This window comes from Gopherus evgoodei, chromosome 2 (genome assembly GCF_007399415.2).
Source record: "Gopherus evgoodei ecotype Sinaloan lineage chromosome 2, rGopEvg1_v1.p, whole genome shotgun sequence".
Taxonomy (NCBI): domain Eukaryota; kingdom Metazoa; phylum Chordata; order Testudines; family Testudinidae; genus Gopherus; species Gopherus evgoodei.
Window position 1 is genome coordinate 67850267 of NC_044323.1, and position 72089 is coordinate 67922355.

The 72089-nt window shown below is 40.6% G+C and overlaps 1 long non-coding RNA gene across 1 annotated transcript; it reads left to right on the forward strand.

Moving 5' to 3' along the window:
• The first annotated feature begins 33812 nt into the window (after nucleotides 1-33812).
• On the forward strand, nucleotides 33813-50378 carry LOC115644877. The gene is made up of 3 exons (XR_003998612.1): nucleotides 33813-33928; nucleotides 34082-34088; nucleotides 50368-50378. It is a non-coding gene; the product is annotated as an uncharacterized LOC115644877 (long non-coding RNA).
• Nucleotides 50379-72089: the final 21711 nt, after the last annotated feature.

The window sequence follows — 72089 nt, forward strand, 5'->3', positions numbered from 1 at the left end:
ACAATATTGAGAGTCACATAATGGAATCATTTTAAACCAGCTGAAAATGGGTCTTTGAGGGTTCTATTTTTTTTAATGTGAAATCAGAAAGAAGAATTGGTTGCCACAGTATCTTTCTGAGAAGCTGGTATTTTTATATTCAATGTATGGTTCGAGATCTCTGGGTACTATAAGCCTTTTACTGCCTCAATTGAGAAGCAGTCGAAGACAGAAAGAATTAATTTTCTTATAGGTATAGCATGAAATCTATTCCCTCTTAAAGAAATAACAAACTTATTGACATTTAAATTAAAACTGTTAGATGTCTTTAAATTATGTGGTAAATGTAGGTGAAATTTTATAATTTTTTGAACTGCTGCTGACACGCTGGCTTCTCTCTGGAGCAGAACTGCCTTGGAAATAAGATGCTGGTATCTCTATGCTCTCTTTCTCAGTGACAAAAGGTAGAAATATATACGTAATTCATCACCATGAGAAGGTAGATTTTCAAGCAATTGAGTTTGGGGATCTGATCCTGCAAACACTTATGCACATGCTTAATTTATGGCATGTGTCTCTGGGATCGAGGCCTACATGACCAATGGGCTTTTCCTATGTAATGTGAACCTTAGAGACCAAAAGTTGGGGTACTAGCATGAATTCCTCTAAGCTTAATTACCTGCTTAGATCTGATAAGCTGCCACGAATCAGGAATTCCAGTACCTGATACACTCTGGTCCCCCCAAAACCTTCCCTGGGGACCCCAAGACCCAAATTCCTTGAGTCTTACAACACAGGGGAATAAACCATTTCCCTCCCCTTCTCCTCCCCTCCAGGTGTTCCCTCCCTGGGCTCCTGGAGAGATATACAGATTCAAGCTCCGTGAATCTAAAACAAAGGGATTCCATCTTTCTCCCTCCCTGTTAAGTACAGACTCAATTCCCTTGAGCCTTAACAAGGGAAACAAATCAGACAGGTCTTAAAAGCAAAACTTTTAATAAAAGAAAAAAAGAATAAAGAAAATCACTGTAAATTCAAGATGGAATATTACAGGGTCTGTCAGCTTCTAGAAACTGGAGAAAAAGCCTCCTCCAGCAGAAATGCAATTTAAAATACTTCCAGCCAAATACACATTAGACCTCTACCAGCCAGATACACATTTGCAAATAAAGAAAACCAATTAAAAAGACTAAACCGCCTTTCTACTTGCACTTACTACTTGAATAGAAAATTAGAGCCTGTAGTATGTCGTCACTCTCAGATCCCAGAGAGAACAAAGCAAAACCCCCAAAAACACAAAGGCTTCCCTCCACCGAGATTTGAAAGTATCTTGTTTCCTGATTGGTCTTCTGATCAGGTGTTTGGTTCCCTGTTTGTTAATCCTTTACAGGTAAAAGAGACATTAACCCTTAACTATCTGTTTATGACAAATGTTCATAAACGTGGTATTATTATTATTTAACATTTATATTGTGTTTATGTATTACCTAGCCCTTCAACCAACTTGGGGTTTCATTGTGAGAGACACTGCATTCACTACTGGCATTTAGTATTAAAAGGGAAAGTAGGGAAATGGATGTGAGTGGATGCAATGCAGGGAACATGCCTCAACCCCCAAAAGGGATAATCATAAGCAAGCAAAAAAACCCAATTCCTGGATGCAAAGCTTACACAACTTGGAATACAAGTTAAAAACAGGTGTAAGCAAAGTTATATAGCATCAGTAGCAGAGGATGTGGAACTGGCAATTGTCTGGCCAACCCAAGAACCAATAGCCATTAGGAAGAGTAATACACAAGTTCTCCTCCGCATAAAATTAACAGATTCCTGAGCTCCCTGATACATGCTGTGCATGCAGTTTTAGCTTCTTTGTGAGCTGACTATATAGCATCTGTGTTCTATTGGCAGTGGTAATAAAAAGTTGGGTCAGAAGGAGAGAATGGGGAATTCTTTTACCCAGGATTGAAATCATTCTCAAGAGCACATGTGTGGACTGGCATTTTTGTTGATCTTAAATCATTCAGTTTTTAAAGTTTAATATACAATATTAGTTTTATTACATTAAATAATTTTACTTTTGCCATCTCCAAACTATTGTTTTGTTCTCCCCCTTTACTGTATCATGTCTGAAATTAGGGCTTGATCTAAAACCCTTTGAAGGCAATGGGAGTCTTTCCATTGGCTCCAATAGGCTTTATATCAGGCCCTGAGATTGTAAATTCAGGGCAGGATTCCTGCACTGTGAGGTATTAGCATACTATGTAAAATACTACTAATAAGAACAACTAGACTGTGAGTTCTTTGGATAAGGGATTGTTTTTTATTATGTATTTGTATAGTACCTAACACAACGGTGTCCTGGTTCTGACAGGGGTCTCTGGACACGACCAAAATATGAAAAACAATAATTGAAATCTAATACTTCAAGATAATATTATATCAATTCCAGAGATCTAAGGGGATTCACACAGCAACGATAAAGGATTCTTAAGTAATGAACATAAAGCTTTTGCTGAGCAAATGATAAACTTCCATGCTATCGCAGAATGACTGTCAGTTCTTGTCTCACAATCTCTGAATGTGACTTTTTCAAAGAATTAATCTAACTGAACCGCCAAGAATAACTCATTTCAGGAATCATGATCAATGAACTCAGTTGAACCAGCCCAGCTGCCACCTACATCTCCAAACAGCTGCACCATTCATTCCAGACATAGTACTTTCCGTGTTGTCCATCGCACCTCTTCAAAATATGGGGAAAAGAACTGTTACAGCTTCAGAGAAGTTCACAGAAAGGTTGACACCAAAGATGTGTTTTTCCTTTCTTGATGTGCTAATTTTCTTTTCACATTTATAAACAGCGGCTGGTATAAATTTTGGCAGGATTGCGCTTCTGGGTTTATTTGCATCGTTAATGACAGTTAACTAAAGTTTTTCCAAGAAGTTCAGATCATTTGTGGTTAGAGGCCATTGACATAACAGCTTAAAGAGTTCTGTTATTGCAAGATTTCTCTTTCCATCTATAACCATTTTTTTATTAAATGAAAATGCCTTTAAATAGGCAAAGTCTGCAATAACTGTATGACTAATTCTACCATTTGATTTGTATGTGTATATTTCTAGATTTTTAAAGAAATGTGCCAAGAAACAAGGTTGCAAAACCCACTAGAGCTTATTCATAATGGTCATCTATAAAAAAGAAATTGTCAGTTGTCTCTGTAACTGAATAATATTACTGCAGTATTTTCATTATTCACTAGGTAATCCAGATACCAACCACAGTGAACACCATGAATACCATGTTATGTTAATGTTATCAAAGGCAAAACTGGAACATTTTTAGAATAGTGGGCCAAATTTAGAGAACATGCAAGGGGTTAGGAATGTAAATTACAAATTAGTAATGGTTGTGAACCCAAGTGATTCTGGGATAATTAAGGAACTCTAAAGGTGTCTAAGTACATCAAAATGGAGCCAAAGACAGTGTAACATATTTCTTCAGGGCTAAAAGAAGGTGTAAAATACACCAACTTAGACTCACTTTGGAATTTGACCCAAACATTGCATATCCAGTGCTTTGTAAATTCACAAAGCCAGATATCACAGGCTGTCAGTTTGTTAAATGTTTTAATTAAAGGGATTCTGTCAAGGTATTTCTCATGATTAAGAAAATGTTATATCTAAAACAACTAGGGATGGGTGAACTCATTTTACCTAATTACAAACCCATTCAGACATCATTTTTGCACATGAAATATTACTGGCTTTTTGTTCTGTTTGGAAAGACTGAAAAAGGAGCAGTCACAATAAAATCCAGTGATAAAATGAGGTGAAGAACAGAGCAGAGAAAGCAAGCAGTATGCAGGGGCGGCTCCAGGCCCCAGCATGCCAAGCACGTGCTTGGGGTGGCAAGCCACTGGAGGCGATCTGCGGGAGGTCCGCTGAAGCTGCGGGACCAGCGGACCCTCTGCAGGCAAACCGCCGAAGGCAGCCTGCCTGCCATGCTTGGGGCGGCAAAAACCCTAGAGCTGCTCCTGGCAGTATGGGATATAATATGAAAACTTTTGTGGAGGTAAGGAGACAGAATTATCAATACCATAATAATGATATTATAAGAGGTTCACAAGCCCTCAGATTTCCAGTTTGCCCAGCCCTAATGATAATCCCTTGGGAAATGTAAACACATTTGTTCAGCAACTAAAAGTTTTTCTCCTTCATCCACTCACATGCCTGTTTGTTATTGTAATAGCAGCAAAGAATCCTGTGGCACCTTATAGACTAACAGACGTTTTGGAGCATGAGCTTTCGTGGGTGAATACCCACTTCCTCAGATGCATGTAGTGGAAATTTCCAGGGGCAGGTATATATATGCTAGCAAGCAAGCTAGAGATAACGAGGTCAGTTCAATCAGGGAGGATGAGGCCCTGTTCTAGCAGTTGAGGTGTGAAAACCAAGAGAGGAGAAACTGGTTCTGTAGCTGGCAAGCCATTCACAGTCTTTGTTCAATCCTGAGCTGATGGTGTCAAATTTGCAGATGAACTGAAGCTCAGCAGTTTCTCTTTGAAGTCTGGTCCTGAAGTTTTTTTGCTGCAGGATGGCCACCTTAAGGTCTGCTATAGTGTGGCCAGGGAGGTTGAAGTGCTCTCCTACAGGTTTTTGTATATTGCCGTTCCTAATATCTGATTTGTGTCCGTTTATCCTTTTCCTTAGCGACTGTCCAGTTTGGCCGATGTACATAGCAGAGGGGCATTGCTGGCATATGATGGCGTATATTACATTGGTGGATGTGCAGGTGAATGAACCAGTGATGGTGTGGCTGATCTGGTTAGGTCCTGTGATGGTGTCGCTGGTGTAGATATGTGGGCAGAGTTGGCATCGAGGTTTGTTGCATGGATTGGTTCCTGAGCTAGAGTTATTATGGTGCAGTGTGCAGTTACTGGTGAGAATATGTTTCAGGTTGGCAGGTTGTCTGTGGGCAAGGACTGGCCTGCCACCCAAGGCCTGTGAAAATGTGGGATCATTGTCCAGGATGGGTTGTAGATCCTTGATGATGCGTTGGAGGGGTTTTAGCTGGGGGCTGTATGTGATGGCCAGTGGAGTCCTGTTGGTTTCTTTCTTGGGTTTGTCTTGCAGTAGGAGGCTTCTGGGTACACGTCTGGCTCTGTTGATCTGTTTCCTTATTTCCTCCTGCGGGTATTGTAGTTTTGAGAATACTTGGTGGAGATTTTGTAGGTGTTGGTCTCCGTCTGAGGGGTTAGAGCAGATGCGGTTGTACCTCAGTGCTTGGCTGTAGACAATGGATCGTGTGATGTGTCCGGGATGGAAGCTGGAGGCATAAAGGTAGGCATAGCGGTCGGTAGGTTTTCGATATAGGTTGGTGTTAATGTGACCATCACTTATTTGCACCTTGGTGTCAAGAAAGTGGACCTCCTGTGTAGATTGGTCCAGGCTGAGGTTGATGGTGGGGTGGAAGCTGTTGAAATCGTGGTGGAATTTTTCCAGAGTCTCATTCCCATGGGTCCAGATGAAGATGTCATCAATGTAGCGTAGGTAGAGAAGGGGCGTGAGTGGATGAGACCTGAGGAAGCGTTGTTCTAGGTCGGCCATAAAGATATTGGCATATTGTGGGGCCATGCGGGTGCCCATAGCAGTGCCACTGATCTGGAGATATATATTGTCATCAAATTTGAAATAGTTGTGTGTAAGTATAAAGGCACAGAGTGAGCAGCCAGTTGTGCTGTGGCATCATCAGGGATAGTGTTCCTGACAGCTTGTATTCCATCTGTGTGTGGGATGTTTGTGTAGAGAGCCTCTACATCCATGGTGGCTAGGATGGTGTTTTCTGGGAGATGACCAATGCATTGTAGTTTCCTCAGGAAATCAGTGGTGTCATGGAGATAGCTGGGAGTGCTGGTGGCATAGGGTCTGAGTAGAGAGTCCATACATCCAGACAGTCCTTCAGTGAGAGTGCCAATGCCCGAGATGATGGGGCATCCAGGATTTCCGGGTTTGTGGATCTTGGGTAGTAGATAGAATAACCCTGGTCGGGGCTCTAGGGGTATGTTGATTTCTTCTGATGTTAGTGTAGGGAGTGTCCTAAGTAGATGCTGTAGTTTCTTAGTGTATTCCTCAGTGGGATCTGAGGGAAGTGGCCTGTAGAATTTGGTATCGGAGAGTTGTCTGGCGGCCTCCTTTTGGTAGTCAGACCTGTTCATGATGACAACGGCACCTCCTTTATCAGCCTCTTTGATGATAATGTCAGGGTGGTTTCTGAGGCTGTGGATGGCATTGCGTTCTGCACGACTTAGGTTGTGAGGCAAGCGATGTTGTTGTTCCACGATTTCTGCCTGTGCACGCCGGCGGAAGCATTCAATGTATAGGTCCAGACTGTCATTTCAACCCTCAGGAGGAGTCCATGTGGAGTTCTTCTTCTTGTGCTGTTGGTGGGAGGGCACCTGTGTATCAGTGCACTGTTCAGTGTTGTCCTGGAAGTATTCTTTGAGTCGGAGACGGCAAAAGTAGGCTTCCAGATCGCCACAGAACTGTATCATGTTGGTGGGGGTGGCAGGGCAGAAAGAGAGTCCCCGAGATAGGACAGACTTTTCTTCTGGGCTGAGTGTGTAGTTGGATAGATTGACGATATTGATGGGTGGGTTAGGGGTACCACGGTTGTGGCCCCATGTGGCAGGTAGGAGTTTAGACAGCTTACAGTCCTTTTTCCTTTGTAGAGAGGTGAAGTGAGTAATGTAGATCTCCTGTCTTATTCTAGTGAAGTCCGTTTGTATAGAAGTTTGGTTATTAATGAGAGTCTCCAGGTTGGAGAGTTCTTTTTTTTTTTTTTTCTGTTTGCTGTATAGGATGCTGATCAGGTGGTTCCTCAGTTTTTTTGATAGAATATGGCATAATCTCTCACTGTGGTCTGTGTAGTATGTAGATAGCAGTGGATTTTTTACCTTTAGTCCATTTGGTATGATGTCCATCCATTTGCATTTGGAAAGGAAGATGATATCTGTCTGTATTTGTGCAAGTTTCTTCATGAGGTTGATGGATTTCCACTCCATATGGCTAAATGCAGTGCCTTGCATGGTGTCAAGTATCAGAGGGGTAGCCGTGTTAGTCCTGCACATCCACCAATGTAATATACGCCATCATATGCCAGCAATCCCCCTCTGCTGTGTACATCGGCCAAACTGGACAGTCTCTACGGAAAAGGATAAATGGACACAAATCAGACATTAGGAATGGCAATATACAAAAACCTGTAGGAGAGCACTTCAACCTCCCTGGCCACACTATAGCAGACCTTAAGGTGGCCATCCTGCAGCAAAAAAACTTCAGGACCAGACTTCAAAGAGAAACTGCTGAGCTTCAGTTCATCTGCAAATTTGACACCATCAGCTCAGGATTGAACAAAGACTGTGAATGGCTTGCCAACTACAGAACCAGTTTCTCCTCTCTTGGTTTTCACACCTCAACTGCTAGAACAGGGCCTCATCCTCCCTGATTGAACTGACCTCGTTATCTCTAGCTTGCTTGCTAGCATATATATACCTGCCCCTGGAAATTTCCACTACATGCATCTGAGGAAGTGGGTATTCACCCACAAAAGCTCATGCTCCAAAACATCTGTTAGTCTATAAGGTGCCACAGGGTTCTTTGCTGCTTTTACAGATCCAGACTAACACGGCTACCCCTCTGATACTTGTTATTGTAATGTAGCTTACGTGTGCAGGTATCTCTGACTAGATTAAAATCATTACTGAAGAGCTGATTTTATCAAATAGATTTTATAAGTAAAGATAACGGACTTTGCAACAGAAATAGGAATTAAGTGGACATCAATTAAAAGGGCAGGTCAGCATGGAATTGTAAGCTTTTAAAAGTCTGTCTGTTAATTATCCTATATCTCTTGATTATCTTCCATTATATCATACATGTTCTAAACTGGACAGGTCCTATTGGTACAAAATATTGGAATGACAGTTCCTTTAGACCAATGTTTCCCAAACTTGGGATGCTGCTTGTGTAGGAAAAGCCCCTGGTGGGCCAGGCCGGTGTGTATACCTGCCATGTCTGTGGGTCTGGCTGATCACGGCTCCCACTGGTCACGGTTCGCTGCTTCAGGCCAATGGGAGCTGCTGGAAGCAGCAGGGGACTGAAGCATGAGAAACTGAGGCCCAACAGTTTTTGGGAAAGGTATAAGTCACTGTAAATATAACGGAAAGTGCCTTTTCAATGATGCAGGTAATAAATGTGCCAGTAGCGTGACTCCATGATGTAAATATGGTGTTCATTGCACAGACACACAAGGAAATTTATCTGTAATACAGTTAAAAAAAAAAGAGAAAGACAAATCTATTAGTTTTACCACACATGAAGAAGAAAATTTCAGGTATAAGTCTGTGGCTTCTAACAACATTTTACCAAGGTTAAAATAACACTGTGATCTGGTCACACAACTTCTGCAACACAGTTACTGGAGTGTGAGATTTGGCACAGATGTATATTGCCACTTCACAATGAGCCCGTAGGGAGAAATCAGGTTGCCTCTTGCTGAGGTGGACTGAAAATAAATGGACTCCCAGTGAGTGGTTTTACATGTTTAGGCTTATGAGGGGTGCATAGAGCACTGGGCAATATAATTTTTTTAGCTCAGGGCACAGATGCAGATGTTGATACACAGTCTGTGCTTGACATCATACAGTATATAATTTCCTGGGATCAACATTTCTTATGGCACTGGCAGATTTTTATGTTCTTCATCAGGTCTTTTGATAATAACAAGCTACTAGATCTTTCAGTCTACTGCTCCCATGTAAATCATCAAACTACACAGTGTTTTTAGCTTTAAGCCTTTTATCTGGGAAAACATGTAACTGACACCCCAAGAGGAGCACTGAGAAGGAATTGTGACTCAGAACCAAAATTCTTTCCCAGCTCTTCCCTTGCTTCGGGGGAAGTGTCTATCTATGGTATTTATATGGCCCCCATTACCACAGTATCTGAGTACCTCAAAAACTTTAATGTATCTAATCCTCTCAACACTGATGTCAAGTAGGGAAGTACTGTTAGCATTGGTTTACAGTCGGGGAACTGAGGCATAGGAACACTAAAAGAATTGCCCAAGGTCACAGAGAAAGTCTGTAGTCAAGCAAGGACTTGAACCCAGCTCACCAAGTCACAGACTAGAGCTCTAACCCCTGAATCATCCATTTCATTTACCACAGCCTTGAAAAAGCTGTAACTTACTTCACTCCTCCTGTTGCCAGCTCAGTCATTCCGCCTCCCTCTCCATCCTTTCTCTGCTCATCTGTTTTGGGAGCTGGAGTGTTGGATATGCATCCTCTGTTCCCTCACCTCTCGCTGGCTAAGAGCCATGATGTATGGAACCCTAGTGCAGCTGCACAATGGGGCAAATATGTAGGTCTTTCTCCCTTGCATGTCTATGTCACGGCCAGTCACAGTCTGGCCCACTGTGTGAAAGGGCACATCTACTGTGGCAAAGTTTTGGATGTAGTGTGCATACGTTTCAAATTACCAGCTACACACCTACGTCGGTCACTCTCCTTGCATGCTCTGGAGCTGTTGCATGGAGAATTGTTGTTTTTGTTTTGTTTGTTTAGGGAGCTATCTTTCATACCTCAGTGCTGGAAAAACAGGTTCCGCTGGGTACTTGACTTTAGCACTCTGGAAGTGCAAATTATGTGAATTTCCCATTTCCTTAAGCTCTCAGTTTCTACAAAGAGGGCTGCAAACTGAGTGTGACCATTCTGGTGACATTGGCTCTGGAGGGAACAGTTTGGTTTTTGTTTCCTTTTCCCGTGTTTCTTTAATAGAAGGTTTCAGAGTTGCCCTATTGGAAACAGACCTAAAAACAAAAATACAGGGGCTCAGCCGCTTCTCTTTTGCTCATGTCCCTTCCCTTACCCTCCTACCACATGACCTACATACAATTACCTGTCTTTTTGGATAAAGCAGGCAGAGTCAAATCCTTCAGCCTTTACTCAGACAAAACTCCTGTTGACTTTACTTAACATATTTGAATCTAAAGAGTGGGTATTTGCCCATGAATATTTGTCAATATTGTAAGCATTAATCATACATACAAAATGTATTGCCTTGTTTATACATTTACACTTCTGAGCATGAAATCACATTTTCCACTTACAAATATCTTTTTCCTCTGGTCAGTACATAGTCAAGCAAATCTCCCACTGGAAAACATGGCACTCTCTGAATGGCCCCATCTGACCATAAAAATGGTAGCTTCCACCCCTCTGATGTAGGTATATGCGGACTAGGAAAAACAGCCATCCCTGTACTCTCAGAAGCACAAGGACTTCTACTGCCTGGGAGGAGACTAAGGAAATAAGATGGGGAGGAAGTGAGTTCAGGTCATGGACTGCTCCATCCCTCTGAGATGTCGTGTAGAATTGGGTCAGTATGTACAGAAGAGTAATCCTGTGCACAAGGAGCAGCACTGCAAAAGACAGTGCTTCTTGTGACAAGTCTGCACTGCCTCTCTTCCCAGGACTGCAGCTAAAAAGCCATAATCTACTAGGCTGTAGTCAGGTACAGAAGGACTTTATCTTAGAATAACTGAGCAGTAGCTCTTCCTGCTACAGTATCCTAGTCTTCACCGCTGTGTTTTAGTTACATAAGCTTACATTAAGTTTCACCACCATTGATATCATCAGGGGTGCTGTTTGTTGAAGACATCAGCAAAGCAGATAGCACTGACTGGGAGGTGGGAAGAGAAAGACCATTTTGATTATTTCATCTCTTCATAAATGAGCTGGAAGGATGTCACAGAAAGGGGTAAATGTAAGGAAAGGAGAGAACTAAAAAGGATGAAAAGTGTGTAGAAGCTTAAAAAATACATTGTCATGTGCTGGTTTTCATCTACTTGTTATTCTCTTCACATGCCACAAGATGGCTCAGTGCAGAATGGCCTGAGCACAAACTGAATTCCCAGAGGCTGCAATAGGTGAGGAAAACATTGGTGTTTCTCGTTCTATCACATTTCATAGGTGCTTGCTCATCCCCTCTTAGTGAAGAACAGGCACACCCCTATGGCAAATTATAAACTGTACTCAGAAAATAGGAAGACTCAACTAAAGTTGGGCTGTGATTTAGGCCTGTGCTCAGACTAAACACCCTGTAGCCTCACAAAGTCAGAACATTATTGGCAGTTCTGTTTAGGTATATACATTAAACCCGGAAATAGCTGATTAATTTGTAGGCAAATACATGTATGCCTTGGTTTTAAAAATAAACAGCAGTAGAAAATGGGTGGGGTGACTAAGTAGCTAAATGAAAGCCATTGCAAAGACTTTAGGAGCTTAGAAAGTTAGACTCAAACTTTCTCACCCCTTTGAGACATAACATTTCTGAAAAGAAAATTCTGCTCACATTACAGAAGGGGGATGTCATGGGGTTTGACTGTCATTGAGGTTGAAATGAACTCTGTCACCCCGTTTAAATATTTAAAAACTGCAAAATCTCCTGATACAGACAGATACATCTTGAAGTGTTAAAAAAATGCAGCTGCCTTTGAGATTAAGCATTCATATTCCCATTATATCAGGCCACTTTGTTTCTGCAACCCATGAATTGTCTAAAGTGCAGTATAGGGTAAGAAATAGTATAGTGGAGCCACTTCTCTGGTGAACTATCAAAACCTGGGTCTTTTTGTGTTTGAAGTGGTTCTCAAAGCCAGTTAAAACTTGTAGTTTCAACTAGTCCATTAGCCTTACTGATTTCCAAGAGTTTGTGCATAGTACTGGTACATATGAGTGGCTTTTTGGCCACTACCAATCAGATTAATGTCCCATTCCATCTTGTTATATTTTTGACTGAAGTTTCACAGATTTTAGAGTTACTTAAGGGGACTTTTTTGATCTTCTCTCGCATGCCCCCTCCCATTTCCCTGCACAAATACAGGATTTCCTCTACCACCACTCCCCATCTGTAAAATAACTATTTGTCTTGATGCCACCGAATGTGGGCTCCTTTGAGGACTTCTACACGTTATTTCACAGCCTGATTTACTTCACTGTGTAACAGGGGGCTTGGAAGGCTGGGCAGCTTAGTGGTTGGAGCATTTGATTTCCAGCCCCATGCTTGTCAAGGTGCCTTAGTCTTTCAGGTAGGAGGAATTAGGGAGACTTAGGCCCTCTCACTCTATTGGTCCCAGCCCAGTGCCCTGTGTAAGTCAACCCCTGAGTAGGGGACCTCCAAGCGGGGAGTCTAAGTCGACTGCTCTGGGCTACTTCCTACTGCTGTCCCGTCATTTTGTGGCATGGCCCTATAATCCGAATCACTTGTTTCTAATAATGCCCCCTCGTGGACTCTGAGGGGTGTCCTGCTGCAGGCCCAGGTTCCTCCAGACAGGGCAGCTGTAAATTTGGTGGGGTCAGAACTCCACAAGGTCTCCATGCTTTGGTACTCAGTTTTGTCTTAGGCTGGGTGCTCCTAGGCCTCTTTTTCAGTCTCCTGTAGCCAAGGAGATGGTGCTTGTTCCCTGGTGACCCTTCCCCTCAGATAGGGGAACATCTGGCTCCTGCCTGTTTGCTACTCAGCTCTAAACTGAGCCAGGTTCTCCACTTTTCTCTCCTTTCCAGGCCTGGCATTGGCTGCAGGTGTAATGGGGAGGGGCTAGCTGTGCCCAAAGGCTCTCTGTAACCCCTTACATGCTGGTGGGCAGTTTCTCTGCTTCATCACATACTCTTAAAAGTATTCCTAATATATTATTGCCAACCCCAAATGTTCAAATGTCATGAGCCCAGTGCCAAAAAGATCATGAGATTAAATATCTATCTATCTATCTTCTGTTTCATTACTTTCTAGATTTGGAGCCTTAGGAATGCACTCAGATCATCTTTTTAAACTACAGAGTTCCTCCATTTTTAGTTGTATTCAAAATACTGATTTAATTTAGAATACAAGTATTCTTTAAAACCTGCCCCTTAACATTTTCTTGTTTATGCTGCAGTGCTGCTCAGGAGATTTCACCGACACAGGGTAGAAGAAGGAAGTGGTAAAGAAGGAACAGGATGAACTTTAAAATGAAGGCTTAGTTTTCTAGATGGAGTTTGGTAATGAGGTGTGTTATGGAATCCATTTTTTTTCTCAGTCAATTCTGCTAAGTTCTCAAAGACAGTCTCAGTAAGAGCAGTGGTCTCTTGAGTGCCTGAGAGTGGCAGATTCAGCTGGACACGCCCTTGAGTGGAAGCAGGTGAAGAGATCATTTAAAATTTTATCATAGGGCCTAATTGTACTCACAGTATGAGTAGCACAGAGGTGATGCTCCAGTCAGATTTCCCCCATCACAGGAGGAGAGAGTGATCAATTGCCTCCAGGACACCATCTTCTCTCCAGGACCCCACTCGCTGTAGTGTTTGAAACCCATGGCCTGGAAGGGACAGGAGGGGAATGGCTAAGGATGAGCTCATATCATCCCCATGGATAGTGGTGGAAATGCTACCAGAAAATTATAGTAGCCTAATAATAGCAGGAAGCCACAATTATGCCCATCTACTGACATGGGACCTGATCCTCCAGCTCTCTCATGATTCATGCTTGCACAACTGGGACCTTAATTCACCACAAAGGAAGTGCTGTGCAGCATCTAAATGCTCGAGCCTTCCACAGCTGTGTTCAGATAAGTTCTATTTTCTGTTCCTTTTAGAATTTTATTTACAAATGTATCAAATAATTATGGGACTTTCCTTTGGAGAGAGGAGACCTGTTAGGACATGCTCTGTGTCTCACAGCACTAAGGCCCTAGGGGCCTAATCCTAAAACATGCAAAGTCCCCTGCAACTCATGGTGAAATTAATGGATGTTGCAGGTGTGCAGGGGTATTAAGAAAATAGTAATCACTGCAAATTTCCCTTCTAATGTGATTGTGTGGGGTCTGAGACAATATCAATTCATACACCATGTTTTGTCCTTCATGGCTTCCAGCCGTATGACATCACTTATCCCTTCACCCAGATTTGTTCAAGCTAAGTCAAAAACCAAAGCAGATCCTGGGTCTGAAATCTAAAACCTCTAATTACAACCAAACATCCCCTTTAATAAGTGACTCCAATTTTTATTACTCTTATTTTGGTGCTAGTGAGAAATGAATAGGAAACAAAGAGTTAAGGCAAAAGCTAAAACATGCATTAGAGAAAATAGTAACCAAAATGAGCATATCTATGTCTTGAGCCTACATACTTTGTCTTTTAGTTATATGAGTAGTCCATACTTCAGTAAGTACTCCTGAAGGGTAGAGTTTTCTTAAATCAATGGGATTACTCGTGGGAATAAGGATTATCTGTATAAGGGTTTGCATGATTGAATTTCATTTGTTTCCTAGAATGACTTGATTTGCATTTGTGGGTAAATGTAGGGTTTGCACATGCTCAAAAAACCAAAGACCCTTTGAAAATCTGGGCAAGTGGCTTAAGTGATTTAACATACTTAATTTTTCCTGTTTATGGATCTGTATCTGGTATAGCTTTTTGTTTCATGAATGTGTGTTTTATGCTGTCATTAAACTGTCTATTTGTCTGAGTGGTATGTGAACACCTCCAAAATGTATAGAGTTTATACATAAAGATATAATTTTCTGCCTCACTTTCCAGTCAACAAGGAGTTAATTTTGTTAATTTTGCACTTGTTTTGTTTAAAAAAATTTTTTTTTGAAAGCTTCAGTTGAAGAGATGGGTTTGCATTTTGCTGTGATGGTGCTGTGGTTCCTGGTCATTGTGAGTTCTTTTGCAAGTGAGTTCCTGTTATGTGGTCCAGCTGCCTTGAAAGCTCTGTCTCCTGTACTACTGAATTTCATCTTGAGACTGGCAGTTCTCTTGTTCTTGTAGAAAGTGGCTAACGCAGAAGGTTGTGATCACAGGGGATGAGGCTATCTCACAAATAACTTGGGCTAGTTCTACATATGGTTTTGAAGATGAGGGCCAAAACTTGAGTTTGACCTAATATTCAACAGGAAGTCAGCAAAGAGAGTGGAGCAAAGAAGTGATGTGCTCATAACAATTGATGGTGCTCAGCAGATGGGCTGTTATGATCTGAACCAATATTTTTAAGGTTGGTGGTTTCATACCTAGATTGAAGAACTACAGTAATAAAACTTGGTGGTCATGAAGGCATGGATCACGGTGACCAAGTCTAAATATGAATGCTGAGACTCTTAATGATTTTAGGGTAGGTGCTCCGGATGAAGAGAGATGCTATAGAGTTGGTGAGATCTTCAAAGTGCTTTCCTCTGCTCACCATCGAATGTGGTATTCTGTATGTGACTATGTCAGTACAGTTTAGCTGGCCTGATAGAGAAGGTCAAGGAAGTAGGGGGCAGTGGGAGAGGGAAGAAAAAGAAGAGCTTAGCAAAAAGGGGGGGTGGAAGGAAGGAAAAGAGGAGCAAATAACTACAAGGAGACAAACAATGAAAAGAAAAATAAAAAAATATGTAGATGGGAGTAAGATAAAGATATGGAAGAAGAGAAAGACAAACGAAAGGACAGTGTTAGGTGAGATAATTTTATTTGATTTATTTATATTTTTACATTTTATGGTGTATGCTGGAAGACAACAAGAGCTGAAAAGTGAGAGAGTCCACTTTAAGTTCTGGGAGGAGTACATAGGCTGATTGCAACATGGGAGGGAATTTCAAGTCAACTGTAGCCCAGGGTGGGCGAGAAGTGCTTTCAGAGTTAGTCTGGCCTTGGAGGGAGGCCCATACCAGTACTTTTATTTTCCAGTTTGAATATTGATATGGGTCTATAATTTTACACACACACACACACACACACACACACACACACACACACTGAAATGAAATATGTAGCATGACATGAACTTATCACAAGTTTTCATGATGGCTGGATGATCTATCTTTGAGCATATATGTGTGTGTGTGAGTTTATGTATATATATGTATGAAAACATATATTGAACATTTCTCATTGGAGATTCCATCTCTGGAAAAACTATTCCCAGAGAGTAGCTATCAGTCGCTCACAGTTAAGCTGGAAGGGCATATCAAATGGGGTCCATCAGGGATTGAACCTGGGTCTGGTTTTGTTTAATATCTTCATCAATGATAGATAATGGCATAGAGAATGCATTCATAAAGTTTGTGGACCGTACCAAGATGGGAGGGGTTGCAAGTACTTTGGAGGATAGTATTAACATTTCAAATGATGTAGACAAATTGGAAAAATGGTCTGAAGTAAATAAGATGAAATTCAAAATGGACAAATGCAAAGTACAAGTAGGAAGGAACAATCAACTGCACACATACAAAATGGGAAACCTAGGATGGAGTACTGCAGAAAAGGATCTGGGGGTCACAGCAGATCACAAGCTAAATATTAGTCAACAGTGTAACATGGTTGCAAGAAAAGCAAACATCAATCTGGGATGTATTAGCAGCAGTGTTGTAAGCAAGACATGAGAAATAATTCTTCTGTTCTATTCCATGCTGATTAGGCCTCAACTGGAGTATTGTGTCCAGTTCTAGGTGCCACATTTCAGGAAAGATATGGACAAACTGGAGGAAGTCCAGAGGAGAGCAAGCAAAATGATTAAAGGTCTAGAAAACATGACCTATTAGGAAAGATTGAAAGAATTGGGTTTGTTTAGTCTTGAGAAGAGAAGACTGAGAGGGGACATGATAACAGTTTTCAAGTCCATAAAAGAGTGTTAAAAGGAGGAGGGAGAAAAATTGTTCTCATTAACCTCTGAGGATAGGATATGAAGCAGTAGGCTTAAATTGCAGCAAGGGAGGTTTAGGTCGGACATTAGGAAAAACTTCCTAACTAACAAGGTAGTTAAGCACTGGAATAAATTGCCTAGAAAGGTTGTGAGTCTCCATCACTAGAGGCTTTTAGACAAACACCTGTCAGGAATCGTCTAGATAATACTTAGTCCTGCCAGGGGTGCAGGACTAGACTAGAAGATCTCTCAAGGTCTTTTCCAGTCCTATGATTCTATGATATACCTATGTACCATGAAAAAAAAAACCTAAGTTAATTTGATATCTTAGTTTGAAACTTTAAAGCATAAAAGTCAGTAATCCCAAGTTATTATTCACAGCAACTTTAAGACACCTCCTCATGTTCAGACACAATATATGGTTTTGTTGTATATCATATTAAAATTGGGATCAGTGTATAATGTGGCAGGGCTGTGTTTGATGTGGGAACCGCCACTATAGATTTCCCAACTTTTGTGCATTAAAATTTCAATGTTAATACTTTGCATTTTCATTTAATTTTGTATTTAATTTAGATTTTAATATGGAAAAGGAAAAAAGAAAATAGAAAAAACAAAAAGAAATGGGTAAAGATCAGCAATCAGCACATTCAGATTAAATCACAGTTCCAGAGTGTGGGAAATTTTTCAAAGGAGCTGATGTGTGGTGGGGATGAGGGAAAGCAGAAAGCTTATCAGATATGCTGATCCCTTGCTGATGTTATTTTTATGGTGGTGGAATTCAAGTAGTTGTGCAAGACAGGGAATGATTGGGTTGGTCTGTTGAGAGTTCTAAGGATGAAGGTGTGTCAGTGGATATCTCTATCTGTATGCATGTTTTGTTGTTTCATGTATGTATGTACCTATCTTGAAGTTTTATACCAAACCATTCTGAGTTATCTGAGAACACAGAAAACATTTGAGGAATTGTCCTAAAGTGTAAAACCAATAGTTTTCTCTGTGGTTGGAAAAACACGCGAAATAGCTGCATGCACTTGCTTTGCCTAGCCATAAAATTCCTCTCTAGGCAGAGCATGAGGGCCAAATCTTACTCACCTCAGACTGATAGTTGTAACCAGATCTATTGGCATAAGTGTAATAAGTACAATGTTGCCATTTGATTTTTGTATTGTTTATAGAGTCTTCTAATGGTCAGAATACTTAATTTCTTTGTCTATAGTGTAAATGCACTGTGATGGGAAAAATACACCTCCAGTCCTGTTTGGTGGTGGTTTGTGACTGCCAAATGCCATCTAGTTTCTCTCAGAAAACACAGGGTAATTTTAATTGAGATATTGATCTTTAATGAACTGAAACGTCATTAGTCCAGATAAAGACTTGAAATATTTGAAATTAATTGTATTTGATCAAATTACTGTTGTTTAATGAGAGCCAGTACAAGCATCAGAAGGTGTGAGAGATTCTGCATCTGCTGCAGTCTCTGGCAAACCAACACTGACATCAGTGGCAGGAGGAGTAGGACCTTATTCTGAGGAACTAATTGTCAAACCAGACACAGACAGTACAAATCAGGCATACATAATATATATGTTTCCTTAGACTCCAATTCAATGAAGCAGTTAAGCACATGCTTAACTTTAAGCATGTGAATAGTCCGGTTGACCTCAATGGGCTTGAAGCTTTACTTGAAGCTAAGCACACATTTATGTGCTGTGTTGGATCAGGGCCTTAGGGAGCAAACTTAGTGCAGTTCCTTTAGACCAGTGTTTCCCAAACTTGGGATGCTGCTTGTGTAGAAAAAGCCCCTGGCGGGCCGGGCTGGTGTGTATATCTGCCATGTCTGTGGGTCTGGCCGATCACGGCTCCCACTGGTCACGGTTCGCTGCTTCAGGCCAATGGGAGCTGCTGGAAGCAGCGAGGGACTGAAGCATAAGAAACTGAGACCCAGCAGTTTTTGGGAAAGGTATAAGTCACTGTAAATATAACGGAAAATGCCTTTTCAATGATGCAGGTAATAAATGTGCCAGTAGCGTGACTCCATGATGTAAACATGCTGTTCATTGCACAGACACACAAGGAAATTTATCTGTAATACAGTTAAAAAAAAAGAGAAAGACAAATCTATTAGTGCACAATAGATAAAATATTTAAATAGCTATAGCTGTACAGGCATGGAAATAGAGATATTAATCTGATGTGCATGCATGGACTGTACATCTTTATACTAGAGTTGTGACATAAATGACCCCATTAAATCCTGTTATTTTCCTAATCCAATAAGTGCTTAATCTCATTGCAAGTGTTGGAAATAATTATTCATTTATACACTTGTTTTTGCCACACATTTGATGTCAACAAGGAGTGTGCCTTTGACTAATCAGTTAAAACAGCTGGTGGATAAAGTAGTGAATGAGAATCAAGACTATGCTATTCATAGAAGAAAGATTGTTGATAGCTTTCCTTTGGTCTGAGATGTTACTGCATATACAGAAAGAGAAATTTTATTACACATAGAGGAAAATCTCTGTGAATCATATTCTCTCCTGCACTAAGATCCATTCAGGACAAAAGGTGGAGACGGAGGGTGTCAGGGAGCCATAACCAGCTGTATGATTCTCAAGCTGCCCCAGCAGGGCCCTCTAGATTGCTCTAATTTGTGACATCTGACTGGTCTCTGAAGAACTGCACAGCAGCTGTAGATTACTGTAGGAAAGTTTTGCCCTCTTCCCACCCCCTCCAACATATAACTCATCTCTGTACCAGGTTGGGGTGAGGGTAGTTGGTGTAGGAGCCAGCTGTGCATGCACCAGATGAGAATTCCCCTTCAACGGGGAAATTTTTAGCCTGCAGTGAGATTTCAGCTCCTTTGCACTGCTCAGGCAGCACAAACCAGGACAGAGGCAGAAAATCTGTCCTGGCAATTACCTTTGGCTGCATTGAGATTTAGGAATGTTGTTTCTGCCTACAAGTTCTGGACAATGATGTATTTTTAGGTGAGTTCAGACCAATTTCACAATTTTCCTGAATCCTCCTTCTCCCCAGTTTGGGGTATTTGAATACCTAATAGAGATTGTTGTTGTGCACTTTAGGACCATCTTTGGAACTACTATCCCATCCCTCCAGTCTTCTAGGTTCCAGTCCTTTGAGGTGCTGAATGCCTCCTGTGAAGAGCTGAGCACACTCAGTTCCCACTGACTTCACCATTAGTGGGCAACATGATCACACAGTCTTGAGCAGGTCTGGTACAATTTTCAGTAGAAGGCAGTGCCACACGCATACGCTGTAGGAAGGCAGACATACAGACATAGCATGAGATACATGTAGAGATGTTTTCATCCTAATTTGGCCCTCTATTAACAATCCTTAGTACAGATGTAGAGACACATACATGCGGATATGTAATTAAGCAACTGTACTCTACCTTGTCAGAAGTACAGAAAAAATGTAAGATGTTTTGCTGCCACTTCTATACAGCAGAACAAAATGCAGCCATAAAAACCAGCTCCATTTAAGAAGTGAAACATTTAAAAGGCTAAGGATCACTTCACAGTGGATCAGCATGAAGCTATTTTTAACACACTTGTTTCTGTAGCGGTGACATACGGTATCAGGAAACTTCACAGTTCTGAATGGCACTCAGGCTCACTATTACACCTGGGTAGAATGGTTGCATAGTGTTAGTAACTAAGGCTGTAATATAATACATGTAGGAACACTGGCAAGCTCTATTACTGCTACAGATATTTTCCTTTGCACAACCATGCTTTTTTGTATCAGAGATTATTTCTGTACTTACACTAACACACATTTTTACTAAGGGGTTTACTTGTATGTGTAGCTGAGATTTTCCTATGCTACATGCAAGCTGTGGATGTACTCTACTCCAAAATTTGACAGTGGGAAAATGAGGGATGTATTGGTTCAGAGTTTATAATCAGTGTGTTCCAAGGTGTGATTGTTTGGGCAATGTCACTCTGAGATTTCATTTACTAAGGAGTTTGATCTATGTGTAGCCAAGGCAGCTCAGCTCAAATCAGATGGATCTTAGATAAGCCCAGCTTACAATTAGCTAGTAAAAACTGGTATACCTCATGGATATTTCATTCTAAGAAGAGTGGACAAGACATTCTGCAAGGGACAGAGGGACCACAGGGCAGCATGCTGCTTCCAGGAGCAAAGAAAGGATATCACCCAAAGGATAAATATGATTCTGAGGTCAGTAGGAGAGACTCTACACTGGAGATCTACATTGGCACGAATGATGTTGCATCTGGCACTGTTGCAGAGATCCTGGAAGACTTAAGGGAATTGGGAAGGGAGCTGAAGGAGAGGAGTATCTAGGCTACGTTCTCAGAAATCCTTCCTTCCCTTGAGTGAGAGAAAGGAAGCAGAAGATACCAGAAGTGAACACAGAGGCTGCTCTAGCTATATGGCAGCTTCATCATATTTGAGTGGTGCTGCAACACTGTGCACCGGGTCGCAATGCCACTCACTCAAATATGGCCTGGCCACCCTATGGCATGACATTGTTACCTGTTACAGAGTCATAGACAATTCAGAATCACAGCTTAAAAGCATATGAGTTAAAGTTCTAACTAGTAAAACTAAAGATGGGGTACTGGCTGTCATCTGTTACAGAGTACCAAATTCCACTAGTTAACAGGATGAACTGCTTCTTAGCATGTGTCTATAACTGGTAGGAAATAAAACTGTGTTATCAGGGTAACTTCAGCCAGGGAGACATTTACTAGTCATCTTATGCAGCCAGTATCAAAATTTCATTGGCGTTTCTAAGAATAATAGATGATAATTTCTTAACACAATTTCTTAACACAGTCAACACGGGGCGGGGTGGGGGAACTCAATATTTGACCTTATTTAATTGACAAAAAATGTCAGTTGTTGACTTAATATCGCAATCTGGCTACAGTTACTCTGTGCAAACAGAATATAGCACCAACTAGTAATGTGTATACTTGGAACTTCATTGAGGCGAATTTTCCGAAGCTTAAAGCAATTGTCAGCATAACTGACTGGAAATGTAAATTAAAATTGGAGAGTGTTAATAAAATTTTGGAATTGTTCAAAGAATCCTACTTGATGCCCAAACAGCCATGATTCCACAAGCACAACGAGAAGTTATGATGGGCAAGAAGTCATCAAACATAAAAGCAAATGTGGAAGCAACAATAAAACATAAAAAATCAATATGTAAAGGATGGAAAAAAAGGGAAGTAAATGGCAATGAATATAAGTTCCAAGTTCAAAAATGTAGCTAGCTGATAATGGAAGCCAGAGGAATCAATGCAATATCAGTGACAAATATGGTTAAAGACGTTGTTTTTGAACATATTAGGAACATATAGAAAAAGCCTAGGTTAGATAGGTCTATTGCTAGTTGCAGATGGTAAAATTATAAAAAAGTGATACATAAAAGGCAAAAATGGTCAATAGATATTTTTTCTGTATTTTGGAACAAAACAAAGAGGCTATTCCATATGATATTGTGGTTGGAATAGAAAGTTTATCATCTGTAATAAATGAGGATGTGAGGCAGCATCTGCTAAAGTTAAACATTTTCAAGTCAATATGCCAGACAACTTACACCTTATAGTCTTAAAGAATCTAGCTGAGAAGCTCTCTTACCCAATAAAGATAATTTTTAATAAAACTTGGAAAACTGTAGAAATTCCAGTGGACAGGAGGACTGCCAACATAGTTCCAATATTTCAAACGGGTAAAAAAAGAACTATAGGCTGATTAGCCTGCTGTCACCCCCAGATGAAATACTGGAATGGTTAATCTGGGACTCTAGCTGTGTTTTAGCTAACAATTAAATAAAAATAATAAAAGAAAAAATATAAAGAAAAATAAAAGAGAAAAATATAAAAATATAATTAATTCCACTCGCATGGTTTCATGAAAGGTAGATCTTGTCAAAAAAAGGCCTGGTCTACACTACAGGGTTAGGTCAAATTTAGCCACATTGGTCAATTTAAAAATGAATAAGGCGTCCACACAACCAACCCCATTCCATTGACCCAAAGGGCTCTTAAAATTTACTTCCGTACTCCTCCCTGGCGAGAGGAGTAGTGCTAAAATCAACTTTGCTGGGTCAAGTTTGGGGTAGTGCCGATGCAAATAGACGGTATTGGCCTCCGGGAGCTATCTCAGAGTGCCCCATTGTGACCACTCTAGACAGCAGTTTGAACTCCGATGCACTAGTACACAGGAAAAGCCCTGGGAACTTTTGAATTTTGTTTCCTGTTTGATCAGTGTGGCGAACTCAGCAGCACAAGGAGACCATGCAGTACCCCCAGAATCATAAAGCGTAGAATGTTTCTATGCTCCCCCTATCATCTCCATCCCTGAGGTTATCACAGATTAGAAGGCAGAAAAAACGCACTCACGATGACATGATTTCCGAGCTCATGCAGTCCTCCCACACTGATAGGGCACAGCTTAATGCATGGAAGCATTCAGTGCAGAGACTAGGAAAGAATTAAGAGAGCACGAAGAGCAGAGGCAGGACATGATGCTGAGGCTAAGGTGGGAGCAAACGGACATGATCAAGCATCTGTTGGAGCTGCAGGAAAGCCAACAAGAACACAGACTCCCACTGCATCCACTGTATAACTGCCTCCCCTCCTCTCCATGTTCCATAGCCTCCTCACCCAGACGCCCAAGAATGCTGGGCATGTAGGGGGAGGCTCCGGGCACCCAGCCACTCCACTGCAGAGGATGGCCCAAGCAACAGAAGGCTGTCATTCAAACAATTTGATTTTTAGTGTGGCTATAATAACCAGTGTGGCCTTGTCCTTCTCTCCTCCCCCACCCCACCCGGGCTACCTTGTCCATTATCTCATTTTTTTAAATTAATAAAGAAAGAATGCATGGTTTCAATACAATAGTTACTTTATTTCAAAGGTGGAAGAGTGGTTGACTTAGAGGGAATTAAAATAAAAAAGGGGGTGGATTTGCATCAAGGAGAAATACACACAACTGTCACACTGAAGCCTGGCTAGTCATGAAACTGGTTTTCAAAGCCTCTCTGATGCACAGCATGCCTTCCTGTGCTCTTCTAATTGCCCTGGTATCTGGTGCAAAACGATTGTCTGCTGTTGCTTTCACAGAGGGAGGGGTGACTGATGACATGTACCCAAAACCACCTGCGACAATGTTTTTGCCCGATCAGGCATTGTGAGCTTAACCCAGAATTCCAAAGGGTGGCAGAGACTGCGGGAACTGTGGGATAGCTACTTACCCACAGTGCACCGCTTCGTAAGTCAGTAAGTCGATGCTAGCCATGGTAGTGAGGACGCACTCCTCCGAATTAATGCGTTTAATGTGGACATATGCAATTAACTGTATAAAATCGATATCTAAAAATCAACTTCTGTAAAATCAACCTAATTTTGTAGTGTAGACATACCCAAAAACTATTGTTTTTTTTTACAGGATTACAGGCCTGACTGATAAAGATAACAGTGTTGGTATAGTATATTTGGTTTTCTCTGAAGCATTTGACAACATGATATTTTGATTTAAGAATGTGTGTTATACGGAATTAATAAGGCACACATTGGATGGCTTTAAAACTGGCTTACGGACAGAGCTCAAAATGTAGTTGTCAATGGAGAGGTATCAATCAGTGGGGTAGCTTCTAGCAGGGTTCCCCAGGCATCGTTCTTGGTCCAAAACTATTTAATATTTTTATTAATCTTTTAAGCAATGATCTAAAAACTTTGTTGGAAAAGTGTGCAGGTGAAACAAAGATTGGTGGGGTAGTAAATAATGAGGAGGATAGCTTACTGTTACAGAGTGATCTGAATCACCTGGTTAAATGGTCACAATCCAACAAAGAGATTGGCCACAATATACTGGTTGGGTTAGACTAGTGTTTTGAGGTGGCACAAAGAATCCTTTTCAGAGTGGTAGCCGTGTTAGTCTGTATCAGCAAAAAGAACAAGGAATACTTGTGGCACCTTAGAGACTAACAAATTTATTTGAGCATAAGCTTTTGTGGGCTAAAACCCACTTCATCGGATGCATGCAGTGGAAAATACAGGAGGAAGATACATATACCCAGAGGACATGAAAAAATGGGCGTTGCCATATTAACTATAATGAAAGTAATCAGTTAAGATGGGCTATTATCAGCAGGAGAAAAAAAAATTTTGTAGTGATAATCAGGATGTCCCATTTCCAATAGTTGACAAGAAGGTGTGAGTAACAGTAGGGAAAAATTAGCATGGGGAAATAGCTCTAACTTTGTGTAATGACCCATCCACTCCCAGTCTTTATTCAAGTCTAATTTAATGGTGTCCAGTTTGCAAATTAATTCCACTTCTGCAGTTTCTCGTTGGAATCTGTTTTTGAAGTTATTTTGTTGGAGTATTGCAACTTTGAGGTCTGTAACTGAGTGACCAGGGAGGTTGAAGTGTTCTCCAACTGGTTTTTGAATGTTATAATTCTTGACGTCTGATTTGTGTCCATTTATTCTTTTGTGTAGGGACTGTCTGGTTTGGCCAATGTACATGGCAGAGGGGCATTGCTGGCACATGATAGCATATATCACATTGGTAGATGTACAGGTGAACGAGCCTCTGATAGAGTGACTGATGTGATTAGGTCTCCTGATGGTGTTCCCTGAATAGATAAAATATTTCCATCAATAATAATAGCAATGCACAGATAGAAAAAGTAATTTAAATGCTGCTTGAAAACTTAGAGTTTGTTTTAAAGATATTTACATGATGTATTTTAACATGTGATGTTAACAATTTGTGTTTTAAATTTTAAACTTTAACATTTTGAATCTCAACATCTACTATCATTAAATAACTATTGTCTAGTCTAACCCTCCTGTAGTTTCCCAGAACTCTGAACGTTTAAATTGATAAAAATAGGAAAAAATGCTTAGAAACCATAATTTTGCATAATTATGAATAAGAAAGAAAGAAAGAAAGAAATGTTTAAAACAAATCATCAATAGTACTGGTTGAAATTATAAAAATAAATTAAAATTGAATTCTGTCAAGCCTGTTTGTGCAGAGTGAAAGATGGGTAAAAGCACAGGTTATGTAACAATATTCCTTACCTTTCTCCCCTCTGCATGCTGTATTAAACCACTTGACGAAGAAAATCCGTATGGATGGTCCTTCCCAAACTTAACTGACTAATGTCCATTGTGGTCACAACAGCATGTGGGAGATCACATTAAGATTTTGGGGAGGATCAGCAAGAAGATTGTTTGGGCCATTCTCTGTGCCCTCAGATTTAACTAACTCATGGTATTAATGTAGGTTCCATGACTATTTGTAAAGATTTTAAAAAGATTTTTAAAGACAATTTTTCTAATAAGGTGAAGATTTAAGGTCTCCTAGGCACCAATCTACCATTATGTGGGGGTACATTTTCAGAAGGGCAGTCTTCTTTTGTGTGCACAGTTTAGACCTGCAAAACTTTCTGCCTCATTTTTGCATGTGCAATTCAATTATGGATGGAATTGCTTCATTCACTACCTGTCAGTTCAAGTCAGGTAATTGGAATTACAACTATTAATATGCAAATCTTTGTAAAGGTATGAGACAATACCTTTTGCTGGTCTAAATTGCACCTGTAGACAGGAAGGCCTGGCATTAGCCTATTGGAAATATTCCATTTTGGGTGACTTGGCCAATGACACAGAGGGAATCAATGCCAGAGCCAGAATTAAAATGGAGAAATCCTTTACTCTGCCATTTGCTTAGTCTATTAATTAATTAATTCTGCTTTACATTACTGAGCTGCCTCTTCTTGTGGACAAAGGCAGTATTAGCTGCTCAGCAGAGAAGAAATTTCATCTGCAAGCAAGTAGCCAGGTGGGGGCTTGCAGTTACCTTAGTGTCATTGTCTGAAGCCTGGGCACCACTCATTCACTAGCTGTTAAATGGTCTTGGCCCAACCTAAAACAGAGATCATAGCCACAGATCTTCACAAAACTAAGAGCCACTTTTCAAGAGTTGTGGGAGGAAGACCATGAATAACCTAGGATATTTAAGAAAATTTATGATGACTTAACTTTTCTGGTGATTGGTTTGCATCAATAAGAATATCTCTGCAACAAAAGAGCAAGAAACTTACTTAAAAAATCCCCACAGGAATGCGATTAGCCTTGACATTTTCAGAGTCCCAGATAATTAGGGAGAGGTCTGCAGTCATAGGTTTTGTAGGTCCCAAAGGCTGGCAGTATGAGACATTATATTAAACATTTTGAGACCTTCATGATCCATTCTGCATTAAAGAAGATTTACAAGATCCTCAGAGTATGCTTGAAACATTTGACTGAGAATCAGTCTGCGGACTTTCTACTTTTTTTTGGTGTGGCTTCTCAAGGGCATGATTAAGGAATCAGCCCTTCAGATTGATGGAAAAATAAAGAAATTGAAGAAGAAATGAAAGACTATATTATGGACTTTTTCCTGCAGTCCCATGATGTCTCCAAAATTAAGTGATTTTGGCAGATAATTTCTGCTATGAAGCATGTGGCTAACCAGAAGGCTATTAAGCAAGAATGATGCTGTAATATAAGCACAGAGGATTCTTATAAAGTGTATCTTTCTCCCATTCAAAGTATATGATGAAAAATGATGAGTCCAGAGTGTTAACAAATTATAACAAAGTATAAACTCTCATTATATGTAATACTAAAATCTCTTCAGCATAGTAAGTCATGGTTTGATATTTTTTATCTTTCATTTCCTATTTATAATTAAGAATTAATTTTGAATATATCCTTTATCTAATCATGGATAGTTAAAGTAAGCTGATGGTATGAGCAGTATATTTCTGGTCAGCTACACTTGTGCATGGTGTGTGCAAAATGCATTAATGTGAATGCAGAATTCTGATGGTGTAGTGTTTTGCATTCACTTTGCACTGACATAAAAGACTTCATAAGATGGAAGACAATAGAGCAATTAGACTCCGTCTTTCTGCATGATGTGTGTGTATATACATAATGTATACACACATGTATATAAATAATAGGCACAATGTATATACACACATTTTAGAAATGGATGAACTATTTACAGCAGGTAGTTTGTTCAATGAATTTCACTGTTTGCAGTTCTATGAATTATTTGTGAATAGAATTCCTTTTTTATTAATTTGTTCATAATTCAAAGTAATTCAGTAAATGTTTTCTGCAAACAAATTGCAGCCTACAGATTGCTCAAGAATTGTGTTAATCATTGTGTGATTGGTCACCTTACTGATTAGTCATGGTATTGATTCTGTTCTTTGCTTGGATGAGTGTAAATAGGATAATATTCTAAAGAGCATGACCATTCACTGGTCCTTTGATTCTGTTAGGAAGAGTGTTAGAGAAGTTTTTGAGGTAAGGAAGAGTTAGGCTGGTGCTACAGGAAATTTTTGGATGTTTTAACCCTTTTTCTTTCAAAGCCACTTCAATCAGGGTTCAATATATGACCATATCCTTTCAAGGTTTATCTTCTTGCTTCTGTGCCAGAGAGTTGGCCAGGAGGATTGTGTGGTATTAGCTGCACAGAGTGTGATGCTGGTACTTTTAACTGCATTAGTGCACAGAATCTGGCCTTGGATTTTTTAAAACACAGTCCCTTCTTATGATGCTGCTGGTGTTAGCTATTATACAGGAATATTTCAAATGCATTTAATGAATGTAATGGTGTACCCTTTTTTGTCACCATGAGTCATGAGCATTAACACTTTGGTGCAGGATGCATATATGGTTATGGTGCTAGATAGGAAGAGAAAGGCATGAGTCAGGGTTCTGGCCAGAATTTATGGAATATTTCGACAATTTCTTTGGTTAATTAAGCCTTGGTGGTTATAGTTGTAGCCACCTTTACTAGTCATCAGCACACACAGAATGATCAAGAGAGATAATTGGCAGGAGGAAGGTCTGGTAAAAAACTACATTTAGTCCCAGGCAGACACCTGAGAACACATTAACATGAGCAATGTCAGGATGGCTTTGTCTTTACAATCTGAATCTTCTGCTAGTGTCAGACCATGGTGATCTGTAGCAAAGAAACAGCAAACTTTTCTGGACAAGTATTCTCAGAATTATTCACTTTTTAGAAGTCCAGTCAGTACGGTAATCGGTGGATAGCATTTGTGACCTGCAGAACATGTTTATAATTCTTAATTAAAGGGTTTGCTTTGTGAAAGGTTTACTGTTGTTCTACTCCAACAGTTGTTTTTTTTTTTTTAGAAAATTACAGTTTTACCCCTAATGATTAAAATGTGGATATTTGGTCAACTGTTTCTTTAAATAAAATTCAGTCATGTCTTGTTTTCCAGCAGGTAGACAGACAGAGGGATTCCAGTAAGCGGAGACTTTAATGTGGCAACTGGATTTATTGGATATATGTCCTCTATATTGGGACAGGCAAGACTCAAGCCAGAATTCTTACACTTTATCAGAAGTTGTGTACCACGTAAGTTTTTAAAAGGAGTTGTTTTCCAGTGGCTGAGCCAGTAGGAGCTAGGTGCTAAACTTGTTTCCGCTTGACATTGCTCTGTGAATATTTGTTAAGGTTGAATGTTTTACCTTTTCACCTCTCCAGTAGTGGGTGTGAAACATGAGCCTTTAGGTGTTTCCTGGCTGGCAAGAATTCAACAGTAATAAAATTAATAGTAGAAGAAATGTTTTAGCAGCAGAGTTCTCTTCTCTTACTGGTTTGTAATTTTTTTTATTAATTATTATAAATATGTTTTAAATACACTTATTTTAATCAGACATATTCCCAGAGTTTATGTATTAAGGTTTTTCTCCCACAGAATAATAAATGATAGCCTATCTCAGTGCAGAGTATTGAAATACTGAACACTGATATTACAACTACTAGCAATAGTTCATCTTGTAAACTGCTAGATTCTCTAGGTCATTCCTTCTTTATGGCTCTGATCCAAATTCACTGAAATCAGTTTAAAGATTCCCATTAACTTCAGCAAACTTTGGATCAGGCCCTAAATTGCCTTCTTTGGAAGTAATCATGTTGCTAGTATTATTAACAATTTATTCATCATCATAGATGTGAATGGCACAGACGTTTTCCCTCTCCCAAAGAATTTAATGTTTAAGTAATTTGATAGGGCCGGATCCTGAAGCTCTTACTCAGATTTCCCCTTTCTTTATTCAGGCAAACACCAGTTGGCTTCCATGAGTATTGGAGTCAATGAGATCATTCAGATGAGTAACTGCTCATCTACGTGAGTAAATAATTCACAAATTGGCCCTTAGAAAATAAGTCAGGATTGAGAAGATGACACTGACAGCTACAAAAAGGTAATTTCATTATTTATTATCATATTAACAGGTTCTAATTAAAATAAAAACTGATCCAAAGCAACACCCTAAACACAGACTGAACTGAATGGGGCATACCTCTCAACTGTTTCTCCTTTTAGCCCCAAGTGATCTATATCTCACATGCTGTGGAGTTTCCATTTCGCTCAGCAACATTCAATATCTTCCATTGTTTCTGCTGTTGTTGTAGCTATGTTATTACTCTAAGCACCTTGCCCAGACCTGAAGAAGAGCTCTGTGTAGCTTGAAAGCTTGTCTCTTCCACCAGCAGAAGTTTGTCCAACAAAAGATATTACCTCACCTGCCTTGTCTCTACATCTCACATACATTTGGTGCCCCATCACTTTTATTGTTGAAAATTTACATTACAGAATCATGAAAGCAAGGGTATAGAGAAAGTCATTTACAAAAGAAATGAAGCCTACAGCATTTTAAATTTCTTGCATGGATAATTTTTTGTGTCCCTCTTTTTGGGTTGTTTGTTACACACTGTATCTTACATTTGGACCTTGGCAGGTTGAAAGGTATGGAAGTGAAATATTTTTTAGGTGTTTTTTTTGTTTGTTTTGTTTGGAGCTGAGGGGTTACAACATGTACTTCTAAACTTCCTAGTTTATTGAGGACTGGAACCAGAAATACCAAAATACTATTTTAAGGGTATATAGTATTTGTGAATGAGTCAGAATCAGCAAGTAACAAAAATCTTGATACAAACGAAAGACTGGGTTTTTAATAGCAATGCTAATGGACCTCTAACTGTAACAGCACTTCTGGGTGCTAGTATTCTATGGCAAGTGTTAGAAAGAATTTCACATCATAAGGGCTACTCAAAAAATTCCTAACAGACTTGTCTAGCAGACAGGATTTATAAATATGAGCAGTTAGTGTTTGAAAGTTCCTTACTCACAAAGACACAACAAAGCTATCCAACAGAGGACTCTTCTTCTCGCTTTCAAACTCAGAAAGTGATTTCTCTGAAGCAAAAGTGACATCAAATGCTTTTTCAGATAAAAGGTTCTACAAACAAGAAATATCCTCCAAGAGAGACTTTAAAATGTCTTTCAAAATTAGGAAGCACAAAAAGCCTGTAGGTCAAGAATCAAGTCTTAGCCTATAATCCGTATTCACACTTTCAGCATTTCAAACTCATGCTTCTGGAACTGACCTTGAAAAAGTCATTTCTTCAGGAAAGGGGTGTTATGCTACTGTCACCATTCATCCACCTCTCTAAACACTTAATATCAGTCAAAGTTCAAAGGAATCAAACAATTGAACTGACCCTTTCAGAAAAAAGCAGCAGCATTAGGACTATAGGGCAGCACTGAATGGTGGAGAATGGGCATCAATAGGCAGCAATATGGGAAGCAAATAATGTTGAGTGGTGCTCACAGAGGTTAAAATATATTGTTATTATTGTTATTATAAAAAAGAGTTTACTTATTGTGTATATTTTATTTGTAAATATTGGCCTTTTCCTTTTGCTGGGTCCGACGAATTGCCTGGAATTAACTAATATACGAGTCAGGGTGAATTGTATCTGTGCAAATGACAGTGCTTCCTTTAACTTCATACTTGAAAATATCTCAAACATTTACAAGGCAGAAATACACAATAAATACAAAGTAATAGAAATGAACAAGTCATAGAAGCACACTAAGATGTTGAATGACTCTGCAGTCTCCTCTTTTGAGTTTCACTTCAGCTATTTTTGCCATGTGAGGAGTGTAACTGCTTTTTAACATACTGTTTTCTGATGCAGTACCCTCCAAAACCTCAGCTTTGTCTGCTGAAGACTTGACCTTGTTCTCCCAAGATCCCAGAGGCTGGAAAATGGGCTGCCTTCTTTCAATTTCCCATCAATATGATCTGAGCTACCCAACAGTATCAGATACAGACATTTGGTAAATATTATTGAAAGGCTTAATATGGTTCCAGCTACAGTAGGTGCAATGTGTAGAGAGTTTGATAGCTTTCTGTCAAGATGGCAAGGGAGATTAAAGAAACATGGAAAACAAAGAGATAACACTTGCTGGACACAATTCTGTTCTATCTGAGACTAATAACCGCAGTAAGAAGGGAGAAATCAACTTTCTGACCAGGAAAACAATCTCAGATGTCCTGAAGGCACAGAGATGACAGAAATCAGGATTTAGTTAAGAGTCCTGAAATGCTGGGGTTAAGTAAGTTTGAATGGATGGGCGGGAGCACACACACCCGTAGGAACTTGAGGAATGTGCACCTCTTAGAATAGAAAACAAAACGGTGAAATTAGCTCAACAATTTGAATCTACAGTGGTTTGAGGGGAGGAGGGGGAGGCTCAAAAACCTCATTCTTTTACGATTGCAGTCTTGTTCTACTTTGTCATTAGAAGACATTTATGACATTTTAAATAAGAAAATGTGGACCTACAACGACAGACTCTCTATTGAGATCCAGCCCCTTTGCACCACTCAGGAAATATAAAAGGTCTGGATTCTGGTCATAAGTGCCCATCAGGGAATACCCCTAGTGTTGGGGAACTGCCTACTGGTTTAAAGCTAGTAGAAGTGGTTCCTTGCCAGCTGCCCCTTCTACCCACATCCCCTGCCTATCAGAGGAGATGTATTGAGTACAGTGGGATCATATCAAGGTGGAGAGAGGGCATGGCATGGCATGGCAGAGCAGAGCTCTGTTATACTTATGCTTCACTGATATAGGGTCCATTAGGGACTCTATTCAAGTGATGTAAGTTAAAACAGCCCTTTGCTCTAAATCTTGGCTAGGTTGGTACAGACCAGCCCTCAGAATCAGGGCTTGTAATCAGCTCCCTAATGCTCTCACACTCTCTCCTATGACTAGCAGACAATGACGGCAAGAGTGAATCTAGCCCAGAATATCCCACCAGACTACAGGTTGTCTGGCTATCACATTGGCAGGCCTTTTTTCCTCCCATGAATACTATGGTATTTTTGGATAGGAAAGAAGACTACATCTGAAAAGTGAAAAAGCAGCGTGGAGGATTCTAGGGAAAGGACATTGGAAGCAATCTGATATGAGCTTTGTCTTGCTACTCTGAGTTTAGTGAGGTGTATGGGAGAATGTAAAAACGACTGGGCTCTGTGACTGTCCTGGTCTTGTTGCAGTTGATGGGAGCTGTAAGTGTTCAGTGCATTTGAAAATCAAGCTGCTCTCTTAGATATGTCGACATTACACAGTAAGCCTAGGCTCTGACTCAGGTTTGAGCCAGGCCCCCTTCCATCCACACACAAATCAGTCTGACTCAGGTTAGCAAGCACTCAGAGCCCAGGTTCTAGGATCCTGCCAGGGGATGGGTCAGCACCCGAGTCCCACTGTAGGTTGAGTACAAGCCCTGTCATTTTGCAATGTGGACACAGTTCAAGCTGCAGGCCCAAGTCAGAAGGTCTGTGTAGTGCAATATGGGGGTATTAGCATGGCTGTAAGACCCAGGTCCAGCAATTGTAAATTCAGATTTACAATGCAGTGTACACACTCAAGCATGAGCCTGGAAACATCAAGTCCATCAACCTGGGTCCCATAGACCTAGGCTTAGCGTGCAGTGTAGACATACCTTAGGTGTCTCAATAAGGATGATGGGGGGAGACTTCAAAGGCACAAATGACAGTTTTGTGCTAACTCCTATGGAAAGCCAATGGAAATTAGATGCCAAACTACCATTTGTGCCTTTAAAAAATCTCCTCTTCAATCACATTTGAAAATATTAGCCACATTTTTTACCTTTATCTGATTTATACCAATGCTCCCCCGGTCCCTATTTACTATCTAGCGAAACCACAGCCAAGGGAATGGGCTTTTCAGAATCAGCGGGGAAAGAAGACCCTGTTGAGCTTGACTCTAGTCTGGTGCTGTGAAGAGACATGAGAGGTGTAGAATAAGTGGGAGGCTGCCGGGCCACCAGTGAAATAACACTACTCTTATTATCGTTTTTTCACTTACCCGAGGGGGGGGGGAAGCCCCGAGGGGCTCTCGCATCTGGTTCCAAGTACCCAGTGCATGCCGGGCGCGACCCGCTCCGGGGACAGTGTCAGGTGGGGAGTTTGACTGGGGCAGTACACCTGTCAAACCATAACACAGGTGTCCTAAGGCAAGCTCAGGGAGAACAGAAACCTCCCATGGAGCAGAAGGGCAAACGCTCACTTGATCTTGATTTTCAGTATGAATACAGACCGTGAAAGTGGGGCCTCACGATCCTTCTGACTTTCTGGGTTTTAAGCAGGAGGTGTCAGAAAAGTTACCACAGGGATAACTGGCTTGTGGTGGCCAAGTGTTCATAGCGATGTCGCTTTTTGATCCTTTGATGTCGGCTCTTCCTATCATTGTGAAGCAGAATTCACCAAGCCCGGAGGAATTTTTAAAAAAATATTGATCTTGTTATTGGCTGTATATTACATTTCTCTTGTATATGGTACAACTAAATACACTGTATTCCAGAGTCCTAAAATCCCAGTAATTTATTAAGAAATTACTCCAAAGTGTCAGTGTAATTCGTCTGCCATATAGATAAAATTAAATGAGGACCAATGATTTTATGACAGATTTTAAGACAGATGTGTCTTGTGAAATATGGACTGAACATTAGTGTAACACTTGTGGCATGACTCTTTTTAGTTTATTTATTAAAAATACTCAAACCATAGCAAAAACATAGCTACGTTTTAAAAAGCAACCAGATTCTGATTTCAGTAACACTGATGTAAACATGGAGTAAATTCATTGTATTTGAAGGAGTTGATCCAGATTTACACTGGTGTAACTGAGAACTGAATCTAGCTCTAGGAGTGACTTAATATGACTCAACAAGCTGAATTGTTGCTCCAAATAGTAGCTATCAAATGCATCTTGCCTTTGCGTAGATGACTAATATAATTAGCTTATAACATCACCATAGGCACTGGCAAAAGTAATCATCATTACTATCCATTGTGTTCCCAACATCTGAACCATTCATTTGGAAGGCAGCAGAACAGAAAGTTCTCTACATCTCAGGAGAACTTTGTTTCCCTCCCCTCCCCCCAACACTTTTTCCATGGGGGCCAGTTTTCTATGCCTCCCCATCTTCCTGCCCATTCTTAAACTGCAAGCTAACCATAGTTATCATTGTTCCTATTTGCTTTGTCTTTTCAATTTAAATGAACTGAGGCAGGGCTGAGAAAGCATACTTTTACAAGACAAAAAACTCCTTAGTACACAAAATCTAGTCCTCGATGGTTAGCTCAGCTGAAGGCATGCAGAAATAGGCACAGCAAAGGTGTCTTGTTTTGCCCTCCGTTTCACTCATGCAACCCTGAGGTTGTACGGGTATAATCAAAGACAGGAATGTAGTCTGTGGTGTGACAAAAAGTGTGCAATGGTACAATTTGATTTTTCACTTTTCTTACACAATTAATGTGGCACATTAGCTGTGAAAGTACAAAGGCATGATCTTAATGGATCATCATCAGCAGAATGTTTGATAACTAATATGGCATTGGATGCTTTTTTAAAGCACTATGACTAATAAGACTATGGCAGCAATATGATCATTTAGTATAGCACTATATAGATGTTAAAAGAGGCCAGTTTCCATTGCTTTGTTTTCTTGTAACACACACACCACCCACTTTGTAATTAAATAGGAATTTTGCTATGAACTCGACATTCAAGTTGGTTCTGTCCATGATGATCAGATCAGGCTTGACCCTCCAAGTTACTGATCGCTCAGATTCTGATCCAGCAAAACACTTAAGCATCTGCTTAAATGCTTTGCTGGATCAGCACCAGCATGGTCAGCACTTGCAGGATCAAGCCCATGCACAGTCCTGTGTGTTGTATTGAAAATTGATCTATCACTTTACATTCTCTTGGGGTTCTGGTCCTGCTTACAGGCTGAGGGCTCTGTAGGGAAGAATGTGATCCCAGCAGAGGGTCTAGTAGCAGTCAGTCTGCAAACAGCCAGCCCAGAGTAAGGTGGGATGAGTTGTGTCTCCATACCTCAAGGAACCACTCTCTTTGTCTCCTCTCTGTCTTGTGTGTTAGGGTTCTTAATTCTAAGATACAAAGTAGTGGTACATTGTAACCTTCCAGCAGTGGTATTTTTCTCCCTAATTTCTCTGTTTGTATGCCATGAACATAACATGGTCCTCTTTTTTTTTTTAGTAACCTATGTCCTGTGAACCAGATTCTGATACTTTCCTCATGTTGGCTAATACCTTACTCCATGAATAGTCTCACTGAAGTCAGTGCAATTATTAATGGAGTAAGTTGCTACACAGTGTGAGTAAGGGGACCAGAATCCATTCCTATATACTCTTCTAAAAACCAAATGAAGATGTTTTTGTCCTATTTGCACTGGAAACTTCTCCCAGTGCCAGGTCTGCATCCCTTCACTTCTGCTTTGCTCTTACTTTGATTTTTCTTAGCAGAAGTGCCTGTTGGATTTCTCATCTGCAGTAAACCCTCTTAGAATATCCCATTCCTACAGAATTCATTATTTAGTCTCAGTAATCATTCAAACAATTTTGCAAATAGTCTCCTGTTCTTTTAGAAGACGTACATGATAGGACAGTTAGACATTAAGCTTCTTTGTATAAGATCAGGAGGTGTCCTCCTTTCCATTATTTATAGTAGATGTGTTTTGATTAGACAGTCACTGAAGCAATGATTTTTTATGAATAATGGAAACATTGTGCAATACTATTGGTTTATTTCTAATCTGTGTAAAAACAAATGTGTAAAAAATAACCACATGGAAAAGACTGGCTTCAGAAGTTTGAACAGGCCATGATAATAGCAATAAAATAAACCTGTGCTTAAATGGTTTTTAATAAAAATCTTTAAAATCATTAAATATTATTTTAAAAAAACCAAAACGCCACCACAACAACAAACCCAGGGCCCAAGATTTCCATAAAAGAGTGACCAAGGCTGGGTAACAAAATCATTATTCAGATGCCTCAATAAGGATTTGAGGGGCAGGTCTTCAAAAAGTATTCAGCATCCAGATGTTGAAAAGGGCTCAACAACCTTTTAAGTAAGTAGTCAGATTTTCAAAAGAGCTTAATATACAGCAGCTTCCATAGGTCACGCTGTGGGAGCTGCTAGATACTGAACTCCGCAAAATCTAACTCTTGGTTTTTAACTTCAGGCAACCATTTTCTTTTAAACTGTGGTCAGGATTTCTAGTGAATATTTAATTATACAAAATATGGGCCAAATCCTTGGTCCCATCCTGGCTGCTTTCCCCCATTCTAGGAATGCAGAGGTGATTCAGCCACTGCTGGCGTACTGGTCCTGTTTAGGGGCATCCTGAAGTGGTGCTGAGCAACCCTAAAAGCTCTGCGCTATGCTAGTCCTGGCCCCCAGCAAAGGAGGTGTGGGCAGAATATCCCAACGCTCTGGTGATCCCCAGCTGCCCCATGCAGGCCATTGGCAGCCAGCTCAGTTTCAAATAACCTGATGGAATTTGTGCTGAGAGACTAGACCAGATCTGAGGCAGGGGTCAGGGATCAGTGGTGGTGGGGAGGGGCACAAGCACAAACTACACTTTTATACCCAGTTTTTGAGCTATGCTCAGCATTTTTCAGCTACAGCCCAGGATCTAGTTCTGTGCCTTATCTAGGCTACACAAATGTGATCCAATATCATTTAAAAAATCACCAATAAGATCTAAATGAAGACACAACAGTATCTTAAGGTGCTATTGGATGCTTTCTACCTATCAGGAATATACCATTTCATATGCAGTAGTTTACAAATGTACAAGTTGGGATAATTGAATGTAGCTTTAAGACGTGCAAGCATTGTGGTTGCATGTCTGCAGTTTTAGAACCCAAGCAACAACTGTTTTCATTGTTTTTCTTTACCCAGAGTCTTCTTTAAAGTGTCACAATAGAAAATTGACTCCATTAAAAGCATACCTATTAATCTGCTTTAAAAAAACACAAGATCTTCTTAACACTATACTCTCTTTATGGTTCTAACAAACAATGGAAAGATTTGAAACCGACACAAAACATGTCCAAAGAGCTGCACTGTTGTAGATTAATGCATTTGTAACATATTTTACTAGGACTTATCTCTGTTCATATGGAATGATGTATTTTTCCCCAAGAACAATACAGATAAAAGCTGAAGATTACGGTTTGTGTTAGAGTGGTTAACGATAGATAAGGGTAGTTCTCTTTGTGAAAGATGAAACAAGTAAAAGAAAAGCCTAAAAACAACAAAGGCACTCTTTCACAGCAGGGTATATATTTGATGGCCTACAGTAAATGTTACAAATGCCTGAAAGTGGTTTTATATACAAGTATCACTTTGTAGTGTATATTTCTATTCCAACAAAAACAAACACACAAAGCAAGCACCAGGCTAGTGGAGTGTTATATAATTGCACGATTATGCTGATGATGAAAATGTATCATTGCCAGTAATTACTGTCAAATGAGAGAAAGACATTGGGTACTTTGTAAAGTGACATGACCTCCATATGCCATCATTTGTTATACCTAGGCCTGTGCTATTGGAAGTACTGTAACAGGCAGGATGGCATGGAGGCCAAATGCTCATTACATAGTAGAAGCAACCAGTGATGATACATATATATTTTTTAAAAAGATCCAGTAATACTTTGTTACAGCTGAATCCTCCTTAATAAAAGATATGCTCTAACTCAAACTTAAGTTATGGGTTTGATACACAAAAACTACAGAGAACTTCTATGGCTTGTGTTACTCAAAAAGTCAGACTAGGTGATAATAATGGTCCTTTGGGCCTTATAATCTCTGAATCCAGTGTCTTGCACTCTAAGGGCTGATTGGTGGCATTTTGCCACTGGCCTGAGTAGGGGGCAGTGCAGCTACATCACCTCAGAGGAGTTCAGGGAGAGATTGGACAATAATTTCCCAAGTGGCTTGGTTGACACTCTGGTCACAGATTGCTTCCCCCATGTGGCTGATATGCTTGTCGGTCAGTGTGGAACAGCAAGGCCATGTTCCCTCCTCCATCCATCTCTCTAGGGCACACTAGACTTCAATTCTGCATCAAGAAAACTTGGCTTCTAAAGTTCACTGGGGACTGAAGTTGAAGCTAATTTAAAAGGTTGAGCAGGTTAGGATGAGTAGGAAATATTCAGAAAACAAATCTTTTTATTTATTTATGTATTTGTTTATTTTATGGCATTGTAGGTAACTGCATTCATTGTGCTGTTCTTTTCGGCATTGATTCTCCAATCGTATCTGTGTGGATGAATCACTGAGTCTGCTTGGAGTATCATTGAAATCAGTGGGGCCCACGAAGGGGTTTGCCAGTACAGAACAGCTGCAGGGGAAGAGGGAAGGAGATCTGGACTGCCGGCCAAACTTTCCAAAAGTGTTCGCTGATTGTGAGGAGCTTCAATTTTTGACACCCATCTTGATACCTAGAGCCTAATTTTTCAGGGGTACAAGCTGTGAGTGCCTAGTACCTGTGAAAATCAGGCTCTAGGTGTCGAGTTGGGCACTCAAAGACAGTAGACTCTTTGGGGAATTTTAGCTTTACTATTTATTTTGATAGGCACCAGTTTTGTGATAGATCCCCCTTCTTTTCAGGCTGAGATGCAGTTTTCAGTGTGCCGCGGGGTACAGTATTTGTGCTGCAATTATCGGGGACCTTGGTGAAGAATTTAGGTTCAGTATGTCATACAGTTTCCTTGGCTCGTGGTTTGTGGTAAGAGACTCTATTCACTTTCCTTCTGTCTGTTGGGGGATGTTGGAGATAGGAGTAATTAGCAGTCAGAGTGAAGATGTGGGCTCCGTCCTGCTGGAAGGGGACAGGAGGAAGCAATGAATGGGAAATGGTTGGCACTAGGAGTCAGTAGAGTTATGATCCCCTTTGAGGAGGGGATTAGAATGGATGACCTCCTGAGGTTTCTTCCAACCCATATCTGTTATAATTTTATGACTGTCTACACTAGCAGTGAATATGACCTGCTTGGCCTCTGCTTGTTTTTTTGAAGCAGTATTGTAGCTTTTTTTCCTCATTCTTCCTCTGTCATTCCCTTCAGAAGACACTTGGAAAGCAGGAGATGGAACACTCTTCTGAACTGGCTAGAATTCTAACAGTCAGCTTGTTCCAGCCAGTCTGGTTCAGTCAGAACTTAGACCATAAATTAACAGTGACATTGTCAAGAAACTTCTCACACTTACTGTAAATAGCTCAGAAGGATTGATAGGGACTTTTGCTGCCTCCATGGATCATGTAATTTCTATAAGCTTCTCTCACCAGTGATGATTCTTAACAGAAGTCCATAAGTAATACATTGAAATTTTTTATAATGTAATCACATCAGCAGTGAACATATCCAAGATGGCACAGGCAATCAAGTCAAAGTACTACTTTATTCTGCCTTCTGCAGTTAGCGTTGGCCTAGGGACTATCATCTAATGTCAGTCCCTTCAAAAGATTTTGAAAGTATAAACTTTATTTATAGGACACAGTATGTGAAAAAGGTTGGCTTTATTCATAGTATCAGAAGAACCATAATTTCCATTTGTAATTTGAAAAACACTTCAAATTTATTTTTAAAATTTTAGTCAGAATTAAATGCCAACCATCTGAAACATCATTCCATTTTAGAAAGTACATTTTTTTCAAAGCTAGGGCTGGTCAACAATCAAGATTCTGTGTTTTGGAAAAGAAAAAAATGTTTTTTTTTAATTCAAAATGTTTACAATTTTTTTAAAAAATGTTCCAAATAACATGACAATTTCAGTTTTGCTCAAAACTGAAAATTTTCATTTGGTTTATTTTTACTTTAAGGTTTTTTTTTTTTGTTTTTTTTAAAGAAAACACACCAAAATTATCCACTTTCTCTTACGTTCCTACTTGTACTACCGTCCCCTCATGTGCTACACAAAGCGGGATTGGGGCCTAGCCGGTAAAGTGCTGAGAGCCTTCAACTCCAGTGAGAACTGAGGCCAGTCAGCAGCTTTAAAGATTGGGTCTTAAACCAAGAACTGTTGTCTTGTACCTCGCAGTCAAATGAGACAAAATGAAGAACTTTAAAAAAACCTGGCAATAATGAAGCCAATGCCAAAACTTCCATGGACTTTAGTGGGGCCAGGATTTCACCTAATATTGTTAAACATTTATACTAATGGAGAATAATGGAATAAAAGGAATGGAAAGTGTATTGAAGGAACCTACCTGGAGAGTTGGGAAGGAGGTTTGGAATGTCTGATTATGAGGATGGGAGGTTTGGGAGCCTATTGAGGGAACCTCAGAAGTTGCCCAGAACTATTCACTGTAACAGAACTGGAACAGACTCTTGGTAGCATCAAGTGTGGAATAGCTGTGGGCTATGACAACATATCTCCAGAATTCCTGAAAAACCTTGGCTCCCGTGCTCAGCTTTGGCTTTTGAAATTCTTCATAAGTGAAGGTAGGCTACCGAAGATATGGCGCACTGCAAACGTCATTGGCCTCTTAAAGCCTGGAAAGGACCCAAGTCAAGCATCAAGCTCTTGTCCCATATCATTATTGTCAGTGTGCTTCAAAGCTCTGGAGCGCTTGGTCCTACAGTGCATATTACCCGACATGGAGAGAATTTTGAGCCCTTACCAAGCCGGCTTTCACAGAGGCCGTAGCACATGCCACCAAGTACTCGTGCTGACTGCATTTGTTGAAAATGGCTTCCAGAGAAACTTGAAAACAGGCGCTGTTTTCATTTATCTAATGGTGGCATACAATACGGTACGGCACACTGGCCTGCTTATGAAGGTATCCCAGGTCTTGCTACCTTGGGTCACAGGTGTTGTTGAACTGTTCCTCCGTGATAGGCAGTTCAGAGTCTATATGGGGGAGAAGATGAGTGCTTGGAAACAACAGAGAAATGAGTTACCCCAGGGCTCTGTGCTTTTTCCAACGCTGTTCAACCTTTACATCAATGACCTGCCAACAATGAAGTCATGAAAGTTCATTTACGCAGACGATATCTGTTGTGGTACCAAGGCCTGGACGTTTCATGAGCTTGATGCTACCTTAAACCAGGACATGATAAAGTTGCTGACTCCTGTAGGACTTGGTGCCTCCAGCCAAGGGTCATAAAAACAGTCTCCAGTTTGTTCCATCTTCATCATGCCAGCGCAACCTGAGAACTGAATGTTTATCTGTATGGTCAGAAGGTGAAGCATGAAGTAGAATCATAGAATATCAGGGTTGGAAGGGACCTCAGGAGGTCATCTAGTCCAACCCCCTGCTTAAAGCAGGACCAATTCCCGACTAAATTGTCCCAGCCAGGGCTTTGTTAAGCGTGACCTTAAAAACCTCTAAGAAAGCAGATTCTACCTCCCTAGGTAACCCATTCCAGTGCTTCACCAGCCTCCTAGTGAAAAAGTTTGCCCTGATGTCCAACCTAACCTTCCTCCACTGCAACTTGAGGCCATTACTCCTTGTTCTGTCATCAGGTACCACTGAGAACAGTCTAAATCTATCCTCTTTGGAACCTCCTTTCAGGTAGTTGACAGCAGCTGTCAAATCTCCCCTCATTCTTCTCTTCTGCAGACTAAACAGGAACTGGTTTATCTAGATGTGACCTTGGACCGCATACTGAGTTACCATGTCCATCTGAAGAAGACAGCAGCTAAAGTTAAGACACGCAACAATCTTCTTAGGAAACTGACAGGTTCATCATGGGTGCTTGTGCTCCAACTTTGTGGACATCAGTTCTTGCCACCTAGTATTCAGTGGCAGAGTCCTGCACACCAGTATGGAGTTGATCGTCACACACCAAACTGGTGGATACGCAGTTACATTTGTATAATCTCCGGCACCCTACATCCAATTCCATTCCCATGGCTTCCAGTTCTGAGCAATATTGTTCCTCCTCATATCAGATGAGAGGTTGCCACTGGCAGATTACTGGAGAAAGTACATGCCAACTCAAGCCTGCTGAGGCACAATGACCTTTTTAAACCATCAGATGAATGTTTGTTGTCATGTTGCCCATTATGGTCTCATCTGCCATGCCAGGATGCTAGGGCAGAAACACTCTGATGAGAGGAATGGAATCTGTTATAATCCCAACCAGTCCCTCGTCACTGGCCCCACGATCTGCCTACCTGGTTTTGACCTGTCCCATCGCCAATGGTCCCTGGTGAACAGGTTTCAGAGCGGGCAAGGTCTCTGTGCAGCCAACCAGTATTACTGGGGCTTTCGTGACAGCCCTTTGTGCAGCTGTGGTGCAACACAGATGATGATGCATGTGGTCAATGAATACCTGCTGACTCGGTTCAGCAGTGACCTAGAAGAACTGCATCATGCCACTGAAGATTCCATCGCTTGGCTAGACGACTATGCACAGGCTAAATAAATTGAGGGAACCTGATAGTGGTGAGGGAGAGAATCTGATTGGAATCTTTTGGGGATAGAGTTTGAGGCTCTATCTGGGAGCCTGAAAGAAGGCTGGGAAAATTAAACAGCAGCAAAAAGTGGAAACAACGTCTTTCACCGTTGCACAAACTCAGCAATCAAGAGTTTTCAAAACTTAATTTTCAGTTCATTAAATGAGATCCTGGATTCCATGTGGGCTGTTTCAATTAGGCCTGTACAAATAGACAAAATTAATGGGTCAAATAAGTAATTAATGATGTTAATATATCAATCAGATTTCTAATGTGTATCTAATCTAAGTTAGGGGAAAATAATCTAATAATTAATTGGAAAGCTGCTATGAAGCTTCAGTCGATTTGGATCTGAAAAAAAGTTTAAAAAACCCCAGAGAATAATTTCCAAGATTTAGAAAACAATATCACTTTTAGCAATCCAATGGGAAGATGAACGTTAAATAGAAATGTGAATGAAATGCCATTTTTTATCCCTGTCAGGGGATTGGAGAAGTCCTATAAACAACAGCCATCCTTTATCATAAAAGGTAACACTATCCTGGCCCAGTCCTTCTTCACTGTTAGGATATGTCTTTCCTCAGTGAGCTTGGGTGATCAGCATACTGGCCTCAGCACTTGTGATAGCCTAGCCTGGACTGCAGAGCTCTACCCAAGTTACTGTGTTGTCGTTGTTTCTGCACTTGTGAGCTTTTGTCTCAAGACTGTACAAGAGTAACTGATAGTAGAATTTGGCTCACTCTGCATATCCAACACAGAAACGGATTCTCCAAAAACAAACTTGCCAACATAAAAAGAAGGTGTAATCTTTCCTAGCTTGCAAAGAGAACTAGCAAGTGATACACATGCACAGTCACGGAAATAAGGATCACAACAATATACATAACTGTCAGAGCTAGTCCTTTGCTGGCTACTGCTTACTTTAGTTGGGATCCGAAAACTGAAAAATAGGGAATAGCCAGATGGTTTTAAGTGATGAGTGAAAAAAACACTCATCATCTGTGAACAAATTTCAGGTTTCAGAATAGGACTCTAAAAGCTTATAAATGGAAGGAATACAGGTAGTTTTACAATTATGACTTCAGCATCTACATCTCACTTCACAAGTGACAGCTTTCATATAGTTATTTTTAAGTTAATACATGAAATAACTCATCACTAGAAGGCAACTAAAGCTAGTTTAACACAAACACTGTGGAAGGGTACATCATGAATGGTAGGAATCAGAGAAGTGCGTTGTTTGTCGTTAGCCATTTTGTCCAACAAGCTTTGGTTGGACCAGTATCTCTGCCAGTCCAGCCAGCTTTCTTCTAAAGTCTGACCCACACTTTTGCATTTGAAAAGGAACCACTTTCTCCTCCGACTATGACAAAGTTAACCTATTTGAACTCCCTTCTTCTCTCTTGTGCAGTTTATGCAAGAGGGACAGATATCTGGTGTCTCTGATCTCTGCATCACCAGAGTTCCTCTCATCTTTGCTTCAGCCAACTGCTGTTGGGTATTTACCTCAGACAACCCAGGAGTTGGAGTTTTTCCAACCCAGCAATTGTTACTAAATAAACAATTCTTTTAGCATTCCTGCATTGTTGTAAATTGATGCTAACTAAAGGATTTTTATTTATAGATTATGGCTAAACGGAGATCCCATAACTATGGGCCAATGAGAAGAAAACATATTAAGATTGTGTTCAAAGAAATGTGCTAGGAAAGAAAGAGAAAACAGGCAATTTTTCAAATAAAAATACCCGAGTAGAATCTTACTTAATAATCTATGGCATATTTTTGTTCCATCTATTCCTTATTTTTACTTTTCATTCTGTTTGTCCTATGTGCAAGTAATTCCAGCAAACTATGTGTTTTTTTTAAAAAGCCAAAAGAAAAACAATATTTTGTGTTCCCCTTGGTAGGTTGCCCATAGCTTGTACTCAATAATCTTCATTCCTAGTTTTGTGCTGACATAGATCGATGCTGGTGAACAAAGAGGAATGTTTTGGCATGATAATGCACTTCACAGGTTGAATTTCTAGTTGTTAAACAAAAATGGCCATGTTAATTTCAACTTCGTTTAACACACAGGGGAAAAAAATCAATGTGGAGAGGAAAAATCATTTTCAATCCTCTAAGAGGGTGTTATAAACAATGGAGAGGAAGAAAGCTAAAAACTTATAACAAGTTACTTGACAGAGTCCTTTTAAAATAAAGAAAATATTTTCTTCTGAGGCTGTCTTCTCCTAATTTTAGATTTAGTGTTTTTTTCAGTTCAGTGAATTGCTTCAGTTTTAATGGTTCACTAAATTGTAACTAGTGTATAAATAATAGCAGATATATTTGATAAGGTCTTTACTAGGACCGTGGGCAATACATATATTGTTATGGTAAAGAAAGAAGAAAGGGGTAAGATATGGCCTTTAGCCACTGGCCTGAGCAGAGGGAGGCATGCATCAGACTAGGGTACAGGGTGATTTCTGTGGCTCCGTGTATACTCCAACCCTTTCCAGGTGCCCAGTGGAGGCACAGTTTTTCTTATCCATTAAATAATACATTTACTATCTGAGTGGTCACATAAAATCAGTGAAACCATTCATGAAATACAGTGCTACTCATTGTGAATTGGGCGGTCCAGTTGAGCTCACAATGAGTAATCCTGTGCAAGCTGAGTGATGGGACTGCAATTGTGGAAGGCCCTCATGGGGACTATACGAGGGGAGAAGAAGTTGCTTGTGGGCTGCACCAGTAAGTCCTGGCACAATCTGGCCCTAATAAATGTACAGAAACAAGCCACTTGCCATGGGTTCTCATCAATAGCAGGTGCACCCAACTCTGTACTGTTAACAGGCACTTGGCTGGGGTAGGTACTTACATATTCATTGCCACATTGAAACCTATTTTTTTAAAGACAGTGGTCCTCTCCAGAGATAGGGGGACAGAAGTGAGTAATCACTTTCTCTAGCAGCAAAATCTAAGACTTCAGGTACATGTTGGTTCTGGCTAAGGAGTGCGTAATTTTGAGGCCCATTCCAAAGCCTGCTGAAGTCAATGGGGTCTTTCCATTGAACACAGTGGACCCTGGATTGATCCCTAGATGACACACATCCCGTGGGTGATGGGTCAAGTACATAAAGAATTATTAATAATGTATTTATCATGCTATGTAATTTGTAAAAAGAATATGAACGGCTGGTATCCTTACTTACATTATAGCCAGTTTTAGTCTCTCTTCTTTTAGCATTGTCCTAGCACCTTTATATTTCTATTTGCTCCCCTCCTTCTACAGCGGGAAAAAATAGTTAACACTTTAATTTAAAGTCTCACACACACACACAAAATCATTATTAAAAGTGACTAATAAAAATTGATCTTTAAAGTGTTTTAAACCTTTGTACAACCACATCTCAATGATTTCAGAATCCTTAGCCTCTTGATATAACTGGTTCACTTAGCAAAGTGCACTTCCAGCTGTGCCACTGGCATACACACTGACTCCATTGGTGCTCCGGGGCTGGAGCACCCATGGGGAAAAATTAGTGGGTGCTCTGCACCCACCAGCAGCCAAGCTCCCCACCCCACCCCCTTGCCTCACCTTCGCCTCCGCCTCCTCCCAGCGCACCGCGTTTCTGCTCCTTCCTCCCTCCGAGTGCTTGTCATCTCCAAACAGCTGTAGCAAGCTCTGGGAGGGAGGGGGAAGGAGTGGGAATATGGTGCACTCAGGGGAGGAGGCAGGCCGGGGTGGGGATTTAGGGAAGGAATCAAATAGGGGCAGGGAGGGGGTGAAGTTGGGGCAGGGACTTTGGGGAAGGGGTTGAAATGGGGGTACGAGGGGGTGGGGCAAGGGTGGAGTTAGGGCGGGGCTGGTGGCAGAGTGGGGTTGAGCACCCACTGGTGCCAGAAGTCGGTGCCTATGGCCACGGAAGGGGGGGATCATGTGACCCAACCCACAGGTCTTGAATCCAGATCTGCGGAGTTCAGAGGAACAGCTATGCTCCAGCCCTCCACTTAGCAGCATGCTGCCAGCTACTTACCTAGGACCCAAGAAGTCAGCCCCACTTTGAGGCTTTGCCCTGACATCCTGTTGGCAGAGTCCCAGAGCAACTGCTTGGCACCTTGGTCCTACTTAAGCCAGCCGCAGGAACAGGAAGCTGTCTGAACAGCTGGGTAAGGTTCCTTTCTGTTCTGGGCTGTGCGCCTCCCGAACCTTGATTTCCTGGCATCCTGACCCAGTGTAACTCCTGGCATCTGATTCACGGTTCTGCTATCCAGTTTGTCTCCTGCCTCTGACCCGCTGGTATCTTGACTTGGCCTGACTCTGGTTCCTGACTTGTGTTTCTGACCTCAAATTTGGGTCCTGCTTTTGATCTCCTAGTTTTCTGACCAGCTGATTCTTGATTCCTACCTCATGAGTGTGAACTCTGGCTCTCACCATTAAGTTTGACTATCCACAACCCAGCCATGACATCATGTTGCCTTTAGTTTGATAACATTCCAGTGAGACACAGGTATGTCAAAGAAACACAGCCACATTTTTGCACAGTGCAGATGCTGTTGTAAGGACTGGTACTAAGGCTTTCTAGGTGGAATAATGGAGACCTTACAAAACACTTATGGACTGTAGTATACAGGCTTTCCTGCAACATGTTATAATAACCCATCTGATAATGAGTTTTTACTTATAATTTATTATTATTAATAATAATAAATTATTTTATTAATAGAGTATTTATAAATGCTACATATATTGAATGTGATTAATATTTAATACTGAATGTTTTTCTCAAACTCCAGATACCTCAGGTTTCATTCTTAAGACCTTTTCTGTTTTTGTTTTTCTTCCTTGGCTTTACAACATTTACAGTGAATTTGGGTTTATGGTGAGTCTTGTGGAATGTCATCAATCACAATATTAATGAAGAGCATAAGAGAAGTTTGCAAATAAAATTGGACTTTAATGTAAGTCTCTTTCTCCATTTTTCTGTGGATTGCACATGAGTCCCCTGTCATGGCACCTGGCTTTGCAGTGTGCTTCTTGTTGGCTTGCATGTATTCTGTAATTATATCAGATCTGCTCTTGGATTCTTTCTTCCCTGGAAAGTGGCATTCCTGTGAATGACATTTCCAGAGTACAGCTCAATCTGGTGATTTATTAAGGTAATACATCATCTGAGCAAGGTGCTTTAATGATCTTTTCATCAAAAGATGACACCATCCAAACAGAAGCAAATGGGGGGTGCTCTTTAATTGTGTGATAAAAGGTATGCCAGGAAACAAGATGCTCTGAAACACCAAGCCTGTTTGCCTCCAGGTATAACTGGCATCTTAGCACCTTCTCTTCAGAAATGTGTCAGTACACTGCATAGGCCTCCTTACCTGGTCGCTATGGTCTCAGTCTCCTTGACAACAAAGCTTTTCAAAGATGATATGAAAAAATGTTTTCTTCAGCCCTGGAGCTGTTTTAATGCTCTAAAATGTCAAAGAAAAGATCCTCCAATCCCAAGAGCAGGGATGATGTGGTGATGGAGGGGGAAAAGGATATTTAAGAACATGATTACAAAATAATTCAGCACCACAGGGCAGCTCAATTGGCATTTCTTTAAAAAAAAAAAAAGGGAGGGGGGAGATTCTGAAATTAAACATAGTAGCTAGTGGCTGAAAAGCTTTTCTACCTCAAAGCTCTTTAGTTGCCAGTGAAAGATGAGTTTGTCTCACTCCAGTTCCCAGAGGATGATTGCCCATTCCAGTTGTCACCTTTCTGGTAATCTTATAAAAAATAAGGGATTGAGTTAGCATGGAGACAGAGCCACCTTCCAGGCCACGTTGAGACACCAGCTTGTGAATTATAGATACCATTGAAACCGGATATTAGCTAGGCCACATGTTTCATAACATTTTTCAAATGTTACCTATTTTCACTTTAAAGGTATTTCTACTACTTGGTAATTATGTTGGCATGACTCCCACAACTGGATGTTTAATAAAGCTTCTGGGGGCATGCTAAGTTACCTCTAGGCCAGTGCTCAATCAGAAACTACACAGAAGTGACTCTGTATGCAAGAATGGGTCTACTCTTTCAGAGCACAGGTGCACTTCTGATGCTCACTCCTTAACCAACACTTGTCTCTTGTAACTTGTAACAAAAAGCTTGTCTCTCTCATCAGTGGAAGTTGGTCCAATAAAAGATATTACCTCACTCACCTTGTCTCTCTAATATCCTGGGACTGACATGGCTCCAACAACCCTGCATTGACAAACACTGCCAGCCCAAGCGAAGTATTAGCATATTAGAAAATGTAAGGAAAAACCTGTCCTTCAGGTTGATCTCCCTCATCAACCCCTCCTGAAATACTGCCAAAAGGGGAAAGGGGGAGAAAACAGCACTGTGACAAAAGAACTAAAGAAACAAGAAACTAAACCAGTCCAGAAATGGATCCCAGAAGAAGGTAGCCTGGACAGGGAATCCAAATCCTCCTGTCATGAACTCCATGTCCCTCAGCCAGCTATTCTGTGCACCAGCAGCTGAGCTTTGCAGTAGTCACCAGCTTCAGTACTTTGCTCAGGGAGGGGAAAGAGACTCTCTGTGCTTGCTTGCATTGGTTCACAGACATCCACTGCTTTAGGCTAGCCAGTTTTGACTCTTTCCAAGTTGAAAAAGAGGAAACAGGAAGCACAAAGACTGCCCCTCTGGAACTCAAACACTTTAAGTCACTCTCTGATGGGGAACCAAAGAGGCAGCTTGTCTAAAGAGAAAATCACTCTGAAGGATCATTGGTCCACAAACTTTGTGGTATAGGTGTAACGTGACAGGTGTGTTCTTGTTCTAGAGATTCCGCTCACCTTGTTCAGGAAGTCTGGTGAGCACCTCTCTGCTCTGTTTTGTACCCTACTGATTCTCACCTGTAAATGAGGAATTTGTGAGATTATTGCTGGAGGGAAGTCTAAGGCCTGGAACTTTGTTTGCACAGGTCTAGAAGAAGAGCCTACTATCTGCAGGCCTAGAAAGCTGATTTGTGGAACTGCTTGTCTGTAAAAAGTCCCTGCAGTTCCTGTCTGGACTTCTGACTTGTCTCAGGCTGTCACTGTGGCTGCATATGTGTCTATGACAATTTGCAAATGCTAAGCCTGAGGAAAAGTGGAGCTCATAGAATCATGATATGTGCATACACTTACTGGTAGGAGCAATAGGATTATGCCTGAAAAGTCTGGGAACTGGGAAGGGAAGCCAGAGATGTGGGATGGATAGAAATACTGTAATTATTGTGTTTGTTAGTCCAGATCTATTCTAATTCCTAACTAGCTCACTGACTCTTTAGCACACAGTGTAAATCAAACATAAATAGTAATGCTTCATATTTGTTGGGCACCAGTTATTGTGTAAACACCCTCTAGGAACTGGGCTTATTGCATAAGAGACACCACTGACTGATGACAACTAATTGTATTGCTAGCACAGAGATGACCCCAGAGAAGGTCAGTTTCATTCCAAAGGTCAATCCCATTCCACTTCCCTTCTGTACAGTGGTTAGTGCCACCTAATAGAATAAGGGCTATGTGTTTAAATGGACATAGCATCAGAAAAAACAGCTGATGGTATTTTGTTTATTGTTCATTAACCCCTGAATGGACTAGTGGCAATAGACAAGCAAATAGTAACCGAGAAGATGTAAATGTTGCAATGACTGCTGGTTGCCTGATTTTCCACTGCCTTGCACCTTCTGTAGTCATTTATACCTGTGCAAAACAATTCTAATAGATTGGTGAGGCATGATTTTCCTTTACAAAGTCATGTTGACTTTTCCCCCAACAAATTGTGTTTATCTACATGTCTAATAATTCTGTTCTTTACTATAGTTTCTTCCAATTTACCTGGTACTGAAGTTAGGTTCACCAGCATCTACATAAGAATGGCCATACTGGATCAGGCTAATGGTTCATCTAGCTCAGTATCTTGTCTTCTGGAAATGGCCAATGGCAGGTGCTTCAGAGGGAATGAACAGAATAGGGCAATTATCGAGTGATCCATCCCATGTTGTCCATTCCCAGCTTCTGGCAATCAGTGGCTAGGGACACACACAGCATGAAGTTGCATCTCTGACCATTTTGACTAATAGCCATTGATGTACCTATCCTCCAGGAACTTATCTAATTATTTTTTGAACCTAGTTGCACTTTTGGCCTTAACAACATCCCCTGGCAATGAGTTACAAAGGTTGATTGGTGCTGTGTGAAGAAGTACTTCCTTTTGTTTGTTTTAAAGCTGCTGCCTATTAATTTCATTGGGTGACCCCCTGGTTCTTGTGTTATGAGAAGGAGTAAATAACACTTCCTTATTCACTTTCTCCAAATCATTCATTATGTTATAGACCTCTATCATAACCCCCCTTAGTCATCTCTTTTCAAAGCTGAACTGTCCCTGTCTTTTTAATCTCTCGTCATATGGAAGCTGTTCCATATCTTGCATCATTTCTGTTGCCCCTCTCTGTACTTTTACCAATTCTAATATATCTTTTTTGAGAACATCACAGAGTATTCAAGTTGTGGGCATACCATGGATTTTTATAATGGCATTATGATATTTATTGTCTTATTATCTATCCCTTTCCTAATGGTTCCTAACATTCTGTTAGGTTTTATTGACTGTCACTGCACAGTGAGTGGATGTTTTCAGAGAACTGTCCACAGTGAGTCCGAGATCTTTCTCTTGAGTAGTAACAGTTAATTTAAATCCCATCATTTTGTAAGTATAGTTGGGATTATATTTTCCAATGTGCATTACTTTGCATGTATCAACATTAATTTCATCTTCCATTTTGTTGCCCAGTCACCAAGTTTTGTGAAATTACTTTGTAATTCTTCACAGTCTGCTTTGGGCTTAACTATCCTAGACAATTTTGTATTGTCTCCAAATGTTGCAACCTCACTGTTTACTCCCTTTTCAGATAATTTATGAATATGTTTAACAGTATTTGTCCCAGAACAAATTCCTGGGGAACACCACTATTTTCCTCTTTTCATTCTGTAATCTGATAATTTATTCCTACCTTTTGTTTCATATTTTTTAACCAGTAATGATCCATGAGAGGACCTTCCCTCTTATCCCATCACTTCTGAAGAGACAGGATCACTTCGGGAGCCCTTTTAAACAATCAGTGTTACATTAGCTTCCTTCCTGTCACTTGAAACTGAGGCTTGTTTCAGCAATAGGCTACATACTACAATCAGTAGTGTGCAATTTCATATTTGAGTTCCTTCAGAAATTTTGGCTGAATTCCATCTGATGACATTACTGTTTAACTTACCAATTTGTTCTAAAACCTCTTCTATGAGATAACACTTCAGATTTGTCACCCAAAAGGGATAGCTTTCATGTGGGTAACTCCTCCACATCCTCCAATGCAAAGAATTAATGTATCTTCTCTGCAATGGTTTTGTCTTCCTTGAGTGCTCCTTTAGCATCTTGGTCATCTAATGGCCCTACTGCCTGTTTGGCAGGCTCTCTGCTTCTGATGTACTTAAAAAAAAACTTAGCTAGTTTTTATGTCTTTAACAGGTTGCTTCTCAAATTTTTTCCTGGCCTGCATTATTATATTTTTATACTTTACCTGCCACTGTTTGTGCACTTTATTCTCCTCACTAGGATTTGATTTCCAATTTTGAAAGATGCCTTTTTGCCTCTAATGGCCTCCATTACTGTGCTGTCTAGCCATGATGCCATTCTGTTGGTCCTCTTATTGTCTTTTCTCAAAAGGGTTAGACATTTAGTTTGCACCTCTGTTATGGTGTTTTTTAATAATCCCCATGATGCTTTTAGACATTTAACCTTTGTGATGGCTCCTTTTAATTTCTGTCTAACAGGCATCCTCATTCTTATGTAGTTCCTTTTTTTAAAGTTAAATGTTACCAGAGTGGGGTTTTTTTTTGGCATTATCCTCCCAACAAGGATGTTACGTTTAATTATATGAGGACAATCTGGTCCCCATGGCTCCACTACCCACAGCTCTCAGCGGGCCCTCACCAGCTTGGTGCAGTGCCTTTCTTGGAATGGAGAGTTATGTAGACTGGGGGCTGTGGGGAGGAGAGCTGAGTACCTTTGCAATAAAATCATCTGCTACACCTCATCCTCCATTCGGCAGCACCCACTCAGACCCAACACCAGGAAACCCTGCCATTCACTACTCACCATTTTCAGCACTTCACTCCTCCCCTATGCCAGCATCCCTCCAGCTCCCATTTAATTCCCTCACCTCCATTGCCCAGCACCTACACTCCCAAAACCAGATGTAGTTCTTGCTGTGACCCCAATTCTTTTTTTGGTCACTTTGGTGTCCTAAGTGGAAAAAGATGGAGAACCCCTGAAGCACAATAAACCTTGCCATGAATGTATCTGAAGCTACGCATGCATCACATAAATTTACATATGATTTAAAATCTTCAAAAGGGGTATCAGGTTTATCTGATAGAGACAGAGGATAAAAGTCTTCTCCATCTGAAAGCTTGATTGATGGCATAAAGTAGATGTAACAAATAATTCTTATTATGACTCAGTCTTCACCTGTGAGGTTTCCCGTGAAGCTTGACAATAGATTTATGTGGGTTGCCTGGCTTTCTTTTTGTCCGTCTTGTTAATGATAAAAAAAAACTATTACCCATGCTTCATTTCCATACCTTGTGCATTATGGTCCCTACAGCTCCTTTTGGAAACTAGTAAAACAAGACATGTTACTGTTTATCAAAAAGTACTTCACATCACAATAAAATGCTTGTCTGTCTGATTAGTACCCAAGTATTAACTCCTTCCTGCTACAGGCACTTACAGATAACTGGTTGTAGCAATAATGTCATTTTGTGGCTAAGATGTTTCATACCTCAGTCAAGGCATTTTTCTGTTTGGAATCCCCTGCATACTAATTTGCTTGACACATCCTGAGCTTTTCATTGGTTTAAAGTCTTGTTAATCTCTGGTTAAGGGATAATAAAATTACAGGTGAAATGGTAGCAGAATTACTTAGCTAAAACGTATTTATTTTTGCCTCTGTGCTCTTAATTGACAGGTGCATCTCTCTGAAATATAACCATATAACAAGGTATATTCTTTTGGTGTGCAAGAATAGCTCCCTTTAGTGTCAATGGGTATTTTGTCAAGGGGACAATAATACACTCCAAAGACTTCTCCAGAAGGCCAGGAACACATAGTCAGTCTAAGTAACCCTTGTCTGTCTAGCTATCTATTCGCTGAAGGCTGGATTATGCCTGATCAGCACAGCCCCATGTTGGGGATGCCTTTTCCCAGAGCTCCCCACTTGTGCTAAGGAGAGGGCATGCCGCTGAACCCATGCGAGAGGGGTGCAGCATGCTCCCCTCTCATGTAGGCTTGACAACTCTCCAGGATTGTCCTGGAGTCTCCAGGAATGAAAGATTATGTTATGTGACAAATCTCCAGGAATTTGTCCAACCAAAGATGGCAACTCTACTCTCATGGCTGGCCGGCTTTGCCAGCCAGCACATTGTAAAGGGAATTTGGAGCCATGACTCTGTGTACTCCCTGTGCCTATTCTCCTCTTCCTGCCCCTTTTTGAAAGCAAGGGGCTGAAATTGTGGCTGCTCCTCATGACAGCTATGCAACAGGGAGAGTTTCCCCTCCCACAACTTTCTGTATGGTTGCACAAAGGGCAGCCACAATCTGGCCCTAAATAACTGTCAGGCATAGAGTTCAGAGCTAGAACTATGATTCTCCAACACAGGTACCTAGCTAGATTTAAGCATGTATCTGTGAAAGAAAGGACAGGGCCCCAGGCATTCACTGATGAAAGGCTTTGGAATCCAGTGTTATAGCAAAACTGTGCTCCAGAACCCAAACTTCCATTTGAAAACATTGTTTATAGCAGTGAAGATTGTGAAGCTAACCTTGTAAGGTGTACTGAGTGGAAATCAGCACTACCTTGTCCTCCCCAAACTACAGACAGCTTGAAACAGTATGTCCTGGGAAAAGCTGGTTAGTGTTAAAGGTCTGACTAAAAGTCAGGAACTAAAGATGAAAATCTACAAGTCTGGCCACGTAGGAATCTATAGATGTGTGCTATTGTAGTTTAAAAAAAATAGTGCCTCCAATTGATGCTGAAGTGACTGTAAGACAAGTCAGCACTGTAGGTTCCTGTGTCTGTGTCTTTCAGCAGAGCCCATCCTGGGGGTGTTCATATCTACTCCATATAGAATTATCCTGCATCATTAATGTGTTGTAAAGTGTAGTGCACAGCACGTTATTAACCTAAACTATACTACAAGAGTTTGTTTTTTTTGATGTGAAAGAAACTGGACGTGTAAAGAAGAGGGGAAGCAAAATGGAACAGGGTTAAAAATGCATCAGTTACAAAAGAAACATAGGGCCATCTTCTATTGACTCTACTGATTTCAGTAGAGCTAATTTGTGCATGCACCCATTGCATTTACAAAGTGGGTAAATATTATTGATATAGTTATTAATTCCTTGAATTTTTATAGCACCTGTTATCCAGGGCCTCAAAACATCTTAGCATAATAGGGATTTTTATTTCCATTAAACAAATGGAGAAACTTGGCCTTACAGAGGTGAAGGACCTGACTCTGTGAGGTGCTGAGTGCCTTCAGCTCCTATTGACACAGTGAGTCAGTGGCATGAGTTTGGAAGAGAACACAAGTGTCCCTCGACCCTTAACTCCTTGATCTAAATAGTACATGATGAATAAATTCCTGCAAATGAATGTAAAGGGAAATGTAGGTGTGTACTATATTGTCTGTGCTCACAAACGTCTGTATTGTGCACAAACCGATGTTATAATTGCAATGTAATGTGACAGTTTTGGCATTTTCACCTTAAATATAAAGCAGTTATTAAGATAAAAATATTATTATTTATGTTGGGGGAAGGAGAGGGACTGGGGCTAAAACAGGCATTTTCTCAAGTTTTTATTTTTTTAAAAACATCTTGTCTAGCACTTATTGCAATTACCCATGATCTGTTTACTTCAATGGGAGTTGTATGGATTGAGAGTAATGTGGCTGGTAGTGTTTTACTTTTGGCTTGTCAAAATAGTGCTGAGCAATCCCTCAGCTGCCTCCAGCTACAGTGATCAGATTTGTGGAGACAAGGTTCAGAGGGAGAGATCCAGAGGAAAGATAGCATAGGTACAACTGACCTATTCTGAGCTCCAGCAAAAAAAAACCCAAAAACCTTTATAGATCAAGCATGAAAAAGGGATGCACCCCCCTGGTACTCACTGGGCAGTAAAGAGGTTAAAGTGACCCTTCATGCTCTGGGTGTGACCCACATATTGTCATATATTAATATAGCTAATACCTGTGCATTTATATGAGCAGAACAAGTGAAAATCTGCCTTACAGAAATCTGATTGAATAGTCAAAGGAGACAGTCATTTTAATAAGGAGCTTCAATATAAAAATGCTTGATACTTCATTATCTATTTATTCCTTTTAGTCACTCAGTTTTATTTTATCCTTCATAATTAAAAAGGAGACAAAATCAAGTCTTTAAAAGATGATATGATGCCACTGTTTTGTGTAAACAGTGTTGGCTGAATGTAGAATGTGTTCACAGCCTCTGATATTGTTTTAGCTTTTTCTTTATTTGACTAAAATATTTGTATGCTCTCCGTAGAGATGTCTGTTAGCATTTGCATGTTGATAGTAATACTGGGATTTCTACAACAAGCAATAAGATTGCATGAGTGTTTGTGTATATGTAAATGTTCCACAACTATGTTAAAAGAACACTAAGGGACAGATTCTGATCTTCTGACTCATGTTGAGTGGCACCTTACTGCACAAGTGGTCTCATTGACTTAAGTTGTGCCATATCACATGTGCAAAGGGATTGGAATCTGACCCAAAGGTAGCTGGGTGAACTGAAAAATGCAGTTTTGGGTCAACCTAATGCAGAATTTGGGTCAAAGTCAATGAAGAGTTTCAGCTGAAAAAATAATTCACAAAAGTAAAAATATTTTGTTTTGACATTTTCAAAATGAAATACTTTGAATTTTCATTTAAAAACATTTTATTTCAAAATTTAGCAAGATTTTTTTAAAAAAAGTATAGCTCCCATGTAAACTAAAACAATCAACATTTTTTAGTTTGAACAAAATGTTTTGTTTGATCCAAAATGAATTTTTATTTTTGCATTTTTATTTTTGGCAAGAAAAATAATTTTAAAAATCCCTTTTGGGTGAACCCGAAATTAGCATTTTTATTATTGTTATTAGGATTTTTCAGTTCAGCCACTGAGCTGAAAAATCAATTATTTACTCAGCTCCACTAAAAGGTCAGGAAATGAGATAAGAGGGGAAGAGAGCCTGATTCTCCATTGCCTTAATCATGTCTTCTAATTTACACGTGTGCCAAGTGAGTGTGAAATGCTGCTGTTGGTTCAAACAACAGGAGAAGTCTGATTGCACACATTCCCACAGGTATAAATGTCTACAAAAGGTGGAAGCTAGTGAAGAATCAGGCTCAGAGCCCTCAGTAGGGCTCACAATTGGATTTTTCACCTGAACAAAAATGGCCTGTCCTGCATGTAATGGCTGCAGCAGGAAATGTGAGCTGGATGGTGAGTGAAGTTCAAAATGACAGACAGGGAGAGCAGCCATATGACAAGGATGGAGATGAGACAGGGCTTGTTCTCAGAACCACTGTGGTGTGGGCTGGACCTTCAGCTACTGTAAATTGGTGTTGCTATAGAGATGCATTGATTTACACCAGCTGAGGATCTGGCTCCCCAGTGTCTATACAGGGTAGGGGTAGAATTCAGCTCGGGGATTGCTGCAGACCTCAATTTACGATGCCTGTTCTAGGATGTTACCAGCTACTAATTTGATAATGACTCAAATGCTACATCTGCTAAAACCAGTAAGAGTTCTGCTATTGACCTCTGACAGCAGGATCAGGTCAAATATTTCCACATAATTACTACAGCTAAGGGATAAAATATTGGCCGTGTATTGCTCCTATTGAGTTTTTAGGGAGTAGGATCGGGCCCATTGTTCTACTTCAGAAACTTAATGTTCATCAAATGGTAATGAAAATACATAAAAAATAATTATGACAAACACGGCATCTGATTAAGATGAAAGAGGATGACAAACCTTGTGAATTTTTAATCTGAAAAATAAAGAACATTACATTAATAAGACTTAATTATATCATTAAATATTTAAAATGACTTTCCATAGAAGATTTTATTTTTATTCAATATATTTTGTTTTTAAGTATCTTTAACACTTTTATGAGATATGTACATAAAACACATGAACGGATATGGCAAGAAGAATTTTAACTTAATGTATTCATCATATTGATCACAATTTCCATTTTATTTATCTTTAAGAAAAGCTAATAACCCTTTTGCACTTTATTATAATTTATAGTTTCTCCATATATAGATAATATTTAATACCATTAGTAATGCATCATATACAAAATATTTATTTGTTAGAAAATATGAACCACTTGTACATTTCACTTTAATAACTTACATTTACAATTAATGTTACATTTTCTTGGGAAATCATGATTAACTTTCAGAATCTGACTTCAGCTGACCAAAGCCTGGCAATTAAAAGTGAATGCTGAAAATTCATTCATTTTCCCACTCTGTTGTGATTAAATATTGCAGATGTCTCCAAACAAGGAGCAGTATCACACTGTATACGTGTACTATAATACTTGTGCTAACAAGACTGGAGGGTAGGAAGGAGTAAGGGTAAAGTTTCAGCCTTCTCTCTCATTTTCTTGGATTATGCCAGAGCATACATTTAATACAAGTTTGGTACATTGTTTCTGTTGCAATTCCGTTGTGAGTAAATCCTACCTGGTTTTGTGTGTGTAGATGGTCCTCTGGGAGTAGAACATGTCTGGTTCTGCTGAACAAGATGGAGTTGGTATGATTTTGTGGGGAGTAGGGTGGATAGTAGACAACACCAGCGGGCGCAGAGTCTAGTATTTCAGGGCTCCCTGTGTACCAGTGTTATGGGGTCAGGTTTGGTTTCTCCCATCTTCTCATCATTTGTTAGGTCATGTAAAGTCCAAGTGAGACCTGCCCCGCCAGCACATTTGCTAAGCACCTAACCTGGCCATTCATGCTGGTGTCTGAGCTGTGAATTTGTCCTTATTTAAAAGGAGTGGAGCTAGTCACAATTCTTTCTCTCAAAACTTACTTTCAATGAATAAAAGATCTTTTCTTCAAATCAGATATTTTTGTGGAAAATTTTCATTTTGTTTGAAATTTTCAGAAACCAACAAAGTTTTCAGTTTTCATTTTTTGGGTGGAAAACTTCCACGCAAAAAAATGGCTGGTTTTTTTTGGTGGAAATTTCCACTCTCCAGCTAGGACTAATAAGAAGTAAAAACACCTCTCTGAAATTGTTTGCTTGGCAGGCATACTGACATGGCAGACTGACCAAACTGGTTCCTTTCAGTTGTAAATTTGTATTTACTGTAATATTTGGCCATGTGAAATATGAGTTTGTCATTCAAGGGACCAGATGGAAACCATTTTTTGAATGCCAGAGAAAACTGAATAAATAAGGTTAGAGATAATAATAATGCTGTACCTGTATATAATACCTTTCATTGAAGGATCTCAAAGTGCTTTGTGATGTTTAAATGTTGGATGTTTGTACACCTTTAGCAAGGGTTGTATTTACTTCATAAAGGATTTAATAGAAAGAAGGCCAATAAAATATCTTTACTACATATGTGTGTTTGTGTGTGTATATATATGAAAATTTGCAGATAGCCTCATGTTGTGCTAAGGCTACACATGATAGATTCAATATAACCTTCCAATAATTCCATAATTACAGTAACAGAAGCAAAACAAATTGGTTTTGCCTTGCCAGAAAAACAAATGAGAAAAACCGCAGGCTGGGTTACCACCTCAGTCCTGTAGTGACTATGTATTCACACGTACATGGTGTAAACATGCAGTTTCTGATAAAATGCATTATTTCTTAAAAGAAAAAGAAAAAAAGAGGGAGCCTACATGAAACCTCCAAGTTGTCTAGAAATTACACCTATACCTGTTGTCATTTTCAGGAAATCCATGTTGTTTAGTTGATAAACTTGTTTTGAATTTACAGTGGAAACATTTTGCTGGCGCTACTTCCTTAATTGTAGGCCAAATTATGACCTCAGTGGAGGTTGTCTTTGTGTGTATGAGGGCAAAATGAACCCTGTCTGTTTACAATTAAAAACAACATTGAAAGGCAGGATGTTTTGTTGGCAACTATGTCACTTTTTGAGTAACTAATACTGCATTTAAAGATACCTATTGTAGATAAAGAGTTCAAACTGCACACGCACTTAGCCTGAAATTCTCAGAAATATGGAAGTAGATGTGTGGAGAAAAATAGTGCAAGGGGAATTAATTAAAGAAATCCTATTTTAGCTGAATACACTATATGGTATCTTGATTTCATGCTAATGCCCCAAAGTATTGATATGTAATGATTTTTGTTTAAATCACTTACTTGGATGTGCAGAGAAGTTATGGAGCATTTTATATGAAGTAATAATATTAAGTAATTCTATTGAACTAATTACCAGTTAATCTGACGTTTAGTGAAATAAGTAATACTAAATATGCCATGAGGGCAGCCTTTATGGACTTAAACTTTAATTAATTCTATGAGAGTCAAAGGTGTCACTTTTGCAGATGCTAGTGGATGAAAGGTGGAGGCATTTACTGAATAGTTTCTAGTCTTGATTATTCCAGGTTGAATGATTGCTCCTAAGAAATGCTGGTGTTCTTAATAATAGGAAGAAAGCTATAGAATAGAAAATATGGCAATTTTTCTTTTGCTGCAGTTTACTGTATAAACTAGTGAGTGCTGATCCCTGTGTGAAACCATATACACTTTCAGTGGAGGGCCAGATCCCTGCCCATGTTACGTCCCCTTTGCTTTGCTGCAGCAATGCATCAGCTATCTTAAAGAGCGGGCTGGGGATTGCCTGTGTGCGCCTTTCTCTGCTCCTCCTCTCCTTGTACTGCTTTTTTGATTATTGATGGGCATTTAGATCTTTGTGTAATATGCCACTTGTGGGGGGTGGGACAGCAAACCCACTCCTTTAGCTCCTCCCACTATCCAGAGTTGCTCCTCTCTACATTTATATTCTTTGGCTATAAGGCCTACTGGAGCATCAGGATGATGTAATTTAGGTGTTTACAACAGAATTACCACAGAAGTTGTGTGCTCGCTTTACCCATGTAACTCAGAGTCAGACCCTGAGAATGTTGTCATTCTAGTCAGCTTCCAATCTGGTAAAATTTCAGCCCATCTGAATATCTGCTCAGGGTTGGTCAAGAGCTGGAATAGCAGGGGTGTGGCATAGAGCTGATCCAAAAAATTGGATACTCGAAATTTTGATGGAAAAAAAGGGTAAACATCTGTTGTGAAAAGTTTGACTAGTTGTTCAACCAGCTAGTGTTGTATGAGGTATGTTGACGGAGCTGTGTGGGGAAATGTGAATCAAAACTGTCTGCACTATGCCCAGCTCTACCCTCTGCTAATAGTTATTCATTCATTTACAATATTGTAAAAAGGAAATGAATACATTGTTCTCACAAATCCCTTCCTGTGGGCAGATAGTGAATTTGCTCCAACTTCTTCACCATTTCAGCAGCGCTGTCATTTGTTATAAATTAAAATATTTGGGCTAGACCCTGACATATGGTATGATCTCCTTGTGCCATGCCACCAGCACATTCTGGCTAAAAGTTGGTGTAATCTCCCATGGGGGTTTATTCTCTGTTGGGACGCTAATGATGCCTCTACCTGCTACTGGCTTACAAGATATGGAAAGAGGAAAGGGACATGCATTTACCCTGCCCAGATTCCTGGCTGCCGTTTTGGTACCCTTGGGGCCATTGCCAGCTGGCATAAGTCAGAGCAGCCTGCAGGCTCTGCTTGATTTCAGGATGAACAGTAGATTGCCCTGGTGCAGAGACAAGTTCCATAGGCTTTGTGTGATAGATGCAGCAGATTTGTCCGGCCCCACAGTGAGCACACCACATTAATACATGGGTGGGAAGACTGGTTGGTGGCTATAAGTACTTCTCTTGTTTTATGGTTCTTCCAGGAACATCAGCAAAAGTCTTGCAGCACCTCTGAGATGGAAGACTATATACATGCCCAAATTTTGAGATTCTTAGAGCATTATGGACCTGCTTAGTTGTGTCTAGTTCAAATCTTCCTTGGTATCGGTTTATTTTAAGGAGTTAACTATAGGATTAGATATTTTCTACCCGCTGGAAGAGGGAAAAGTAGTGCACATCTGAATAAATAACTGAAAATGGCTTCTCACTGTTCAGGAAGTACAATCAATTTGAAATTAGGATTATGGAAACATCTGTGAAAATACAAGTGTCATCTCAATTTGGGCTCATTCAGATCCTGTATTTTTTCTGCTTCCAAGCAGTGCATTTAAAATCTAATCCTAATTAACACACATAGTTTAATTATAGCCAACAAAATATTCTACTAAAATTGTGTGTGCTGGTTGGGGGGTTGGATGGCGAGGAAGCAGGCGAGGGGGAAATGAAACAAATGTTCACTGATTGTAAAAATTCTTGTTTGGTTAATAATATAAATCTTTAAAGACTTTAAACATATACTGAAGTTTGCCTCTCATGAATCAAAGTGGCCTAAAAAGCATGAAGTATGCACAGTACTTCCACTTATTTTTTGTCCGTTTGAAATGAACAAAGCTACTATGCGCTGGGATTTTAAATGTTTCTTTTTTGCTCATGACTGATTGGGAGAAAAATTGTTTATCACTGCTTGTTTGGAAGTGAGGTTAAGTACCAAAAAGACTCATTGCTTCTATAAACTGTATTATAAACTATCAGAACCTCTTTGGCCTGCAGATTGGGTTGAGAGTCTTATGAGATTTCCAGTATTTCTGATTTCCAGTCAGGCAAGAAATATCACACATAACCTTTTCCTGTACTGTTTCGACACTTGTGCTTCCCGGCTTAGAGCAAACCTTTGTGGCCCTTGTGCTTCTCAGCCAACTGGGTCTGGGTAGAATCTAGTCACTGTTTCTAGTTCATGGATTTTAATGTACACTGAGGCTCAGCTCTTTTTTCTGAGCCCTTCCTTTGGATGTGGGAGTCTAGCCCCCCAAACAATGCTTCAAACCTCCTGAACTGCCTATTTGCTTACACCCACTCCCTCAGAGTGCCACCTAGCGGACTGAGCACTCTGGGCTTCCAATGTAACCCTTTGGGGGACAATGTGGCAGGAAAGAAAGGCGCACAGGCTTATCAAGGGAACTTCTTAACCATAGAAACTTTTAAAGCACTCAGGAGTTTCAGATCTTGGTAAAATAACAGAATTCTCGAGACATATTCACCCCGGTCTGATCTCACCCCTTCTCTGAGTCTGAGGTCCATTAGTGTTTGAGGCAGGGCAGAGTCCCTTCTGTTCTCTCATTCTTACAGTCTCTTCAGTTCTGTGATAAAGGACATCCCTGCCTTGTTCAGAGAAGCATCTCCTTTTAAATACAATCTCACCATTTGCCATGTGCCCAGGCTGACAAGCTGTGAATCTGTTAGCCATCCTTGTTCCCCTGTGAAGAAAACCAGTTATTCCATGGGGTTGGGCCAGCAACTGAGAGACAAAGGTAATAACTCCGGGATGCTTTCTGGTGGCATGTCTGTAATGGTGGCTACCTGAAATGCAATTCTCTGAACCAAAAAATCCATTATTAGCTGAGCTCTACAGTTTGAGTGCTTGCTCAAGTCCGTTCCAGGCTAGGTATGTGTGCACTGTGTGCACAGTTGCTGGAGATTTTTCCCTCAGTGGTATCTGTAAGGCCATCTCTAGTGCCCTGTTGAGCCATGCGTATATGCTTCGGAATGAGGGATGCTACTGGCCTCGCACCCTCTCAGTTCCTTTTTATAGCCCGTGACAGTCACCTAGAATGATCCTTCTTGCTCTTGCAAGGCTTCTTTACCCAATGGTTTGGACTCACAATATTTACTAATCCTGAAGGCCAAAGCAGGTCTACAGCCTATCCTGGACTTGCATCACTTCAACAAATATCTTATGAAACTGAAGTTCTGCCTGGTCTTCCTGGCCTCCATCATTCCCTCTCTGGATCCAGGAGACTGGTACATCGCCATCGATTTAAAGGACTCTTATTTCCACTTCTCAGTCTTCCTCGTACACAGGACAGTCCTTAGGGGGTCAACTACAAACAGATGTTGAGGCATGCAGGTCTACTTGTACCTCAATGATTGACTGATCAAAGGCCATTCGCAGGCTGAGGTCCACCACAACATTGGTACTGTATGGGCCACCTTTTAGGAACTGGGTCTGTTGATTAACAGACAGAAGTCAACTCTGCTCCCGGTTCAGAGAATAGAGTTCATTGGGTCAATGTTCAACTTCACCCAAGCCAAAGCCTTCTTACCACAGGCCAAATTCCAAGCCATATTGGACCTGATCTCCAAGCTCATGACTCACCCACTTATGACTGCTTGGATTTGCCTCAAGCTATTGGATCACATAGTAGCATGTACCTATGTGGTGCAGTACACGAGGTTATGCCTCAGACACCTACAGATGTGGCTAGTGCCAGTCTACTCCCTGAGCAGACACCACTTGGACTCAATACTCATGATTCCATCACAGGTCCTTGTTTTGCTGACTTGGTAGAGAGACCAATGATTTTTGATGAAAGTTGTACCCTATGCAGCCCTGCATCCATCGATACCCTTAGTGTTCAATGCGTCAGATCTAGGGTGGTGCTTACCTTGACAGTCTCAGGGCCTCTAGTCACAGGAAGAACTCTCCCAGTATATAAATGTCAGGGAACTCAGGGAAGCCCACTTGGCATGCCAGATGTTTCTTCCCCAGATCTCAGGCAAATTAGTGCAGGTCTTGATGGACAACACTGCATCAATGTTTTACATCAATAAGCAGGGAGGCACTCAATTTTAAGCCCTGTACCCTCTGACTGTGGGACTTCTCTGTGAAACATGCCATTTACTTTGGGGCATCAGATGTCCCCGGAGCCTGAAACTCATTGGCAAATTGCCTTAGCAGATCTTTTTCCTCTCACTACGAGTGGTCTCTTCACCCAGATGTCATCAGTGTCATCTTCCAGAAGTGGGGTCCTCCCAGGTGGACCTGTTTGCCGCCAGACAGAATGGGAAATGCCATTAGTTCTGTTCACTGTGCGGGCACTACGGGGGTGTCCTCTCTGATGTATTTCTGCTCTTGTGGACATGCCACCTATTATACCGATCCCCTTGGTTCACAAGATCCTCCTAAAAATCAAGCAGGACAAGGCGAAGGTTATTCTGATAACTCCAGTGGGGCATGTCAGCCTTGGTTTGGTGTGCTCCTGGACCTCTGAGTAGCAGCTTCACTTGTGCTCCCACCCCAACCAGACTTGATTTCATGGGACTATGACCAGTTGCTTCACCTGATCCTCGCCTCCCTGCACCTGATGGTATGATTGTTGTATGGCTGAACTCTGAAAAGCAGGCCTGTTCAGAACAGCTGCAGCAAGTCTTGCTCGTTAGCAGAAAGCCTTCCACCAGGGATATCTATGTAGCCAAATAGAAACATTTCATGTGTTAGGCCTCCTAATGGAATCTATCTCCATCCTGGTATTAGTCTATCTTGGACTATTGGCTCCACCTAAAATACCAAGGTCTGGCTCTCTTGTCTGTTAAGGTTCACTTGGCAGTCTTCTCAGCCTTCTACCCTCCAATGCAGGGTAGATTAGAGTTCTCCCACAAGATGACAATCAGGTTTCTCAAGGGGCTGGAGAGACTCTACCTTCAGGTTTGTGATCTGATCCCCTCCATGGGACTTAAACCTGGTCCTGTTAAGGCTCCTGGGACTTTCCTTTGAGCTGTTAACTTTGTGCTCCATATTGCTTCTCTCTTGAACGGTCACCTTCCTGGACGTGATCACCTCGGCCAGAAGGGTCTCTGAGATCAAAGCCCTGATGTCAGAACCCCCTTATATGGTATTCTTCAAGGACAAGGTCCAGCTGCACCCCCATCTGGCCTTCCTACCAAAGGTGATAACGCAGTTCCACAACAACCAAACATTTTCTTTCTTGGTTTCTTTCCAAAACCTCACAAGACCATTGAGGAATGTTGGCTGCAAACATTGGATGTTAGGCAGGCCCTTGCCTTCTATATCAAAAGAACTAAGCCCTTCTGCAAGTCCACACAGCTTTTTGTAGCAGTGATGGAAAGGATGAGAAGGCTTCCTGTTTCATCCCAAAGAATCTCATCCTGGACAATCACCTGTGTCTGAGCATGCTACGAGTAGGCGAAGGTTCTGTCTATGCCTATCATGATTGCTCATTCCATGAGAACCCAGGCTTCATTAGTAGCATTCCTTGCGCAAGTACCAATCCAGGACATCTGCAGAGTCACAACATGGTCATTGTTTATACTTCCGTGCCCCACTATGTCAGTGGTGGGCAACCTGCAGCTCCCATTGGCTGGGAACGGCAAACTGCGGCCACTGGGAACTGCAGGTGGCCGTGTAAATGTAAACAAACTGGTGGCCCACCAGCAGATTACCTTGATGGGCTGTGTAGCAGGGTGCTGCTGCAGAGGCAGCTAATTAGCCCCTGCTCAGCCAGCCCCAATCAGGTGAAATGGATTGGGGCTGGGGAGAAGCCTGGTGCCTGGCCTCTGAATGGGCTGCACCTGTGGGCCTGCAGGCTCTAGGGCCATAAAGGCTGGCTGGCAGCCAGAGAAAGGGGGGGAAGAGAACAGCCAGAGGCATGGCAGTCTCCAGGCTGGGATAGACTCCCTGTAAAGGAGGAGGAGAGTAAGACCTGTAAAGCTGTAAATAGAATCACTGGTGGTGGAAACTGTGTGAATAAAAAGCCATGGGTGCTGCATCCAGAAGGCTCAGAGTGCTTTGTTGAGACAGCAGGGAGCTGCAGCAAGGGGGGCCAAGGAAGAGACCCGGTTACAGGCTGCATGTGGCCCACGGTCCACAGTTGTTCACCACTGCACTGTGCCATCACCCAACAGGTCCATGATGATGCTAGTTTCAGGAGAGCAGTGTTGCAATCTGCATGTCCATGAACTACGAACCCACCTCCGGGGGCACTGCTTCTGGATCACCTTGAACATGAACAAGCACTTAAAGAAGGAAAAATGGTTACTAACCTTTCATAACTGTTGTTCTTTGAGATGTGTTGCTCATGTCCATTCCATCACCCACCCTCCTACTCCTCTGTTGGATTTAGCGGAAGAAGGAACTGAGAGGGTGCGGGTCTGGTGGTGCCCCGTATAAATATGCACGGCTCCAGAGGGCACTAGAGCCAGCCCTACAGAGACCAGTGAGGGAAAAATCTCTAGAAACTGTGCATGCGGTGCACACACACTTACTATGGAAGGGACATGAGCAAAACATCTTGAAGAACAACATTTATAAAAGGTTGGTTACTGTTTTGTCTATTGGCAGAAGTTTTATTACTACTGATGATATAAGAGGCAGCAGGAGTATTTTGATTATCAGATCCCAGGTTGAGTTTACAGTGCAGAAAGTAAGCAAAATCAGCCTTTGATTTGCAAATTGAGCAAATTTGTCTTGGAAGTCACTGAGACTGAACCAACATCATGGCCAACAAGGCATTTTTGCAGTCACTCTTAATACCTGCACTTGAAATCTCCCAGCACATTCTTTTAAAGCCACTGGTAGATTATAATTACATTGTCCTCTTCTAGTATGTATTGTGCCCCTCATCCTGGGGCTGGATCTATGCATGTGGACACCTGTGCCTGCTTGGAGCCCCATAGATTTCTGTGAGGTCTATATTGGTAAAAGGGATAAATCCTATGGCTCTGATTGCAGGATCAGGGCTTATGTTGTTTCTCTGTCTCACAAAGCTAATTTGGACATTTGATTTACTTAATTGGTTAATAATTGTATATTGATTATTAAAAGGCTAATGATTAGAGCCCTACCAAATTCATGGCCATATTGGTCAATTTCATGGTTATACGATTTTTAAAAGAGTAAGTTTCATGATTTCAGATATTTAAATCTGAAATTTCATGGTATTGTAACTGTGGGGATCTTGACCCAAAGGGAGGGAGGGGGGCCCGCAAAGATATTGTAGGGGGTTTGCAGTATTGCTAGGCAGTGGCGCTACCTTCAGAGCTGGGTGCCCAGCCAGCGGCCACCGCTTTCCAGCCACTTACTTCTGCACTATCTTCAGAGCTAAGGGTGGCAATACTGCAACTCCCCTACAATAACCCTGAAATCTCTCTGCAACACATTTTGGGTCAGGACCTCCAGTTTGAAAAATGCTGGGTTCCCCTGTGAAATCTGTGTAGTAGAGGGTAAAAGTACACAAAAGACCAGATTTCACAGAGAAGACCAGATTTCATGGTCTGTGATGCATTTTTCACAGCCATAAATTTGGTTGATCTGATTCAACTTGAGACAAGGGAAATAGAGAAGCTGTTATTCTCAATAGACTTAGTAGTGGACTCTAATTCGAGATTTAGCTTTAATTAGTGGTGTGCACAATGGCAAACAATGTTATATGAAAGGTTTTTCAATTTTTTTGCAATTTCATATTAGGTGATTTTGTGCAGATGAAATTTGTGAAATATTTGGAATATTTCACATGAAAACATGAAGGATTTTAAATAGTTGCATATTTCATGAAAAAATATATCTTCAATTTAAATAAGCATGTGAAGTTCCTAATTCAATATATTTATATTTATATTTATATATATATATATATTTAATTTGGTGGGCTTCTCACCCAAATGTGCCCATTCTTGAATGAAAAACCTGCAAACTGGTGTGCTTACACTAAAAAATATGTGAAAACTCCCAATTTTCCAATGAACCATTTTTGTGAACTTGCTAAGAAAACCTCAGATTTTCTTGCATCTAGTTTGCATAACCTTAGGTTTAGCAATCATATGCCAGTACATCTCTTTTTCCAACACAGGGAGTGAACAATATTTTTAGGCACTCCTTCTAAAGATCTTGCTTGAACTGTCCTGGTGGTCTCTACTCATATAGCTTGTGCCTGAAGATGGTAATAGGGGAAGTTTCTGTCAATAATGTACAGCCGTAAGGAAAATGCTTTGTGTAGTTATTTCAAACATGGTTTATTCTGATTTCTTTTCCAGTTAGTAAATAAGAGATTTGTCATCTACTTTAAGGTCCAAATTATGACTGGTTCTAGGTGAAGGGAAAAGCCAATTTCATCTCCTTCAACACAGCAGTGCAGAAAATGTCTATAATTTGTCTAACTGCACTCAGGATCACAAGGAATAGGGGCTAGTTAGTGCCACTGACAACTTTAACCTAAACTGAAATAATCCCCACCCTTAAAAAGGCTACAATTAATTCAGAACATAGCAGCCTGCTTACTCAGCAAAACAGAGAGTTTGAGAGCACATCCACTCTAGTGTTGCAGCCTCTTCCCCAGATCCTCGTGGAACACCCAATGAAATTCAAGGATTTAGTCCTCATCTTTAAAATTCTCAATGAGATTGGACCAAGTTACTCGAGGGGACTGCCTGTCATCCTGCATAATCAGCTTTGTTCCAGTGGAGCAATAAAACTGTCAGCCTCACAGCAGAGAATCAAGAACACAGAAAACAGGAGAGAGAAAGTTGATCCCTTGAATAAATATATAAGGCACTAAGATAGGAATAGACTCAGGAAAAGGACCAAGATACAGGTATCAGACTTAACTGATTACCAGTTGAAATAGGTAGAGCTATGGTCATGGTCTCAGCCTCTTGTCCACTCGGCAGCATCTGCAAAGGAGCTTTAGGCCGCCATACCTTCTTTTAAAGGTGTCGTATGAGGGCTGTGTTCCCCAACCCAATACACAGCATTGTGTGGGCTCCTACTCCTACAATACTCTATGAGTGTGCTGGGCCTTAGCTTGGTCCATAACCTTTTGCTCTATTCATTTTCTAGCTTATTTACCTCATAAGCTAGGCAGAGAAAGAGCAACATAGTGCATCATTTTCTGCTGCTCAGTTATCAATATAATGTTACACCCCCACAAGAATGACATGGCTTATTGATTGGAAGAGCAATTTCTTCTGTAATAATAACAATAAAATACAAGTATCAGAGGAGTGGCCATGTTAGTCTGGATCTGTAAAAAGCACCAAAGAATCCCGTGGCACCTCATAGACTAACAGACGTATTGGAGCATAAGCTTTCGTGGGTGAATACCCACTTCGTCAGACACATGCGGTCTATAAGGTGCCACAGGACTCTTTGTTGCTTAATAAAATACAGTGATCACCTACACATTAAGTCTGTGTCTACAGTGCACACCTCTTCAGCGGCATGTATGGTATGTATACATACAAGCCCCAGTGAAAGGGTCTGGCAGGGGAGAGGCAATGAGGAAAGGCTCTGGCTGCAGGGAGGCAGTGGAATGTTACATGGCTAACACTAGCAGTGTAGATGGGAGAGGCACTGCCTGGGCATGCAGAGTGCATACCCTTTGGTTCAGGCATGTCTTTACTCACCTAAGCAGTCCTTCACCATCTACACCTCGATGTATTCCTGTGCTGGGCTGTGTGTGCAAGGTATGTGCTCTATGTGCTGCTGTAAGGAGTGCACAGTATAGAAGTACCCTAAATATTTTTAAATTAAAATCATTCCCAATTTTCATTTTCATAGTTCTGCATGTTTTTACAAATATTTATGTGGTTAACTTTTGTAACCTTCCCTTTTAATTAAAAAGATGCAATAGAAGGCGTAGCTGAGTATTTTCTGAATGAAGTAGTGATTTGTGTTTGCTGAGGAGGGAATTGCATATAGTTTTATTCCTCTGGGCATATATTATCACTCCCCCTTTTCTTCCTTCTTGGAGGGCAATAAGAAAACCCAGATACCAAGCTGTGGAACATGTTCTGCTGACACTAGCATCTGGCTCCTTGGCAGAATCCTCTAACCATCATGCTGACAGCATTGCTTTTGTGTCCTCATATAACTATGTATAAGAAAATTGCAGATGGATTTTCTTCTCAAATTAATGCACTAGTCCCTTGACCCTGATCATGCAGAAATGTGTTGTTTTTATCTGTTTGTGAATGAGACCCTGGACAAATATACTTCAAAAAGAATATCTCTTGTTCATCTCTGAATTTGTCTCAAAGCTGGCAGAGAAGATGCCAAAATCCTATTACATGCCCCTTTTGTGTCTTCAAGCAGTAAGTCCTTAGATCTCTTTGCTGTACACGTGGATTGCACATTTTGCAGCAAGTACACTTGTAAAATACAAGCATATTTATCTACTAATTTGAACAAAAAATTACTTTGCCCCTTGTAATGGGGAAGAAAGTAGATTTTTTGTTAACTTGAAGTTAAAAATGAAATGAACTAATCCTATGTGCCTTGCAGGTTTCATCTTTATTTTTGTCACTTTGACAGAGAACGTCAGCTGGAAGGCCTTGTCATGTTACAAAGGTAGCTCAGCATTTTCATTTTAATATTAATGATGAACATTTTCACTTATTAATCACTTCCTGAATATCCTGATTTTTCCATAAATGGGATTCTTATGGGTGCCAGTCTAGCAAAACAGTTAAGCACACGCACAACTTTAGACATATGTGTAGTCCCATTGACTTCAGTGGGGATGTGCATGAGGTTAAATTTAA